General features: G+C 35.8%; 2 protein-coding genes across 5 annotated transcripts; one reads left to right on the top strand and one right to left on the bottom strand.

Annotated features, from left to right (window-relative positions):
- Positions 1-15,711: 15,711 nt before the first annotated feature.
- Positions 15,712-61,390, bottom strand: LOC149937231 (alpha-(1,6)-fucosyltransferase-like). 4 transcript variants are annotated; one of them, XM_090181596.1, is made up of 10 exons: positions 61,156-61,390; positions 38,654-38,819; positions 35,109-35,143; positions 33,246-33,405; positions 31,693-31,807; positions 26,681-26,945; positions 20,591-20,780; positions 18,770-18,988; positions 17,490-17,646; positions 15,712-16,424 (listed from the first exon to the last, which is right to left on the bottom strand). In XM_090181596.1, exons 2-10 carry the CDS (start codon positions 38,806-38,808, stop codon positions 16,068-16,070), a joined length of 1,653 nt encoding a protein of 550 aa, XP_090037722.1. In that variant the 5' UTR covers positions 38,809-38,819; positions 61,156-61,390; the 3' UTR covers positions 15,712-16,067. The 4 variants fall into 4 exon arrangements, with proteins under 4 accessions (XP_090037722.1, XP_090037721.1, XP_090037723.1 ...); XM_090181595.1 differs by lacking the exon at positions 61,156-61,390 and adding an exon at positions 39,201-39,257; XM_090181597.1 differs by lacking the exon at positions 38,654-38,819.
- LOC149937232 (uncharacterized) lies at positions 50,949-52,441 on the top strand. The gene is made up of 2 exons (XM_090153761.1): positions 50,949-51,644; positions 51,722-52,441. The coding sequence occupies exons 1-2, from the start codon at positions 50,949-50,951 to the stop codon at positions 52,439-52,441; spliced, it is 1,416 nt and encodes a 471-aa protein (XP_090009887.1).
- Positions 61,391-72,089: the final 10,699 nt, after the last annotated feature.

The following is a 72,089-nucleotide window of genomic DNA, read 5'->3' as shown; positions in this document are numbered from 1 at the left end:
CACATACCGCATGAAAAAGACCAATACCGTCCAATTTCAATATCATATAATGACTCGCACACCCAGGAAATCAATAACTGCATTAGGAATCGTAGATGTACAAATATCCACACCAATAAAACATTTATTTACAAGAAGTGAAAAACTTACCATCACAAAGCACAGAGAGCCACTTGACTAAACCACAGCTCGTATATCAATAAATGACCGTAGACGGAATAGTTAGTGCGACACCTTACCATTAACAAACAGGAATTTTTGACGTTATTATAATGAAACCGGATAAGCTAAACATTTCGACGTACACACTATAAGTCTTCTCCAAAACTGGACGTTTTCGTAAACAAAAAAGCTCAAAAAGCAAAATATGAAAATATAAGATTATCTCGATCAGTAAAAATAACATACGACCCTTCCTTTGCCTAAAACCCAGATACATATTATATTGAAAAAAAAAGAGTATCCAAAAAAACTAAACCTACTGACAATTAAAGAGTTTAACAACGTCATTGAATAATATATTACAGATTTATAACACAACGTAAAAGGAAACAATAACATAGCGGCAACGAATCAAAGTCCTAAAACCGCGCTCGCGATTCAATTCCCGACGAAATAAAAACAAGTTCACAAAAATTAAAAAACAAAATTCAATAAAAAATATCCACAGATATTGTATTCATCCGTTTAGTAACAAAACCCGCCTTATCATAATGGTGAACTATCCGCATGGTAACAATGCGACCCGAGTTCAATTACTGATCACGATCTAATTTTATATTAAAATACTTAAATATTAAATTAATTATAAGATTAATATAATTTATAAATATTTAATTAAATATAAGATTAATATAATATAAAAATATTCAATTAAATAAAAGATTATTATAATTTATAAATATTTAATTAAATAAAAGATTATTATAATTTATGAATATTTAATTAAATATAAGATTAAATACAAGATTAATATAATTTATAAATATTTAATTAAATATAAGATTAATATAATATAAAAATATTCAATTAAATAAAAGATTATTATAATTTATAAATATTTAATTAAATAAAAGATTATTATAATTTATGAATATTTAATTAAATATAAGATTAAATACAAGATTAATATAATTTATAAATATTTAATTAAATATAAGATTAAATGTAAGATTAATATAATTTATAAATATTTAATTAAATATAAGATTAAATGTAAGATTAATATAATTTATAAATATTTAAAATGATGTAGATTAAATTATAGTACCTAACGATATAACTTCCTAAAGGATATTCTCCAAAGCTGTTTTTTAGAAAAACACCGTAGCTTAACAAACGTCGGTGGCTCAGTGGTTAGAGTAAACCTTGCACGCAGCAGACCCGGGTTCAATTCCCGGCCGGCGCCAAGAAATCGCAAATTGATACTAACACGAATACCGTGAACAATTGGTGGAAAACCTGCCATTGGACGTTGAGAGGTTGCATAACACTCAGCACTCACTCCGTCCTAAAAGTCAATAAGAAGAAATTGAAGAGGTAACGCCCGAACAAACACAACAAACACAATCACAACAGACTCAACACCCACTACCATCATAACACAAACACAATAAACTCAACACCCACAACCATCATAACACAAACTCAACATTCCCACCCTACACATAAACATTACAACAGTCATACTGAGTTAAAACCGTCGCGACGGTGAAAGTTAACGAAAAAACACCATCCAAACCAAAACCAACCGCGAATTAATCCGTTAACGGTCACCGTCAGGCGGCGTTTTTGCCAACCCTTCGAGAAACAGCGAAAACAGAGATTTCGAGAAACTGCGTACGCAATGATTAAGCTTTGCACGGAAAATGCGAACGCGTTCGCAGGACAGATACACAGACAGACGGACAGACATACACACAGACACAGGGATTGTAGAACCCCTCCTAGAGGACATATTCCCCTCGGAGAGATAAAAAAACTATTCAAATCGGTACTAAAAATCAATTGTTATAAAAGAGTAGTAAAATCCCCGAAAGAGCAGCGTAAGAAAGCGATTTTTTGTTCGATACTCCCAGATGATCTATCAGAAATACCACTCAAAGAATATCTAGAACAGGACTCTGAACTTAAGACTGTCACGTTTATCCGTCTAAAAACCCGTAAATTAGGTTACTATTCTTCATTTTATGTAACTTGCGAAGAAACCGAATATGAATCTTTACGCGATCCTAACCATTTTCCTGAAAATACAATAGTTCCTGAATTTAGAGGGACGTTATACGATTATCAAATTTTTACAAGAACAAAGCTCACATAGGGGAAGAAAATGTCGGAGGAGAAAATATAGATATTGACAAGAAAATTAAAATGTACTATCAAAACACCAGGGGTCTGCGTAGCAAAGGGGACGTATTTTTATCAAATATTTTTACCTCACCTTGATTTTTATTGTATAACCGAGACATGGCTTAATAATACGCATAGTGGCTCTGATTACTTTTCTCCTAATTATAACGTCTATCGCACTGACCGAAAAATTGCGCACAAGTCGTACCCGAGCTGGCGGATCCCTAATTGCAGAAAAGGACAATTACAGAGTCATTCGACGTACAGACTTGGAATCCTAATTCGAAGCTGTTTGGATTGAAGTCCGTCTAAATGACAAAGAAATTTTTTTATAAGGATGTTTTTACATTTCACCCGATAGATCAATCTTAATATATAAGAAGCTGAATGATGTACTAAAAAACCACCTGCCAAAGTTTACGGAAGATATAATTATTATCGGTGATCTTAATCGGCCAGGTGCAAACTGGGACAATTGGAGTCTAGATTGTTGCGGCTATAATTAGCGTCCGGGATATTACCTTTTCACGATTTGATACCCACGTCACCTTTAAATGGCAGGCATTCTTAACAGCTGGGCGCTCGAGGGTGCAAGCAAATGGTTCCCGATTTCTGATTTTTGGCTACGCCCCTGAAATTGCAATTCAGTTATTTCCTTTCAGCTGGTAAGAATATTGAAATAAGGTAAGTGAAGCAGGTAACCTGTAAAAAGGTAATCTTCATTTGAATTTCGCCAGAGATCCTTCTAAGTTGGATTGTTTTCCGTGAAAGTAGGTCATCCTTTACTTCAAGCAGTTCATTGTTGATTTGCAAGGAACTTAAATGTTGAAAGGAAATTAAGCGTAACAGACGAGCAATCCCATAACTATCGATTGAAAGGCACACGTGAAATACTACTTTCATAGTCGAGGCTCGCGTCAGGTTTACAATGGTTTAAGGTCCATCCTGACATTCTCAACGCAAAACGTATACAAAGAGAAGGCGATTAAGAATTTTCCATCCACGATATTTTTATTTGGTCAATGAGGAAGATTTATAATCTGACTATGCTGAAAATGGCACAACGCTAGGGGCATATTTAGCGCTACGCACATGCCGTGGCACGGTCCGGTTGACACGTATCATCATAAGTATCATAATACCTCTAAGTATGACATAAGAAATTCTTTTTAACTACATCCTTTTTTCGACTAACCTAACGCATCTTCCGTTAACGTGATATTCCAGGTATTTCACGCGCAACAGATGAAATTATTTGGAGAATTATATTATTGAGTGAATTTGAACTCAGACTCCTTTTGGATGACCAACTGAAAAATTCCAATCTGAAAGATGGTTTTAGAAGATTTTAGAGAGACTTCAAATATGTATAATCCCGTGAGCATTAAATTCCTTTACTTTTTACGGTTGGCCTTTTTATAAGGCTCAGACGTGCATAGATCATTTTCAGATTCTAACTGTTGACAAGTGGGAATAGCGACCTGGCGGCCCAATTTTTGGAAACTTGAGTCGGGGGATGTTGGCGAGGCTGGAAGGGTCGTTGAAATTTCGGTTACGTCGACTCAACCCATGGATTCTTCTGTGTTCAAACCACCCTCCTCCCCTTTGGGATTTGTCCCAACAGCCCACGTAACCAGAACGTTTTTGTATAAGAAAGTTCAATCTGGAAACTGATTTGAAATTTCAGGAATTTGTTGGTCTGAAGTACCGTTTGAATTTAAATCACGTCTACAAATTTCCGAAGCAATTGATTCCAACTGGTCAGAGCGTATTTCCGAAAACTGTTTAATTTACAGAACATACGTACTTTATGAATTACCCGCTAAATTTTTCCATCCTTTTGAGAACGCTTTCTATCTCGGGCCGATTTTGAGATAACCTTCGAAGGTGCCGTGTCTCATTTCGCAGGTACTTCGAAAGGTCGCTAAGCGTTGCTCGATTTTTTTCCAACAACGGGAGGATAGAACCTATAACAAGATTAAATATTTTCAGTAGCGTCACTTACTGTTCGAAATTATATCGTGTTATGTAATTTAATACATTAAACTTAATACAGATTTTAATTAAGAATATAATCTGGCGAATTAAAAAGTAAGAATGTGTAAAGGCTACTTTTCAAAAAATCTAAGATTTGTCGCAACCAGGACTGTATATATTTATTTATTTATTCCACAGAAGAATGCCGATGCTGAGACGACTTTTGGCATTGCTCCAAATCCGCTCATGCTCGAATTTCATTGGACGAGCGTCACGAGCCTTTACGCTGAACGTTTTACGGGCGGGGGGGAAGACAATTTCCGAATTTTTCCCTTCCGACGGCAGCAGGTGCTAAAGCGTCTAGCCAATGAAAAATGTACACGAGAAAATCCACGACTTTTGACGGGTTGCGTTCTCCTTGTGTGGGGTGCTGTGTTTGTTGCTCTTAGCTGGCAGTGCCGGATTAAGGAATAGGCCTACTATAGGCACTATCCTATCGGGCCCCACCACTGATGAAATCAATGGATTTTTCTTCGGGACACGCTAGTTTTGCCTTTTTATGCTTTGGATACCCGCCAATTTTCGCAATATAATCATAAAAATAAATCCATTTCCCTCGTAGCGTAGATGGTGAATCATGAATTTTTAAGGCGTCGCCCGAGGGCAATGAAGTCGAAAATCAAATCAAGGTTGCTTTTTATTTCCACAATAAATTTAATTCTTCACCAGTCTCCAAATGAAGTCAATATAGTCATGTACTTACCGGTTGATGGAAACGACCTGGCTTTTTCTTTTTCCCTAAATAAAAACGTGCATTAGCGGTGTAATGTTTTCCAAATGAAAAACACTGTCTGACCAATATCCACAAATTAATACCAAGTAAATTCTATCACAAAGGTTTGAGACTAATACGCATTTTTTTCTAGTCCGAGTTCAATAAAATAAGCAAGAAAACCATGTTAGATAAAAACGCTTTATGAACCAAGTAGTCTTGTGACGTAACTTCCCACTCTTTTCCCTGATTCCCAATCCAACAAACAGACTAGCTTTAGGTTCCCACCCAAACATACGGGGATATCTACGAAGAACCAAGGCTTCGGAAGAATCAGTACACCAATGGGTTAACGCATTACCAAACTTTACTCCGGGTTCCCATCCGCCTAACCGCCACTGGTATTGGAGTTAGCGGGTTAAACAAAACATCGGTCAGTTAGTTTTCTAGGGGTATGATGTGTGAGCTTACAGTAAATACACTGAAACGAGGATCTGACATTAATCTTAATTTTAATATTGAAAGTTAAACGAAAGGGGATCATTAGAATAAACAGTTAATATTGAAAATTAATAACTAGGGAACGTTAAAATTAAATACATATAGAAACACTAAACATATTAAAACATGGTAACATAACCTGGAAGTACTTCCCATTATGCACGACCGAACGACAAAAGGAATAACTAGAGCTTTAGCAAATATATACAAATACAGGAAATACATTAAAATAGTTTACGCGACACACGCGTCATGAGGATTAAACGTTGAGTCTCTATTGAGTACTCAACTATAAACAACTATAAATATAAAATCAAACTTATTAGTTCATGGTGAAGAGCGGGCACGCTGTGCTTCTGATCGGCGGGGACCTGCAGGTTCCTGAGCCGCTTTTAGAGATTGGTGGTTAATGTTGACGTGGGCAACATGGCGTAGATGCTGTTGGTTCCCTTTTTTATTTATCTAGCTGCATACGCGTGAGACTTATACTTTGTCATATCGACAAGTTTTAGGTAAGTCACCGGTGCCGTCACTTTAACTTTTTACTGAACCGAGTCGCTATTAACGACCTCAGATGTGGTTCCATTCGCTGCTCTTCCGGCACACACAGTTTCGCGCCCAAAACAGCTCTATTTATACAATCTGGGTCATGTGACCCAAACGCGCAATTAAGAGTGCCCAATCACCATTCGGGTGAAGACACTTCTCCGAAGATCACGGCTTTCAACCCACGGTCCTTGGTCCGACACCATAAACTATAGTTAGTATTTATCTTTCGCCCTTACGAAGCGAAAGATATGGGCGCACACACACATACATGTCACGGGGTAAATACAAAAAGACCGACAAGGGTACACAACAATAAATCACACACTAAAAATATTTAAAACGAAGGGTATGACATTCTAAGTAATAAAACGTAATAGAACAGGCCTCGAAAATGGGGGAGTCTAACAATACTAGAAATGAAGCAATGGAGTACAAAAAAGGTGAGGGACTTTATTCTGGGAATTTCTTCGCAGTGGCGGCTAGTTGGCAACTTTATTTACGTTGGAACCAGCAAGCATCTCGGGCGAAGAAGCATCGCTTGCTCAAGGTCAAATACTTACACCCGCGGGCGACCAGCGCCTTTGAACTGTAAGCATTTGGGACCCTCTACCCTCGGTCCTTACAATTGGGGTGGCGGAGTGGTTAGCACTTTCTCCTCGCAGCAAGAGGAGCCGGGTTCGATCCCAGCTTGTGGCACTGGGTGAACACTCGGAACAACTCCTTCTGCGTAGAGTTTGCAAGTTCTCTCCCCACTGGTTTAAGGGGTTTTCCCCCAAGATCTTCGGTTTCCCCTTCCACAAAAAACTTATTGAGGTTAACGGTAATAGTTAGTGTAGGGAGCTGTTGGCTCGAACGCGTGGCATGCAGGGCCTGCCACCACCCTCCTACGCATTGTAACCCGGCCACCTGAATTAAAGGCTTTAAAAGTCGCTCGATGACTTAGGCCTAAGGTGGTGCCTTGGGTATTAGCCTAGCTGATTATTATTATTATTATTATTATATTTTAGCCCACGATGTTTGACTGCGTTAACAACTGGAAAGATCCCTTTTCTCCCTTTTAATTTTATTAAAGTTAATATAAAATTGTTTAAATTTTAATTAGTAAGGGGGTCACTTGTACAACGGATCCCTGGAATTCTATTTAATTTCAGGTAACTAATTTGAATTGAGAGTGTTTGAAATACTTGGTGTATAACGTAAGAATGTTTTATAGGATTTCAAACTGCACTATTCCAAAGTGTTCGATTATAAACGCAAACGTTCAGTTTTGAACGTTTTGTAAACCATTTGAATTTTTTTTTAATCTTAAGAGGGCGTGACCATAGACTTTGACCATGTTACCGACGCATAAACAAAGAAAATCCCGTTTGAGCGACCTTTAGCTAAAGAGACAAAAAGAGCCATTCGAAATTCTATATTTATCTCGCGCGCCGGCAAGTAATGAAAAGAAGTCGGCCCAGGCTGAATTATTAGTTCCACATCAGTGTATTAGAGTGGACAAACCTATACACCCTTAGAAGACACGGCTATGTGGTCAGAATTTATAGACCGGTGCTCCAAGCGATCAAACAGCCTACTACACCGGTGGTCTCGTCAGAATGCCCTACGCCAGCGTCCACAAGCCCGGACAGGTGGCAAAACCAACATGGGTAGCAGAACCCTACTACTGATGGCCGCACCCTCGACGCAAGCCGCTCATCCCAGCAGAAGGCGCAGCAATGGGTCGACCCGCTCGCCACTTCGCGCACAGCAGTGGGATAGAGAACGGATGCTCTAGCAACGCCGGCTGACACCCCACCTAGAAAGGCAGGGAGTCAAGCCCTTTGGAAATAGCTCCTAAAGGGGAACGGCGAGCACACAGCAGCCCAAGTAACCCGGCACAGCTCGCACCGGATATCCCGGTGGACCCCAAAAGGCCGGGAAACAGGGCCGCCGTGCCCTCATACGGAGGCCCGGTATCTGGTTGGTTAACTGACAATGACGCCTTTGGACGACGGTGACGATATTCCTCCCCTACAAATAAATACACGTGTTTAGTGCGATCAATAATGATGAACTATATACCTCTGTATCTCACCGATTTTTATTCGGTTTTCAGTTTATCGTCAGAACTAAAATAACCGTTATCGAAAATACGCGCCGATTAATTCAAGGAAATACTTTATAAAACACGTACACTGTTAAAAATTACTGTAGCTTCCTGTTAAATTCCTGTTAAATTTTAACAGGTAAATTCCAGTACCAACTTTTACCGTTAGAGTCACTAGATAGTTGCTGTACGCAACAGCTATAGTCCTGTTCGTCGATTAACCGTTATATTAACAGTAAATTTTCGGTAATACCGTGTAACCGACGGCTTGAGCCCGCCATCTTGTGGAGGTTGCAGTTTTCACTAGTTTCAAAGTGTAACGGCTTTGCTGTGGTGCAATTGAGGATGATCGTATCACGGAACACAAATTATCATCAAATACAAAATAGTGAGTAGAATTTTAAATTTCATTATTTTAAAGTAATAATTAAGTTAATAATGGGGCCATTTTAGTTAAGTAGATATTTGTATTGTGTATTTGGTCAAGAATGTATTTCTTTATGCTTGATTGGTATAAACAAATCGCCTAGGCTTAACTCAATAACGCGTCAATTTTTAAATTATCCCGTTAAACGCTATAATTTAAAACTTTAATTATGATTCTGAGTGATAAATTTGTATATATTATAGTTATCACTTTGAAGCAAAATAGCAGTTAAAAAACACTTAGCCAACTTAATACTGTAATATATACAAATATTTCACCCAGAATCTCAATTATTGAAACTAAAAATATTTAGCATAGCTATTATATTATATTATATTATTACCCTAGTCAGACTTAGGGAAGGTTGTTTTAAGTTATCATTCAAATGAATTTGGAAAAAATTTGCTACAGCTTTTAAGTATATTTTACACGATGATGGATACCAACATTTCAAACTTAAATTTAGTAAAAGCTGGCTAAATTAAATTTTTTCACTCGTTAACATATTCAGTGGGTGAACAGAAGACTTCGCTCTGAAAACACTGAAGCTTCCATCAGTCCAGTAACTTTAACATATGAAAATTTTTCATCAGGTCAATTGAACCAAAAACATTTTCTACGTTATTAGTACTTTGCACAGATATTCTGACTTGAACCTGGTTTTTTAATGCTTGTTGGATTGAATGGATAAATTACTTCAGCTTTTATATAAATTATATAGGTAGGATAGAAAAAAATCTTATTCAAAAGCTGAAGTATATTTTTTTATTTAACACCATCACTTAAAAACAACCTTGCCCAAGTCTGATAAGCTGCGTTGGGTAATTTTTCAATTTTTCGATTCAATAATTGTAATTCTGGGAAAAAAATTGCATGCAATTAAGTTATCACATTGAAAGAAGCTTCAGTGTTTTCATAGTGAAATGTAAGGGAAGTTGGCTTTAAATATAGTGGAAAATTACCTTTGTTATTCTATGTTCACCCATTGAGTATGGTAGCAGATGAAACAAAATTAATTAGCCAAACTAATACTGTAATATATGCAAAGTTTTCACTCAGAATCAAAATTATTGAATCCAAAAAATATTTAGCTATTTTATTATTACCCTACAGAGCTAGTCAGACTTAGGTAAGCTTGTTTTAAGATAAGTTAAAAATGAATTTGGAAAAAAAAAATGCTTGAGCTTTTAAATTTACGATACAGATTCGATCACATTTAATGTGATGATTCTGAGTGAAAAATTTGCATAAGTCAAAGTTATTGGATTGCAGGAAACTAGTGTTTTCAGGGTGAAATTTAAGGGAAGTTGCCGTTAAATATAGTTGAAAATTATCTTTTTAAGTCTGTGTTCACCCAATTAATATGTTAGGAAGTGAAAAAATTTCATATAGCAAGCTTTTATTAAATTTTATTTTGAAATTTTGGTATCCACCCTTTATCATATATTTAAAAGCTCAAGCATTTTTTTCCAAATTCATTTTAACCAAATCTGAAAACAAGCTTCCCTACACATAACTGAACCACGAAATATTTATCTACGTTATTAGTACTCTACACAACTACTCTGTCTTGCACAAGGTTTTTAAAGTGATGGTTAAATTAAAATCAAAAAAATAAATTATTTCAGGTTTTATATAAATGATATAGGGTGGATCAAAAAAAAATCTTATTTAAAAGCTGAAGTTATTTTTTTTAAATTGAACACCATCACTTAAAAAAACAACCATGCCCAAGTCTGAATACCTTTGTTGGGTAATTCAAAGGTGGTTACATATTTTTTTCGATTCAATAATTGTAATTCTGGGGAAAAAATTGCATGTAATAAAGTTATCGCATTGAAAGAAGCTTCAGTGTTTTCATAGTGAAATGTAAGGAAAGTTGGCTTTACATATAGTGGAAAATTACCTTTGTTATTCTATGTTCACCCATTGAGAATGGTAGCAGGTGAAAATAAAACTAGCCAGCCTAATTCTGTAATATATGCAAAATCTTCAATAAGAATCACAATTATTAAACCCAAAAAATATTTCGCTATTTTATTTTTACCTTACAAAGCTAGTCAGACTTAGGGAAGCTTGTTTTAAGATATGGTTAAAATTAATTTGAAAAAAAAATGCTCGAGCTTTTAAATGATACAGGGTGGATACCAAAATTTAAGAAAAGCTTGCTAAATGAAATGTTTTCACTTCCTAACATATTCAATGGGTGACCACAGACTGAAAAAGATAATTTTCAACTATATTGAAAGGCAACTTCCCTTAATTATCACCCTGAAAACACTGAAGTTTCCTTCAATCCAATAACTTTAACATATGCAAATTTTTCACTCGAATCATCACATTAACTGAACCAAGAAATTATTATCTCTGTTAATAGTACTCTACACAGCTATTCAGACTTGCAAAGTTTTTAAAGTGATGGTTAAATTAGAATAAAAAAAATGATATGTAAATGATATAGGGTGGATACAAAATAAAATCTTATTTAAAAGCTGAAGTAATTTTTTTTAAATTGAACACCATCACTTAAAAACAACCATTGGCGGCGCCAGGAATTTTCGCGAGGGTAGGCAAACCAAATAAATGGGCCCCCGACCCGGGACCCCCCTTTTCTCAACGAAATGCTTCAATAAAATAAAGTAGTGATGTACATGACGAACAAAAAAGTTCTAACAACAATAAAACGAGTCCAAATATAACCGAACTGGTTTTATTTATTTATAAATGATTTTATCTCTTGGGACAATTTTGAGACCCTTTATAGATCAATTTGGGGCCCCTTATAGGGTGATTTTGGGGCCCCTCAAAATTTTAAGGTGGGCAGTGGCCTACCTGGCCTACCCCCTAGCGCCGCCACTGAAAACAACCTTGCCAATGTCTGAATACCTGTGTTGGGAAATTTTAAGGTGGTTACGTATTTTTTTCTCTTCAATAATTGTGATTCTGGAAAATAAAACTGCATATAATAAAGTTATGGCAGTGAAGGAAGTTTCAATGTTTTTACAGTGAAATGTAAGGGAAGTTGCCTTTAGATATAGTTAAAAATTATCTTTGTTAGTCTATGTGTGACCATTGGGTATGGTAGCAGATGAAAAATTTTATTTAACCAACTTAATACTAATTATTTGTGGACGGACTTCCTGTAAATGTACTAATTTAAAATAAATAAAATTTAACCACTATTGCACAGTAAAAACATATTTATTGCTACTACAGCTGTTTCGGATCCCTTACCAGAGCCGTCGTCAGGTAGGGAGCCGAAACAGCTGTAGTAGCAATAAATGTTTTTACTGTGCAATAGTGGTTAAATTTTATTTATTTTAAATCAACTTAATACTGTTATCTAAGATTTTTTTTAACCCAGAACCACAATTATTGGACCAAAAGATATTTAACCACTTTTTTATTTTAAAAAGTTGGCGAAGTGAAAATTTTACACCTGCTACCGTATTCAATGTGTGAACACAAACTAATGATGTTTCTTTTCAGCTGCATTTAAAGGAAACTATTTTATTTCACTACGATAACTTTAATATATTCAATTTGTTTTGCCCTAAATCACAATTATTGAATCCAAAAATATTTAACCACCCTTTTATTACTTTACATAGTTATTAAGACTTTGGCAAAGTTGATTTTAAGTGATGGTATCAAATTGAAAAAAAAGCTCTAGCATGTATACCACCAAAATTTCACTTATTTTAAAATTTAAGTTATTGTTTTAACACCTCTAAAAAACCACCTTGCCCAAGTCTTGAAGTAGGGGATTACATTTTCTTTATTCAATAAATGTGATTCTGGGTGAAATGTAAGAGAAGTTGCCTTTAAATATCTTCAAAAATTATCTATCTTAGTCTGTGGTCACCGATTGAGTAAGCTAGGTGAAAAAAAAATCCATTTAGCTCCCTTTTTAAAATTGAGTTTGAAATTTGGTTATCTATTTAAACTTTTTTACTAAAAATAATTGTAATTGTATTTTAATCACTACCGCTGAAAGAACCTGCCTAAAATCTTAATGACTATGCTTAATGTGCATATGTTTTTGGTTCAATAATTGTGATTTCGTATGAAGAATTTCCAGTTAATAAAATTATTATATTGTTTAGCTGCAGTACACTCATAGAAGACATTGAACACTGATGAAGAGTTTAATTCAAATTGAAAAATATTTTGGCTGAATTTATTAAAATCAAGATTGAGAAATGGAAACAGCTGGATTCCAGGATTTGACTAAAGTTTCATTTCGAGTATCTCCATCAATGGCAATCAAACAAGAAAGCTGAAGCTGATAATTTCAAAAAACATCAATTGTTAAATTAAATTAAAGGTCTTTTTTTTCTGCCTGTTACCCTTTAAATTTACTTACCTGCCGCACAAATACCCTGGTGGTAGGCCAACGTTTTCTGCAGTTGGCCTACCACCAGTATATTTGTGTGGCAGGAAAGTAAATTTAAAGGGTGATAGGAAGAAGAAAACCTAACCCTTAGAGTATTAAATAGCAGAAAATTCACGTTTATAATTTAATTTCACCGAAATACAAGTGTTAACGAACGTTGACAGATTTTATTTTATTAATTGATTTGAAAATTTGAACTTTAAATTTTATAAATTGTAGAAGTATTTTTAGTAAAAACAATCTTGGTGAGGTTTATGCACTTTTTGATGTTTTAAAAATTTTGTTCACATAACCTGATTTGATTCAATTGCTGTATCATGTTTTTCAAATAAAAAAGTTCATCAATAATTTAGTTTTATCTATTTAAATTTAAAATTGCCATTCATGTACAATTATCATGTAGTAATTAATATTTGGAATTAATTTTGGGTAGGCCTATAGCCCCAGCATAATTTTTGCGACAACAATATAATAAAGTTCTATTGTTAAATTACCGTAAACGTAATGGGAAATTTCATGTTGGAACAACAGCAATTTAAAATTTACTGTTATAATGGTACTTCATATTTCTCGTGTCTAGAACAGGTTTTTACTTGCTACGGTTACAGGAAAAAATACCTGTAATTTTACAGGAATTTTCCTGGTAATTTTCTGCCAGGTAAATTCCTGTAAATTTTAACAGCAATTTTTAACAGTGTACTGGAAAAATAACGCCTTTGTACGAAACACGGTGTAACTTCAAACGGTCAAGTCCGTGTTTGGAAATTATGAAAACAAACGCGCGACCCTTCTTTTATTCAAGGTTAGTTAGTTTTTTGTAATTTAATTCGTTTTTTCAGTCGTATATTTTTATCAATTGTGTATTTAGCGTATTTAGTTTTCAAGCGTAATAGTTAATTTTTGAAGAAAAATTCGAGTTGTATACATCGTGCTCTTAAATTTAAGTTGGTCTAGGTTTTTAACTGGGTAGTCAATCCTTCGTAATTTATTTTAAACGTTTTCTCGACGGATTAAGATGTTTAATGCAGTTCATCAATTGGGTTTGTTTTTTATTTATAAAGAACCCTAACTATTCCGTCTGCGGTCATTTTTTGTACGCTGTAAGCCGTGTATTGCTAACGGTAAGGTGTTTTTCGTTTTTCCTTTCACATAATTTTTTCAACTTTCGGTATTTGGGTTTATTTATTCTTGATTTCAAAGTATTTGGATTAACTTGTTTGTTGGTTGAATATTCTTTTATATTGGTTATTTTGTGGTTTAGTTCGTCTAACTCACTGTTGTAACTACTTAATTTATATTATTCTTAATAAATTAAACTCGGTTGTTTCGTCTCAATTATTTTCATTTTAATTATAATTTTAAACGGGTGGGATTGAACCGGGAGGACGTTTTTAGTAAATAACTCTGAATTGTGGACATATCTTGAAGGGTCCTCTCGAGAAATTAATACCACTAGGGACCATTCTTCCGAGGAGAGGTATATTTTGGCTTGAAAACTTGTTTTCTTCACATAATATCCGCAACAATCTAGACTCTAATAGTCCCAGTTTACACCTGGCAGATTAAGATCACCGAGCATAATTGTATCTCCCGTAAAAACATTTGCAGGTGGTTTTTTAGTACATCATTCAGCTTCTCATGTGTTAAGATTGATCTATTGGGTGGAATGTAAATTATAACGACCATTCGTCTTTTGGTAAAATTTTAAGACTAAATCGTGTCGAATTTGGAAGAACTGGCTTTATTAATTAAAATTTTACCAACCCCGCGCGATAAATTGACGATACCTTCAGCTCGTCGCCGTTATATTGAAATTTATTTCATTCGAGATTGTCCAACTGCTAGGTTGTGAGAGTGAGTTGGAAAAAGGAGCGGAGAACCATTTCAATTGTAATTGTACTTTTTATTTATCACAAAGTTCATTTGGTTAGCTTGGACAGTGTTGAAACAAAAAAAAACCCACCGTCAGCGTGACGGTACTTAACTAACTCGTTAGTACTATATAACTTTAAATTGACATTGGAACCATCCAGCGTAAATAACAAAAATAATTTTCATTCTTACAGTTTTCGTAGAGTTAAGTTTCTAGACGTTTTGTCTTACAATTAGTCCATCTACAGTTCGCACACAAGCACTATGACACAACCACACACGGTTAAGTAGTTCCGGAATGTTCAGGCACTCGCGCTTCTACGCACATATAACAAATTTAAACCTTGAAACTTCGTCCGACCAACGGCCGAAATATTTAAATGAAAACAAAATTAAAACTTGAGATTGATACGAAGTTATCCCATAACTTCCGCGATACCAAGATATAAACTTATATTAACTATGACTAGAGTAAATGAAAATTCTATTAAAAAAGGGTTCGGTATTTTTTAACTTTATTGGACTATGTTGGAAAAATGTATTCTCAACTATATTATTTGCCTCAAAAAAAGAAATTACCGGCACTTTTATACAAAGTGTTAAAGAACACATGTTATTTACCGAAACAAATCACATTTAGAATTGGAATTTGATTAACTATGATTTAATCATCAGAATCGTAATTTAGTAATTGAAATGATTTAATCATTATAACCATTATTTAATCACTTAAACCAAAATTTAATCATTATTATCATTATTTTAAAACTATAACCCTGATCTAATCATTTTAATCATGATTTAATCTTTATAACAATGATTTTATTACTGGAAAAATTATTTAATAATAACAACTATGATTTAATAAAAACAATCATGACTTAATCTTATTTAATCTTTTGAGGGTGTCAAAATAATCCACTTTTAAATTTATCACTATGGCATACAAGAGGACCTTGACGTTTTTAGGGTTACCGAATTTTGAAACGAAATGAATAGTTTTTAAAACTACAGCCCAAGCTGTTTTAAGGTTTATTGTTCGATTAGAAATTACAATGAATACTTCAAACTGTAATTGAGATAACTGTTGATGTTAAAGCGCACCCCTAATTTTGGAAAATAAATTAGAATCGATCTATTCTTCAGTTATATAAATTTCCTTCGTTTTGAAATTCGGAATATTTCCCATTTTTCCAGTTCGCGCGTTCCTCCACACGCTGAACCCGTCTTCGAATTTGCCTCTCTTGGCTTCATCCTGGAAGGACATCGGGTCAGTTTTCTCCAATACATCTCCCGCAACGGCCGACAACTGATCGGGTCCTTCGTCGAGATGGCTGACGATGACCACTCTTTTCGGAGGCAGAATGTACGTGTAATGAAGTGGCACATCCAGAGAATAGACGCGAGGCACCGCTTCGGAATAGAGAGATTTCGGAGATTCTTCACTGGTTGAACGCAAGTAGCTTGAAAGTTCTAATGCAAGACGACATAGCTGAAAATCAACCATATATTAGAAAAGTTTTAATCAAAACTCAATTTCTTCTAATCATGATTGCTCCGTGTTCGCGGAATTCAGTTGGCTTGAAATGAAAGTTTTAAGTTTGACACTTTAAAGCTTTCTTTGCCTTTTGTTAGTCTTGTGACATATTGAAAAGCCACCAGTGAAGCTCTGAGGAATACAACTCCGGGGTTTAAGTTTTTGTTAAATTGTACTAAAATCGCCGGTAAGTGTAGAAACAATATTTAATAACTTATAACTTAAAAACTAATTTGTAATTAATTTTATCGTTCGAATATAAAGCTTAAAAATATCTTGACACGAGAGTAGCCAGACATGGATAAAACTGTAAGCGGTGTTATCGGTACTCTAGCTAAACTTGTATAATAATTGCATTTGACCAAAATTGATGTTGGTATTTCTTTACGAATCGAATGTACTGCAGCAGACACTAGCAAAATATTGAACCCTGCACTAATTTACAAAATTCATAAAACGAATGACTCGAACCAAATAGGTCTTCGAGAATTAAATAAATACGAAACACTTGAACCAAATAGATCTTCGAGTAAAAAGATGCAATTCTTGGCATTCAGTCCATAGGTGGTTTTTATTAACCGAATTTCCTGTGCACCGACTGCTTTGTGTTAACTAAAATATTAAACATTTCAGTCGAAATTAAGATTACAAATTATCTTAAGTAGTTTCGATTTATTTGAATGGTGGTCAAATCAGATAATGTTGAAATTAGTTATCGCTTTAATTAGTTGAAATAAAAAAATTGGGTTTTGTTACGACCCGTTTCGCGTTCGCATATATCTATGTAATAATAACCAGTAGTGATTGAGAAAGCCGCGTTGGAACCGGCAGCTTCGATTCCTTACCTCCAATTGTTTCCCCCGAAATTCGTTAGACTTACTAAACTTATTTTCTTCGAAAAAATGATTTAACTTAATAACTTTTACTGCAATGCTTTGCTATAAATATTTCTATTTCTAACGCTCGTCGTTACTTGAAACTTAAGACTGTCATTAGAATTGATTTTTGACGTAAACTTACACCGGAAGAAAGTGTGCAGACCAAATAATCGGTGTCGGCGAGTAAGTACAAATCGACCAGAAGACCATACAGTGACGCGTTGCTGTAGCGAGTAGCCGCGTTTTCAGTCCATTTTGTAATGCGCTCATCTTGGAACATAAAATTGTATCCAGGGTATCTATAAAACAATGTTATCATTGCTAAATATTCGTAATTAAAATTCAGTTAATATTAGACCCCGTTTTACGCTATAGCCCAGTTTACTCAAAGGTGACGCGTTTTTGGAAAATAGGGTAGAATTATCCTAACAGCTTTGTAAGCGACGGCGTCTATATCACAATATAAACGTTCTATAATGTAAGAACTAAAGAATTTTATTATCTTATTGTATTGAATCATAGACGAAGAACGGGTAAACCCTGGACACACGACGTACGCCTCTCTCCGCGAAAAAATGTAAGTGCCGTTAGAGGCGCTGCTTGTTTGTTTGCTGGTGCGCTCGCGCTCCCCCCTCCTACTCCTCCTCTCTTATCAATTTCCGTTTTCGAATCACGTGGGTCGTGGAGATCCCACACGTTCAAGCTAAGGCTTAGGAATTGGACTTGAATAAACGATGTATTCAAACGATAACGATGAATTTATTGATGAAATGTTTAATGGTGAGTACTATTAAAAATTCTGTATTTCACTCTTCCTAACTGCCTCAATATTATTTTTTTTGTAATTTAGACTGTGATGGCCTTAGGCATTGTAAAGATGTTAGGTGACAAAAACCTATTAATAGAAAATCATGCGATTATAAAAATAAGCACTTTCTACAATCAACACAGGATAAATATAAAATCATACTTAAAATTATAAATCCACGATGTTTTATTTATTTAGGGACAAAACACAGTAAATGGTCGATTATGTCTAATAATCTATTTACAAATAACACACTAAATGCAAGACTGATTTAAACTCGCAGGATAAGGCTTAAAAAACGGTGCGACTCACCTCACCTCGATTATGACCCCGAGACCGGAAATTAGAGAGAAACAAAAGTTCGCGCTTGCGCAGTAGCCGTTATTTTGATGACGGCCACTAGAGGCGCCAGCGTCGCGCACCAGCAAATTCCGAACAATTTTCAAAATCTCTCTACTGTGGAAGGCGTACATCGCGTGTCCAGGGTTGATTGAATAGACTTTTGATAAAATGACACAACAGATTCAGAGATAGTCTCGGGGTTGAAATATATTAAATGGCTTTCGAAATGATCTGTTAGTGAAATAAATAAAATGAGAAAGAGGCTATTGTACTTCTGTTTCAGTGCTTTGGTGGCGCCGGGGTCGTCGGTGGCCACGAAGACGTTCCTGGTGGTTCGAGAGATATTTTTCAAAGGCGAGTTACTGTGATTGGAAGACAGTTCAAGGGCCATGTCCATTTTGTTGAAATAGTGCTCAACCTCTAACATGTACTCGTCGTTGCTGTGAGATATTGCTTCTAAGCCCACTTTATCACTTCGTCTTATATGAATGCTACATCAAAACAGGAATAATTATTTGGTCATTATTTAGCCAAAACATTTATAAATTAACTTTATTGATCTTTATTATTTGACGTATTCTTTAGCAGAAGTATAAAAAAAGTAAATTCGTTTCTTAGAAAATGGCAAACACTTGCATTTTGATGGGTTGTCAAAATTAGATCAATAAAGAATTTTTTTTCGAAACGTTATTTTCCTGTAATTATGAAATTTTCGGGGCATATCTGTACAACACCTTATTTTGTATATTTCATAAAATTTTATAAATTATTACGACTTTGAATTTTATTAACCGTTAGGTATACAACACGTTTCAATGAGCATTAACCAAGGCCCTTTGAAATTGATCTTGATTTCACTGAGTTATGAGGTCATCAAAATTCAAAGTAAATTCCACCAAAATAGTTTCTTTTAAAATATAATATATCCAAACGGACGTTTCAGGATACAGCGAGACATTTTTGTATCAATTCAAAAGTTCAAAGGTGAACCATCAAGTAAGCGAGGACGGTTTCTTCCATGTCGAGGCTTTGATTGCCCTGAAAACCAAACTTCGGTTCGGCATTTCCAGTATTGTTGAAAAACAGGACTGTGGGTCGGTTTTCTGTTAGGTTTAAACAACTCACTAACTCGGAAGAAATACTATTTCATTTATCAAAAAATAATTCTATCATAACAGCGGATTTTTCACAAGAATGAAGTATTATTGTTTTTAATGAATAACTTTATAATTAGAAAGAATATTTAGAAACATTATAAAATGGGAAACCGTCCAAAAGAATGTTTTGAAATGAGATTTCTTTATCCTTTGTATATTTTAACGGAAAACCTTTCCCATATATTTCTTTATCGAAGCAGATAGAAAAATCTGGGCACTTTTGATGGTTTTGGGAATATTGAGCAGTTTCTTTGAATGTTCTTCGATTTTGGCGGTTTCTACGAATATTAGCCGTTTCTGGAAGCTTTTTTGGAATGTTCTAACCACGGTACGGGCCCTAGACATAACCTAGCCTGGTTCCTATCCGTAGACATCATCTCGAGGGGTCGGACATTTACCAAAATCCCGTACACTTAATCTAAAATCGCAAAATCTTTTAACTCTCTCTATGGTAAATTAAAATTGAAATACAAAATCACTTCAAAAAGTAATGATAAAATCGCCAAAATGTCTACGAAATCCCGAAATCCCGTACAAACTAATGACAAGTGTCCGCCCCCTCGCATCATCTAGCCTCTTTATTGGTTATTGATATAAATTTGCTTCTTGGCGGGAACAAAACATCATCTGGCCCCTTAACGGGCCCTTCAAATCATTGAACTTCGCATAATTTTTCCTTCTGAGGGGTAACCAAAATATTGGAATGTTAAAAAATCTGAAACACCAAAACGACCAATCGTAAGATAGTAAAAACCAAAAATACAAGAAACCAACTAAATAACTATTTTATGAAGTTAGTTTTGTAATTTGCAAATATAAATACAGGGAATACCCTCCGATTTAAGAGGGATGCGATACGGGGAAAAATGATACCTTCACAGAATCACAACAAAAATTGTACACCAACATCGACATCAAATAACCTCAGAGACTAACCCAATAATTGGACTTGAAAAATTGAGTCGTGTCTTGACGTCGTGGATGTGTTTCCACAAGTTCGCATTCGGCCTCAAAAGGAAGCCGACGAATTGGCCCCACCACCATGGCAGAGGGTCCACTGCGAGCCCCAAGAGTTCGTCTTTGATATCTCGAGGAAGCTGCGCAAGTTTCATTCTGTAATTTTTCTCTGTAATGCAGAAATTTTTAAATTAAACAAACGAACAAGCTTTTATCATCTTAATTACTTATATAATTTTCAACCAATCAAATTTAATTTAAGAAAAGTACGTTAACTCGAAGCCGAAAATCTCAAAACTGTCCCTTTTGAAGGTCCCCGATCAGCAAAATTCACAATGCTCTACCAAGAGCATGATTTTTTATCTATTGGCAAGCCTAATTGCTACACATTTTTTTAGAATTCTGCACGGCCATCGGCGGCTACACTGTACGTGAAACAATAGGTACAAAAAAAGCCTTAGTGGTTGTGTGCAGAAAGGGATTTCATTTTTTTTCGAAAAAGAATTTCGTATATTATAGTGCAGTCAATCTAGTAATTAACCTAAACAAAATGGCAACAGAAAGAATAAGAGTTTCTCGAAAAATCATAGTTATCACAGGTATCTCTGACGGGTTGGCCGGAAAATCTACTCTAAGGGCTGAAAACTGCACTTTTATTAGACTAAATTGTAACTTAATATATCTCAACGGATTTTGGCTAAAAAAAGGTACCTCTGTACCACTGTCGGTTTGGCCAAAATATCCACTTCAGTGCAAAACAGCCATTTTTTGGTTAGAAGATAAAAATTGTTATAAAGTATATCACAACGGATTTTGAGTAAAAATACGAAATCAGAAAAACCATAGTTAACTTTGGTTCCTCTTTTGGGTTTGACAAAAAAATACTTAAAAGGGCCAATCCAGCCCTTTTAAATGCATTTTTCTGTTAACTTAACCAAATTGTGAAAAACTGACAAAAGTACCGAAGTGCGCCATTCTGTTTTCGAGTTACTTATATACATAGTTTGCACCGAAGGGAGGGGCCTATAGTCTCCAAGGAAACTGGGAGGGCAATAAAAATTCAAACCATTTCGCGCGTAGCTACTAAATAGGTAGCCATTTTGTTGGTAATCTCGTCAAAGCTACAAAACGTATTAGATTTATGCTTTAAAATATAAATGGGCCCTAAACAAAGCTTGATAAGATTCTAAGGCCGGGTTATTTAAATAAAATATCAAATTACGACAGAAATATCTACGAAAAGAAGTTGACAAAGCTTATCAAAGTTAGGCCTTTGCGGTCATCCTTTTTACAATTACCTTCGCTATCAAATAAAATAAACAATTTTCGCTCTCCCTTGGTAATTGAACTACTCGAACAATTTTTAACCAGGCAGATAACCATTTTTAACGTGAAACTAATTTCTTAATCATTTGAAAATAATTAAAATCCGCAAACAGACGATTGAAACTGTTAACCCTCCCGTTTTACTAAGAAATCTACACCGGCAAAATGGCGGCATAGAACCGTTCATTCTTGCTCAAATTAAATATTTATTCTTGGTTCTTATATCTATACTTGGAACTGCGTCATTGATGACGTAGGGATGCAAACTATGTATAGGCCGTTGTTCATAAATTCCTTAAAGCGAAAGTAGGCTTTGGCGACAGCCATTCCTCTCGCAAGAAAGAGTTACAATTTGAAAGACCAACAGCCCTAAATTACGTAACCAATACTCAAACCCATCCCCCTCAATAACTAACCTAAGAAATATGTTATTAAATTTCTTTATTGTTCCACCTCTTAACTATTTATAAAATAAATGAGATGATTAAGTAACTAAAAATGTTTGGTTATTTTAGGTTTTTCTCGAAAAATCTTAACTCTACTTATTAGCCGACGCGACGATAGCAAGTCAGATAAATAAAACTCAAAATGAAACTACTGAAATATTACACAAAGATCTAGTTAAACTTCAGAATTGGTGAACCTCGAATAATATTCCAAGAAATGAGGACAAAACTTACGTAGTGACCAATACACGTAAGAAGAAAAACACAATTAATTTTCTCTACATAATAAATGGTTAAAGTTTTAAACGAAAGAAAAGCATCCGAGCTTTAAGAGCACTGACGAAATGCTGAGATTTCCAGATGAAATTCAAAATGCCACAAATAATCAAGCTTGAAATTTGGTTAAGGTCAAAATTACGAGGAATATAAGTTCACCTCAATGTTTTACAAAATTATATCTAACGTATGTGAAACCAAAGCTTGTATTTGGAGCTAGAGGCACGTGCCCCCTCCGAAATGTATGCTTGAACGAACAATTTCTTCTTATTAAATAAATTGTTTGCCCCTACGAAAGAAAATCTCGGCTACGCTATTGCCTTACTCCCTTTCTAATACGGTCGAAATGTAGACATTTGTAGTACATATAAAATTTGTTATAGAAATTGTAAATACTTCCTTTAAAATGAAACCCAAAATAACGACGTACAGTTGTACTGAAGACTATCCTTTTACCAGTAAGCCAAAATTATACTTTTTCAGCTTATTTGCTTGAGATAAATAAATTTTATCCTTATTATTATTACTAAGGAGGTGAATCTCCGATAGAACTTTGGGGCCGATCGTGTTTGATCGAACCGCGGCGAAAGCTTTTTCTTTCGTTTCTCAAGAAGTACGTTTCCGATTTACACCAAACACTCTACAACAAGGTATGGTAAATCAGTTGACATATTTCAAAAACTTCAACGCTTCTGGACAAACCGCTGTCAGATGTCCTGCACACCAATTTCGCGCACTTTGCACTGTTAAAGGTACATATTTTAAAGAGTGCGCGTACTCTTATAGTACCGTAAAAGATATGGCCGTATACGCTTATAACCTGGAATTATCAGCAGTAGCGGCGCTAAGGTTTTTTCACAGGTGGGTCAATTATTTTGTGGCCCCTAAGAATTGTGTGGCCTTTAGCGGGAACCTTGGATTGACCATATTTCTCAAAAAAGGTGAAATCGAAAAAGCAAGGTCGTTTTATTGTTGCGGCTCTCGTCACGTTTTCTGGACCCCTACTGACCTTGTATCCGACCTGGAGGGGACACGTGCATGCCTGGGATATTTCCTTAAATTCCCTTAAGCCCTTTTCTTTTCAACTTTCTCTCAATTACCGCTCCCTACTATCTTTTTGAGTAAACGAATTGATTTTGAAAGACGTTTCTTGGCAATAAAACTAGAGATAAAGAAAATTCTTAAATTAAAATATGTGGCCTCTTAATTATAAATATGTGGCCCTTTTAATATAAATATGTGGCCCCTCTCAGAAATGCAGGGGGGCTAAAGCCCACTTATGCCCACCCTTAGCGACGCTACTGATTATCAGATCTTCGATAACGGCCGTCTTATTATTTGAACTCCGAAAAATTGCCCCTAGAGCAGTCCAGGCTTGCGTTCTGTACTTAGAAAGTTTTCTCTGGCACCCTTCTCTGGCCTTGAGTTTATAAAAAGTTAATTTCCTACTCTCTCTCAAAAAAGGTCCAAACTACCCCTCCCAAAAAAATTATTTACCCAACCCGCAATAGTTATTTAACCGGTTTAACCATAAACCTGCGCGAGTAACCAGAAAATCAACGGCTAATTACTAAGGAATAATCGTAAATTTCCCAAATGTTTCACGGGCCACCTTCTGCCCATCACCGCGTTAGGGTATATTTAGATTATGTTAACCGGAAATATATTTGAAGTGTAGTCTTTGATTGTTAAAGGGGATGTTCCAGGTAATACAACAGTGATACGGAGGTGAAGTTTTTTTACTTTTCTTCTTCCAGAAACCGTTGAGATGTATGTTGTTATAATTTTATCAATGCTTACCGAAAATATATTGAAAAATGCCTGCTTTGCCCCTCGAAGTGGATTTTCCGGCAAACCCAACAGAGGTACAGGGGTAAACTACTTTTTTCGAGATTTTTTCCTAGGAACCGTTGAGATACTTTCTGTTTTACCTAGGTACACCCAGGAATGAGCTTAGAATGACTGTACTATTAGGATTCAAATTTGTCTTCAACGGCCCACGTTACAAATTCAATGATTCATTACCTATTCCTGCCAATGCCGCGGCGCTGATAAATATCAAAGCAAATTTCGCGCTCCAAATAAAATGAAATTTGTAAATCGTTCGATCGGCATTAATTGATCCTTTCTAACCATGTCATAGCCTGAGTTCGATAGTCATATCAATTTGCGAAATCAAAGGCCCATAAAAATGCGGCTATTTTTAACAATAGGTACTTTTGTTTTTATTTGGTTTGTTTATCGTTTTTGGTTTATTATTTGTCAAGGATTACAATAATGCAAAAAGTTTTAAGCACGATTTTTTAGAAAGATATGATAAATATAAAATTGTTACTTGCCAGCAATTTTGGGTAAAGTGTAGAATAGCTGCCCCCCACCCGATTTTATATATATATATATATATATATATTTGGATAGAGGACGAGATGGGGATTATTTTGATGTTAAATTTTTTTGGCGGAAATGAATATTTACAAAGATATGTATTTTTAAACATTGGCCTTTACAGTTCTTTACATTCCTAGATTTTAATGCGTTTTGGATAACGTGGGGCTGATGACGACAAAGAAAAATGAGGAAATGCAAAACATTACTAACTTACTTTTTTAATTAGGGTATTTTCGCCGTATTTCAACGCATTTTAGGGGTTTTGGCGGGGAAAATAGGTTAGGTTAGGTTATTTATATTATTAGGTTAGTTGGATTAATATCGGGTTGACGATACTTGATGCGTCAGGCTTGGCGCTGTCCTCTAGGTTGCGTTATAGATGGTCCATAGCTTTTTTTAGTATGAGGTTGGGGAGGTGCCGCGCGCCCCCAGCGCTCGAGAGAAGTGAGTGCGCGGCGCCGCCAGGCGCCAATACTTAGAATACATTTGACGTTGTATAAGTCAAAATCACACAGAAGACATAATATGACATAGTGTGGTTAAAAAAAGGTTAAAATGCGTTGAAATACGGGAAAAATTCTCAATCCTTAAAGGTTTGTACTGTTTTGCATTTCAGCCTTTTTCTTTTTCGTCATCAGTCCTACGTTATCCAAAACGTATTAAAATCAAGGAATTTAAAGAATCGTACTTGTCATCAGTCCTACCTCATCCAACACCTACACAAATCACGAAATATGTCGTCTTTTCCGTTGTAAAGATTGCTGGCAAGTAACAATTTTACATTGATCATATCTTTTTAAATAATAAATTGCGGTTAAAACTTTTTGCATTACTGTAATCCTTGACAAATAACAAACCAAAAAAAAAAACAAAAAACACACGAAAAAAAACAGAAGTACCTACTGTTAAAAAATCCCAAAAATGTCCTTGGTATTTTCGTCAAAACTAATTTGGGTTATCGTGCGCTTATAAAATTAGACAACTTTTTTTATTCAGTTTCTATCAGAGTTCATAAGTTATTGCCCTGTGAAGGACATATAAATTGAAGTGATGTAGTACAAGTTAGGTTGATTAATCCGTAGGAGAGGATTGGAATGAAAGGAATTGTTATAAACTGTGTTTTCTTGATGATATTAAATTTTAGTTGTGTTATAGGCAAAACCATAGATAAAATAACTTGGTATATAGATAGGAAACTTCAATGGAGCAAACTGACTCTCACGAGATTGCCCTGACATCTAGTGACTGCGCCAGGCTGTGTTCTCAAGAGCGTGGAACGTATTAAGGAATTTGAGGTCGGAGGTTTGGGAATAAACGTATTTTGCAAGGTAAATGTCTTCAAATATTCAAGAAATAGCGTTTAAAAAAAACTTGAAATCATTAATGAATGCTATTTCTTTAGTGCTATTTTTTAAATATGCTCTCAGTTCAAGAAAAAAGTACTTTTAATACATATAGCTCGCTTAAGCCTTTGCAATTGGGATAGCGTTACACCAAGGTTCTAGTACGAACTTCACCAAATATTTTATTCGGGTGCCGCCACCAGATGTCGGCCAAAATTCTGGCGTCACTTCTACAACATGAAGTTTCCTATCTATATACGAAGTTATTTTATCTATTGGTAAAACAATACCATTTTTAGGAGGTCCCAAAGTTTCGCTAGTTCGTTTAAAGTTGCCATCCTGGCAAGTGTCACTCAGGGGTCGAAAGCCAATGCTGCTCCAGGATCTGTTTGGTGCATAGTGCCATTTAGAGTTCTCAAGCACGACTCTTTTTCCGGCGAAGAAGGCTTCTACGAAACAAGAGAGGACGTCGTGAATCCCGGAAGCGAAACCATCAATATTCGAAAGATCGCACAGAAGCACTTTGTTCGGATTATTGCAATTTGAAGGATTATTCTATACGGAAAATAAAATATTTAAAATTTATTGTATAGAGAAAATGACCAAGCACTTAATAGCTTAACTTAAATTGAAACACATTGCACAAATAAAGATAAAACTTAGCTGCTACAAATATAGTTTTGCAAAGTATAAAAAAAATCATACTTCCCAAAATGCATTTTGTAAAAAATTTATTTCATAGGGACTTTGTTTTCTCCCTGAGGGTCTCATTAATATTCTAAATTTGTAAGTTGGCGGAGTAGTTATTACTTTCACCTTGCAGCAAGAGGAGCCGGGTTCAATCCCAACTTGTGATATTGGGTGAAAATTCGGAACCACTCCTTCTGGTTGAGTTTTCATGTTCTCTCCCCACTGGTGGAAGGGGTTTCCTCGAGTTCTTTGGTTTCCCCTTTCCATAAACATTTGATGAGGTTAACGGTAATAGTTAGTGTAGGGAGTTGTTGGCCACCTGTTTAAAGGCATTAAATGATGCGGTGCGTTGGTTATAAGCTTAGCTGATTTTTATTATAATTAATTTCTCATGGAACTATGGAACTCATCGATAAAATAATCTTATTCAAGATAAAAGCTCGGAAAAAGCCAAATAAAGTGAAAGTGTTCTTTAATTAAAAATAAAATAGAAATAGCTACTTTATTTACACAGTAAATTTTTTAAAAGGTACAACATTTAGTACACGTCGACTAGTTTCGCGCTCTATTCAGAGGCTTCATCAGGTCTGGTTTCAACAATTTTAAAATTATACAAAATTACGGTTCTGTAGAACCACGTGACTGTAAATTAAGAGTTAACTGGTCTACCACAATTCCGCTTAAAAACTACCCGGACCATTATCTTAGTAAAAACTTTAATTTCATTTCCGTTTTTTACTTATTTGTAGTGATTCTCTAATATTTAATTTAAAATAATTGTCTACGTAGGCGATATGTTTAGGTTCATTGAAAAGTATTTTATGGGTCGGGTTATCAGCGATGTGTTCAACAAGAGCAGAGTTGTAGATTTTCTTCTTTTTTATATCATTTTTGTGTTAAAAAAATATAAAATTGTGTTCGTTAAAACGTTTCTAAAAAATTCTAGTTTTTTCCACAGGAACGCTTTAGTTCATAGACGCCATATTTGTCTAATAGCAAAGTTTTTCCTTAAGGGAATGATATTGTATTTTGTGGATTGGTTTAGAGACAGATTTTAATTTGTTATTACTGAACACATTGCCGATTGATTGAAATGTAACTGTAAATGGAAACAAATGATTTACAATAAAGTTTTATCAGGCAAGGATAAAAATATTTAATCAACAATTTACCGAAATTGATACATTCGTTATATTAACAACTATAGGGAAAACATGTTACATTTCAAAGGTACTTGTGGAAAACGGTATCTTCCCATTGCGCCGAATCCCATTCAACAGAATTCCCATTAGACCGAATTCTGCCAATGTTTTTGATGAAATTAGCCCAAAGGCGGGTTTTTTATTTTTCTAATCGACCGACGCAACATTAACAATTGAGCGACCGCAAAAAAAAATGTTTTTCTTTCTACTCCTTTTGATTTTTTATGGAAGCGTTTTAATATATTTCTAAATCTGTTAGTTTAGGTTAGGTTAGGTTAGGTTAGGTAACACTGTATACTGTTCTGACAGATGCTGAAACGGATAAAACCGAATCCTTAAGCCGGAGAAACGCGGGTTTTTCGGTCTAATGGGACAATCCCATTGGACCTCTATCCTAAATCCGCCAAAGGGCGGCTTTTTCGGTCGAATGGGATTCGGCGCAATGGAACAGATTCTGGAAAACGGATGGCTGCCTTAATTAATTCTTAATTATCATTTACCGTGAAAAAACCTAGTAGTAAAATATGCCAAAATGTAATTATTGCAACCTAGCACCCTAAAAACTAATTACAATAAGGAACGTGTATATTTCTGACATGAGGGATGTTAGTTAGATATACGAATTTACGTATAAATGTATACATAAAATACGAAAGCTTTAATCTTATTAGAGTATCTTGGAAATAATACTATAATTTGTTACGTTTATTCTACACGAATTAACTGAAATTACAGCAATTTTTAACGCCGTTTTTTTGTAAGAGTAATAAAGAATCTTTGAAAATTAATGTTTACTATCAATACGTTTGTAGCATTTAAGATAATTAACATTTCCAGACTGATTGGTTAAGGTAATAACAACTATGTCAACAAGCAAGCGAAAAGATGTACGCTTGCAAAGTCTGGTACCATATTCTTTACCCTGCGCCATGAATTTCTTTAAAGTATGGAACGGGGAAAAGTATTGGAGGGCAGGAATAATAATCCTATGAGTAAATAATAATAATCAGCTAGGCTAATACCCAAGGCACCACCTTATGGGCTCCGTGACTTTTTGCATTATCATTTCTATGACCTCCACGTAATTAGTCGTGGTCTCGCTGGAATTTTGGAATCGATAATCTCTCTGTTCCCAGACAAACTCATCGTTATAATGTTGATACTCAACTTTAATAGCGCTGGAGAATCTGCAGAAGTAGCAAACTGCCGAAGCAGCCCATGAAAACAATCTAACGCGGAACCGGACAACATTGTAGGGATCCAACGTTTAAGAACTTAATCTTCGGGACAATCCCTACTAACTACATTTTGATGCGTTTTAATCAAAGTGAAAAAAAACACTATTTAGATTAAGCGGTGGGAATTATGATGATGCAGTATTTAAAGGCGCTTGTGAAAGCAGGTAAAGGGGTAACTAACTGGATGAAGTGGTATAATTGCCACCAATAATCGGAAAAACCTGCAGCGAACTGGTAGCTGGAGCGGAGAATGAACAACCTTAACTGGTCGCTGTCGGTGCGCCGGTAACGGATGATAATATCCTGCAGTTGACGGACTGCGGGTCAACGTTTATCAGCTGGCCTGCGTGGCGGTTGTGAGGTGGACGGTCAAAGTCGCTATTTTCTGCATCATTAATTGCATTTGTAACTGGATCGCACAATGGAGTCACTAGTGGTATTGTGCGTATTTCCCACCACCGGGGAAATAGAGACGACCGTTGGGTCGGACGTCACTGCTACAGGTATATTGCTAGACTTAATATTTCAGGGCGATTAATTAGCTACCGACACAATACTAGGACTCCCGTGAGCCGAATTGGAAGTAGTAACGGATCTACACGCGTAAAAAGTGGCTGCAGAGGCAGCGTTGGGTTTGTCGAAGAGCTTTTTTTTTGGAACGGGGAAACCGTTTTGATTTCCCTTAAATTGATGGGCTGGGGAGATTGATCTCGCGGTATTTCTTCTTCCTGACGTTTCGTCTCTTTCAAAGGACTGACAAGCTTCCACACAGCTAACGCAATATGAGCAACAATTTTAAAACTTTCGTGAATGAAGAATTAAAACAATTTAAATGGTGAAAAATATTGCGATTAAAATGAAATTACACAAACGTAAACCTTGTCTAAGGATACCAAATTAAAATACAAAACCTAAGCAGTTGCTAGATAACACCAAAAGAGAAGGTCCATAGACAAAGCGATAAGCAAAATAACTAGACTTAAAGTTAAAATAGGGGAACACGTTTTAGGAAATAGGTATTTAAAACAAGGATAATTTATTTACAAGGAATTACCCTAGGGGAAACACTTACTCGTACTCAAAACTAACGTGAAATCAAATGTATAAATTATACAACCAATAAACTAACGTTGCACCTTAAGTTTTATTAATCACTCGACTGAGATTACCGGTAACACGATTAACGAAGTGACTCTCAAGGAGCGCACTGTGGGCGTGCACCGCCGGAACAATACGTGGCGATTCTTTGGACGCGACGGTCGGGTCTACTCTGATAGACACATTGACGGCACTTCGGCTTTTTGGAGTTTCGGAATATTTAGGTTCTTCCCGGAACGTAATGAGATCTTTCGTCCGGTTTTAACTAAACACCTCTTATTGAAAACTGCATATCCGAGGTAATTATATCGTTTCCGGGTTCACTGTTTGGTTTACAGAACCATCCAGGCTGGAAAGGGCGTTTCAACGCTCTCTAAATATATAATTCCTTCTTCGATCTCGTACACCCCTAATCAATTACGACCGAATATTGGCCTGCCGTCATAAGAGTCCGACTTTCCATCTTGCTCTTTCCGGGGATATCCATGACGTAGCTTGTAGATGCGAGAGTGATAAATATTTGCCCGTGAAAGACGCGCAAAACATTCGGATCAGTAAAATATCGTTACATGTTTCATTAAAAATCCTACTTACACTTAACCACGAATGCGCACAACTTTAAAAAGATATTTAATGACCAAAGAGGTGAGATTAGTTAAATCGATATGGGTTTGTCAATTGAATCGAATCCAGTGGAGATTGTTTGTATGAATTTAGAGAAATTGGTAACAAGTGTTTCACCCAAAAACGTAATTAGAACGTTTCTCTAACGCTAAATATGCACAGGGCCGTTATCGTGGGACGTAGAGGAAAGTGGCCCTTACCGTTGTTATCTAGAATTGGCAAACATTGCTAGAGCTGGAGAAATCTAAGTTATGACAACTTTGAGCGTTGAATTTTGAAAGCTTCCGTCAGTCCCCTGCATTTGGGTTCCCAACTGAGTAACGTGGCGCCTGCCCTCGCTAATCATCCCGTAGATGAAGACATGTTTATTTAATCATTATTGGCTACGCCCGTACGGTTATTTCCTTTGAGCTAGTAAAGTATTGTAATAAGGTAAGTGAAGTGGGTCACCTGTAAATGGTTAATCTTCATTTGAATATCGCCAGTGATCCTTCTAAGTTGGATTTTTTTCCGTGAAAGTCGGTCACCCTTCATTTGAAGCAGATCATTGTTGATTTGCAAAGAACTGAAATGTTGAACGGAAATTAAGCGTATCAATCGAGCAATCCTTTGACTAGCGATTGAAAGGCACACGTGAAATAACACTTTCATAGTCGAGGCTCTCGTCAGGTTTACGAGGGTTGAAGGTCCATCCTGACATTTTCAACGCAAAACGTACAAAGAGAAGGCGATAAAGAATTTTCCATCCACCATATTTTTACTTGGTCAACGAGGAAGATTTATACTCCGACTATGCTGAAAATGGCGCTGCACAACACTAGGGGCATATTTACCGCTACGCACGTTCCGAGGCACGGTCCAGTTACCACGTGTCAACATAGGTAACATAATACCTCTTAGTATTTCTTAGCTTTCCTCCGACTAACCTAACTTCCGTTAACGTGATGTTCCGGGAATTTGGCGAGTGATTTTGAATACCGCCATTTTAAGGCTTAATGTGTATTTAGCCTCACTATGGTTACGCCACAGATGCAATTTTTTTGGAGAATAATATTCTTAGCTGAATTTGAACTCTGACTGAAAAATTCCAATTACAGAGTTGCTAGTCATTAACTTATTTATCTTTGGTGAGGAAAGGCTGTAGTAAGAAACAACGCATGAGCAAGGCTCATACTTATAGGTATAATGTTATTTATGGCGTCACCGAACGTGGTCCCACCCCGTTATTAAATAAAAGCAGAAAAGCCTCTTCTGTTGCATCGCGCCTTCATTAATATTATCGGAAAAAAATTCCTCATTAGGACATCACGCATTTTCTTTAAATTTAACTAATTGGTCAAAGGTGGCTATCATGAGGAGAACAAAGCGGAGTGGATGCGTAAAAAGTTATCGATATTAAGTGCCAGATGATAGGTGCAACTGTAAAGAAACACTTGTACTGGTGATGTGGTTTAATTCCAAGTTAGACGGTCATGGTCAATGTTAAACCTGCTTTTCCAAAAGCCCGCGATTTTAAAGAGACTTGAAATATGTCTAATCCCGTGAGCATTAAATTCGTTTGCTTTTTCTGGTTGGCCTTATGATAAGTCTCAGACGTGCATAGATCATTTTCAGATTCTAACTGGTGACAAGTGGGCATAGCCACCTGGCGGCCCAATTTTTGGCAACTTGAGTCGGGGATGTTGGCGAGGTTGAGAGGGTCGTTGAAATTTCGGTTGAGTCAACTCAACCCATGGATTCGTCTATGTTCCAAACCGCCCTCCTCCCCTCTGGGGTTTGTCCCAACAGCCCACGTGAACAGAACGTTTTTGTATAAGAAAGCTCAATCTGGAAACCGATTTGAAAATTCAGTTATTTGTTGGTCTGAAGTACCATTTTAATTTAAATAACGTCAACAAATTTCCGAAGCAATTGATACGAACTGGTCACGTATTATAACCTTTAACGCCAGAGCGTATTTCCGAAAACTGTTTAAATTGCGACTAAATTGGATACAAACGTACTTTATGAATTCCCCGCTAAATTTTTCCATCCTTTTAAGAACGCTTTCTATTTCGGGCCGATTTGGAGATAACCGCCGAAGGTGCCGTGTCTCATTTCGCAGGTACTTCGAAAGGTCGCTTAGCGTTGCTCGATTTTTTTCCAACAACGGGAGGATAGTACCTATAACAATATTAAATATATTCAATAGCGGCACTTAAGGTACACTCTTAGAAAAAGGGTTCCGAATATCCGGAAAAAGGGTATCTTAACACTTGTCCCGTATTAAAACCCGTAATTTTTCTATGTAGACCCTTTTTTTGCAAAGTTTAATATAGAACCCGCCATGGTTTAATTAAGAACCATCAGAAATTCACTAACAAACGTTTAACGGTGCTATATTGCACCATCAGTTGTTCGAAACAAAACGCTAAAAGGTTCAGCAAGTCACCATTAACGTTCCATTGCAGAAATCTAGTCGGTTTTAAATAACACTGTCAAGAGTCCGTAAAGGAACGCTTTATGGTTTTATATTGATAGCTAGATTTGAAGCGAGACGTAACTACTGTATGGGATACATGCGAATTGTTTGTAACTGTCGTCTCTTTTTATATTTCAATAATTGCTTATGAAAAGCTATTTAAATAACAAATATTTTTAATAAAAAGATATAAAAGAAATTAATACGTGAGCAGTCCATTGCAATTTATAGTAAAATTATTGCATGGCGGTCGCTATACAGTAGACATCTTTTACGTTCGGGCTTCTATTGAAATCCGACGGTAAGGTAATTTTATCGGAAGTCAAAATTTCATCCAGAGACTCCAACAGTAGACCGGTTAACGCTTTTGGGTCTCAACAGTCATGCAAGGGAACTCTGGCTTTTTTATGAAATCTTTCTATATCAGTAAACTAATATAGAACCTGGATGTATACAGGGTGCCCGGAATTGCTCTGGCGGGCTTTTTTTCACACATTACAAATAATAAAAATTTTCTAACTAATACAAAATTAAACATAATACACGAAACTTAAAACTGATTATAATATAATATATAAAAAACCATGGTTCAATAGCAAACCCAGGGATTGAAAAATAAACCTTTTACGTTCTGAAATATACCCTTGGTCTTATAAACCCGGAGATTAAAAAACCGCAATGTTCTAATAAAAAACTAAAGGTTTTGTGTATCACTCAAAGGTTCTATGACAAACGCTAAGGTTCTATTTCTTTCGCCGAGGTTCAACGTAGATTCATTAAAATTGCTCAAGAACCGTATCAGTTCCACAAAGAATGGTGAAGTTCTAGAAGAAAGCCATTAAGAAATCGTTTTTCTAAGAGTGTACGAAATTATATCGTGTAATATATTTAAATAAAAAAACTAAATTAAGATTTTTAATACGAATATAATCAGGCTATAAAAATGCAATAATGTATAGAGGCCATTTTTCAAAGAATCTAGGATTTGTCGCAAGCAGGACAGTATTTATTTGATTATTCTACAGAAGAATGCCGATTCTTCTATTTTTGGCGTTGCTCCAAATCCACTCATGATCGAAAAGTAAAAGCTTTCCCCCTTAAACCAAATCCAACGGATTAAGGACTGGACCGACTATAGGCACTATCCTATCGGCTTCCACCAATGGATTTTTCTTCGGGACACGCGAGCTTTGCGTTTTTATACTTTCGATACCCGCCCATTTTCTCAATATAATCATATAAATAAATCCATTTCCCTCGTAGCGTAGATGGTGAATCATGAATTTTTTAAGGAATTGCCCGAGGGCATTGAAGTCGAAAATCAAATCAAGGTTACTTTTTATTTCCACAATAAATTTAATTCTTCACCAGTCTCCAGATGAAGTCAATACAGTTATGTACTTACCGCTAGAAGGAAACGACACGGCTATTTCTTTTTCCCTAAATGAAAACGTGCATTAGCGGCGTAATGTTTTCCAAATGAAAAATACTGTCATACCAAGATCCACAAATTAATAACGAGTAAATTAATACTATCACAAAGGTTTGAGACTAATACGCATTTTTTTCTAGTCCGCGTTCAATAAAAGAAACATGAAAACAATGTTAGATAAAAGCGCTTTTAAACCAAGTAGTCTGCATGTTAAAGTCACCTCCATCTGTTTATATTACCAAAATTCTAAGTCAATGAGTATATTTACTTTATTTCGTACTATTCCCATATATTAACAGGCAAAAATTAAGTGCTAACAGTCCGGGCTAATGTCAATTTTATGCCATTACATGCAGGAATCTACCAAGTTTAATTTGTCAATTTATATATATATATAACACTCGATATAAACAATATTAGCCTGTTCTTCATATTTTCAAACACTAATTGTAATTATATTTCAAATTAACATTTAAGTGAGAAAAATCTGAATTTCGTGACTACATATAAATAACATTTACTATCAACACCCGAGTGTTTTTATGGAGTAAGCCATTTAATACCAAATAAACTTATAAGTAGAACAATTACTAATATGAACCTTAAGTATTTAATTAACACAGTAATTAAACGCTTACTTCAAATAGTTTGATACTATTATTTATGAAGTTATAGCTTATGTACAATTTTCTTTAAAATTGTGTACTTCAATATGTTTTCGTTTCTTGAGGTGCAAACTAATAAAACTTCATAAATTAGGTAAGTTTTAAAACTTTTACACCCATTCCTCCCCGTTTAAGGGTGCCGCACCGAAGAATGGTTCAAATAATAGTTATCTGAAATTTACAATTTAGATTTTTAGTAAGACAGTGATAGGCAAGTTGGTTAAATGGCAGGTGAACATTTAAATCTGAAGAATTCGAGCGTGCCACAAAAGTTTGTTTTTAATTGGACATATAATCACTTTCTTTGCAAACTCTTTCCTATTGACAAATAAATTTAAAGTAGACGAAAAATAAATAGATTTTTAATTCAACGCTGGACCCAAATGGCCCAGTGTCCGTATTCGTCCAACACTGTCATACATTATTTAGTAAAAACTCACACACGTTAGTCATTAAGAAGAAGTAGATTCCACTGCCTGTCATGCAAGGGGTTGGTCACTCCGCGAACTCGGTGTACACTGTCGTACCTCTGACTGTGCTAATAACAGTTCGTGAAATCTTAAAAATCCGTGCGTGAACTCGGTGTACAGGTCTTCCGAGAGTGACTTACCCCTCGCTGTCATGGAGGCCAGAGTGCGAAATTTGCCAAAAAGGCACCTAGTCTAAATTCTTTGCTGCTCTATTAATTATTAAGACTAGAACGAATCTAGAAATTGTCGTTAAGTGAAGAGTCTAGACAGGTAAATAAATATTTAGAAATATATGGAATAAATTGACGTTAAAAAGTTTAAAATGATGTAAAGGAACACGGACTTTCTCCAAGGCTGTTGGGCTAAATATCGTTTTAGCGTATTTTCAAGGTTTCGCCGTATAGGTCGATGGCTTAATGGTAAAATATCCGCCTGCTAAACATAGGGCTTAGGTTCGATTCCTGACCCCGAACGTATTTTGAATTAAATTAATTAATTTCAATTTTATCCAAATGTAATACAAATCTTACAGAATTAATTTACTTATTAACTTTAATTTATTATAGAATAAATTGACGTTAATAAGTTCATAAACACGTAAAGGAAGACGAACTTTCCCGAAAGTTGTTTCTCTAAATATTAATGCTTCATAATATGTGTCGGTGGTTAGGAGCCCTAGTTAAAGTTTCGGTTGCCATTTTTGTTTTTGTTCAATAGACAAGTGGCAACATTTGAAATTATCTACAAAATAACTTTAATTGAACCTGAAATCCCGTTATATTAAAATAAAAACCAAAAGGGAAAACTATTTTAACTATTAATATACGCGTCCACTTAACTGCATTGCTCAATCAATATGTGTCGGTGGCTCTGTGGTAGAAAACAGCAGTTGAACCCGGGTTCAAAACCCACCCGAAGCATACGCCAATTGATAATAAGATGTATACCGTGAAGATTAGGTGGAAACTCTGCCATTTGGATACTTAGTTGTTTATCGTAACCCATAGCGATCGTTCCCTGACAAAAGTAAATAACTAGTAGCTTTCGCAAATTGGTAATAAGACTTGTACCGTTTACCCAAACACGTTTAACGTAACCCTAAGTGCTCGGTCCGTCCGAAAAAGCTACAGAAGTTGGACTGTAAAAAATCTCGTACAAACACAACACCCACACGCGCGAATTTGAACTCAGGTGTTTTAAAAACAATACACACTTTCCCAAAATTCGAGAAACTGCGAACGCGGTTTTTATTGCACTTTGCCCTGGTAACAAAAACCGACACGGTGATTGAAAAACCCTCATAGCGAATAATTCCCTCGGAGAGGTAATAATTTCACAATTTTCAGAAGATTAATCAAAAAATGAATCTTCGGTCTACAGGGGTGTGTGAATATCATTGTTTGGACACGAATATTAAATTTATCTTAGTTAGCTTATCGAATATCTCAAACGAAGAATGATTTGAAAAAAAAAATTGAAGGGCTTAAATCTGGGTCGGTTATTTGCTCAAATACAAAATAGTTTTTCCTAATTTAAATTTTTCAATCAATCATCAAAGTATTTGGTTTCGAAATATTACTAATATACTTCAAAACGGTAAAAACCATAGCACTTATGATAATAATAATACTAATCAGCTAGGCTAATACCCAAGGCCCCACCTTAGGCCTATGTCACCAAGTGACTTTAAAAGCCATTAATTCGGGTGGTCGGGATAAATTGCGTAGTAGGGTGGTGGCAAGCCCTTCATGCCACGCGAGCCAACAGCTCCCTAAACTTACTATTAACGTTAACCTCAACCTGTTTTTATGGAAAAGGAAACAGAAGAGCTTAAACCAGTGGGGAGCGAACTCGCAAACTCAACGCAGAAGGAGTTGTTCCGAGTTAAATGATGTGGTTCTATTTACTGAATTTGGTATTTATAGGCCTAATCCATAGAAAACTTGGTGCTGGATATATAACCGGTCTCAATAACTCCTGTCTTTAGGTTTGCTCATAGACCTATTGGTACGAATTAGTTTCTTCAAATTGTTTTAGAGTTAAGCTTTTTTGTTCCTATTTAATTATGGACTATTCTACCTGTTCACGTAGTTTATCACTCTTTTAAATAACAATATAATTAGGCAACATTTTGTTTGTTTATTTTTCATCCTGTGTAAATACTAATTAATAAGAAGATAAGACTAAATATTTATGATTTAGTGTGTAACTCTAAGTTGATTAATCAAAATAAGCACATTATCCGAAATAAAATATTGAGAAAATGTCGAAACATAGTTGGTAGTTTATCAAACATTGGTTTTCTTTTGTGCCCCCTGAACCAAAATCCTGACAACGCTACGGGCAAACGTATCTCTCCCATTCAAGTAACTTTTCGGCTCACCTTTCAAATTTCGGTGTGTCGGGTTTCGAAGTGGCGCGCGTAAGAGTTTGATGGCAAATAGTAGAGGTCAAGGTGTATCCATGATAACTCAATATCCACAAGGCGCCGAAAATAGCCACGGTGATGGATAATATAATCTGGTACCCTCTCTTCATGACAATGAGTTCTACATAGAAATCATTCTCGGATTTAGTTGATCAGGATTACGTTTATTGAAACAATCGGAGAAGGACTTTGCTGAGACTATTTATCGCGTTTCTATCAATCCCCCTCTGCCTTCCCCTCTGCCTTCCCCTCTGCCTTCCCCTCTGCCTCTAATAAGTCAATCGAATCGGCCCGGTATCCGTTTGGTTTCCTGACAATGACGTCTTTGGACGAAGGTAACGTTATACAACTTAGTCCTTCTCCCTAATATAAAAACAAATATATACACAGGTTTAGTGCGATCATTTTTTTATTCGGTTTTCAGTTTACCGTCAGAACTAAAATAACCATAATTGAAAATACGCGCCGATTAATTCAAGGAAATATTTTATAAAACACGAACTGGAAAAATAACGCATTTGTACGAAACACGGTGGGAAACGGGTGACAGGAAAGGGGTTTTACACGTGTTACGTGTAATTTTTTTAAATATATGTGGAATTATAATTAAATGTTATTAGAGAAGTTAAATTATTGGTTTCGTTGTCTAGGGGTTAAGGTTAAATTTAAATTATTACATTGAAGAAATAAAATAAATGGTTATAGAAGTATTTAATTAATTATATTAAAAATATAAAGGCTGGTCAGGCCAAAATTAAAAATATACACAAACAAATTATTATGTACAATGAAAAGAATATATTTACAACCGATAAAGGTCCATGGCGTCCCAACGTCCACCGGCCGAATCACTCGGCCCACACTACGGGCACTATCACATGTCCTCTTATCAGTTCGACGATTTTCTCTCGCTTGGGTCGGAGGTTTTAACCCCTACGAAGGGTATTGCAAAATCAGGTGAAACCTCCTTCCGGCGGAGAAAGTTTTGGACAACGGAAAACCCGCGAGGTAACGTTATAGTTAAGGGAGAGTTAAGTACGTTACATACGTTAAACGCCGTGTTTGGAAATTATGGAAACAAAGTTATTTTTAATAATTTTTATAATTTATACAGGGTGTTTGAAAAGGTAATGCAAATTTTTTCAGAGGTTTAAGGGGTGAGTTGAGAGGCATGTTTGTTGTTTTTTTTTTCATTTTCCTACGATGAAAGAAAAGAGCACCAGAGGGCTTCCAAGTGTGGCCTACTAGCCCCTGGAAGTAGGCTGCAACAAGCGCCAAACCAAGCAGCAGGGAAATGCGAAAATTAAGGTTTGAGTTCGTGTGCATAGGCGTGCGCACGATAGGGCCAGAGTGGGCCATGGCCCGACCTGAAAACTGAAAGGGCGCAAAAAATCTGGGAAAAAAGGGCGCAAGCCTTAAAATTGTAGGGGCACAAAATTTCCTAAAATCCACCAAAATATGATTCTAAACTAGAACAAGAGAAAATCGATAAAAAGATAAGAATGTAAAATACAAGTAAAAAAGTATAGTTATCGCTAACATGCTAAAAAAATAAGTGTTATTTGGTGATATTCTAGATTAACTAGAGATTTCTATCTCCCAGGCGTTTTTGGACAAGTATTTTATATTTTAATAAACTGTTTGTCAAAAAGGCGACTGACGGACACTGTCGTGAAATTAGTCATTTGGAGCTAGGATACGTTTTTTTCGGACTCTGTAGCCACGGTCACACGACTGCGAAAGCGATTCGATAGTACATTTTAAACTAGCTGCTAAAACAGTTTTACCGAAATGTAGTTCACGCGATCCCTAAATAAGAACTAATATTCGTTAGTACAACGTCGTAACTATATTTGCTACAGTGAAATACATGACGATGGAATATTAAGCATGGACTGTAGTCAGGGATGTCATGCCCCCGGCATTTTTGTGAGACAAAAAGGTCACGAAAAATTTAATATCACTACATTAGAAATGTCTTGTTTAATTTCATGTATCCATTGTTTTATGAATGCTATTATTTATTACATTCTTAAGTAGTTCGGCGATATCCATTTACACTATGCAGCTTCAGTGACTAAAGACGCGACGGTCTAAACATCGATTTTTTTTACATTTCAAACTGGGAAGTTTTAGACGTATTGTTGCGTTTTTAGAAGGACTGAGCTGTAAGAGGAAACTATAACCAAAACAGCGGTATTTTCGAATCTTAATAAGGGGCCAACATGCTTCTCCATATACTTTGAAAGCACTATTAATGCTATGAAAAACGTAAGCTTTTTTTTTCCACATTTAAATTTTAAGCGATTTTCATGCCCAAGATTCAGTGTTAGGGAGGCTAGCAAAAGCTTAACGGGTTTGTTATTACTGTCAACTTCAAATATGAAACACTTTATAATCTCAAAAAATTACATGGTTTACTCGACAGTAGGTGAAAGCCTACCTATGGCTTTGCTTTATTGAAACATTTTTGACATGACGGCTTTACTTATCGGCTGGGAAGTTCATGAGCAACCCTGTTCCAAAATTTGAAAATAAAAATTTTGGTCGGTGCCGCCTTAAAAGTTTTAAATCTTGTCAGTGATAATAAACGTATTATTTGTAAATAAATTTGGTTGTGATGCATTACCTATGCATAAATAATTATTTAAAAAATAAAATAACAATAATCATGTTTAAAATAATTGTAATCAACATTTAAAAACTTAAGCCTTTGCACGCCTGTACGTATACGGTAATGGCTAAATTATACAACTTTCTTATATAATCATTAATCATTCTGCATCGATTAGTTTTTACATATTTAATGTAAGCTATCACATAGTACTAACTATTATTATTAACATTTTTATTAAAGTTAATGGTTTATTTGTTTCAACTGCTTTTAATAATGTGTACATTGTTTATTAAAATATTAAAATAACCATAATCTTTTTAAATTAATTAATGCAACACGGTAAGAGCTGCAGTATCAAAAATTCCCAGTAAATTAATTATATAGTATCAATTATTATAATTATTTTAGTCATTGTTAACAATTGTCAATTATTAAGAGCTTTACCATTTAATAAAATTTTTAAATTGGCGCCTCAAAGATAAAAATTGGTATGACATCTCTCGTGGGCTATGGGGAAGATAATCACTTGATCAGTAGAGATGTGAGTTTATGAAATATTTCGCTGGCCTGTTTGTATCTTGGATAAATTATTTTTACAAGCTTTTTGCCGCATCATTGTTATCGAAATAAACTATTGTACATAAATGGTAATTATTAGATAAGCGTTCTTACTAGGGTATTCATTCTCTATTTTTAATCAATATTACATTACGAAACTGATCTGTAACAACGTTTTCCCTTGTTCAGTTTTCATATAGCATAATCACATTGAGTTCAAATACCAAAGTACTATAAATACAAAATGTAAACGTCAAAATATTGTCTATTTAATAAAAAACCTATTCAATTAGCTTTGTCTTTCAATTTCAATATTAATGACCTTATGCAAAAATAACCAATTACATTCCGATGATTCAATATGTGAAATTCTACTATTGGTGATTACAGATTATCTAACGCTGGGTCACTTTTTATGGGGTTGTAAAATAAAAAATTTCGCACAGTAAAATCTTCCTCTGCGAAATCAAGAGCAGTTTTCTCTGAGATTTGTGTCTTTCACTGGTATTCACGCTCTCGCAGCTGCTTCAAGATCACCAACGAATCAACAGATTCCAATAACTTTTTTTAACTAGTTGTCTGATAAAATTAGCGTTTTTAACATGCTCACTAGAGCCAGTTAAACACCTATAGCTTGTTATCTAAACCCTAATGGACAATTAAAAGTAAATTTGACATAAAAAAATTATACGTTAAGTTGAGTATAATATATTTAAAACTATTTTAAATACCGTTAATTGCATTCAATAATATAGCACAATATCCTACAGCAAAGTACTAATCTGTTCTATTAAAAATAAAAACTTAATTTTCCAACTTATGGCTCTCTTTTACAAATATAAATTTTAGGCAAAATATGCCCTGTGAGGCAGAGAAAAGGGACAGCTATTAAATAAAAATGTTTTTATCAAAGCAGTTGAAAGGTTGAATTAAGGGGGAGTAGTTGAGATCTATGAAGGCGCAGATATTGAAAATGTTTTAGGTTTAAACAGTTTTGTTTTTGGAATTTTCAAAAGCGAAATATATTTCTAAAATAATTTCCATCGATTTTCCTCATCTTTTATATATTTTAAAACCCTTAACCCTTAAATTTGAGCCTTGAAACTGTAACAGTAAACTGAGAATATTATAAATTGTCAAGGAGGGCCCCTACTAATAAGCATACCGGCATTCCGGGCATACCGGGCGTACCATTAGCCAAGATAGAGGCGAATTTGGCCAGAAATTTTCCAAGCTTATACAAATCGGCAAAGTTCGCTCTTAGCTATTGGTATGCCCATGCTTTACAGCACGGCATACCATTAGCCGAGATAGGAGCGAACTTGACCAGCTTATACGAATCGTTTTAGCTTCATTTTCGCGTAAGGTTTTGAATGTTTATCCATTTTACCGACATTTTTATTCAGTTTAAATTACTTTAATTTAATTTGATTTCTATAATAAAACTTGATATTATTTTTTTTTTCTTCATTTCCGAGTAGTTTTCATTGGGCATATCTGCGCTTAGAGGGGGCATATCTGTGCTTAAAGGGGGCATACTTGCGCCAAAGGGATGGATTTTCATCCAAACGTCATATTTAAATGTTTTTACTTCATTTCCGACTACTTTTCAATGCGCATACCTGCGCTTAAGGGGAACTATTGTGAAATTTTAAAAAACGCGAAGTATTTGCGCCTGTGTATCTAGAAATCAACAGCTCAAATTGTTAAGCACTTTTCGGTTTGGTATTCACGAGGTCTTGTTCTGAAAGTCCTGCGAACTAGTAATTATTCTAGGGGAAGGGGATGGTATATTTATGATTATTTTGATATTTCGCATTACAATAACTTGGGCCTTAGGGGGCATTCTATGTGAAATCAACACACTCAAAACCCGGACCATCTCGAATTTTAACGGAATTTTGCATATAGATAGTGTCTAGGGATTTCAAGAAATAGGCAAAGGGTTATTGAATTATCTCAAATGGTTTTCAAAATACGGCTGTTTAAAATTGAAAAAAATGACCAAAATAACATGACTGGTATATTTACTAATCCCCATAGCAACTGTTCTAATTAAGCTACAGAGTTGCGAATAGTGTCATTTTACCCAGTTATGTATATACCCTTTCCAACGATATACACCATATGTATATTTATTAAAAAAAAGTCTTTTTCAAATTTCAAATAATTTTTTGAATTTGATTTTTTTAAAAAGTGCATCATCAAAATTAAAAAACAAATACAGTGAATAGTTTGTATCTACGTTAAATGATTGACCAAATTTCAAAGTGGGAGGTTCATGGGTTCGTAGTTAAACAATATTTAATATGTATATATATATATATATATTCATATAACAAATACATATATTCAAATTATGCATATATATAAATATTATGTACACATATACGCATGTGTACATATATAATATTGACATATAATGTTTACATATATGCATATATATACTTATAATATAATAAATACATTTATGAATATAATTAATATAGGATGTCCACTAAAAATGACCCAGAGTAAATAATTGAAAAGCTATTTTTCCGGGGAATTTGGCATTTTCCGATCGCATAGCACGCGCAGGGGTAATTAGATGAAACCAAACTGTCTTGAGAACCGTTGGGCTTAGAGACTCAGTTCCAATTAGGAAGGTGTGTCCCATCGCATTTTATGCCCAAGTGACTCTAAACCGATGTTAATTGCCCAATAGGAACCCAAGAAAATAAACACCAAAAACAAGCAGGCCTTAAATAAAAATGTCCAAGATATCACAATAAGGTGTTAATAATTTAGAAAGTACTTGTGCTACGTTATCAATATTTTGAGTACAAATTCACTCTAGTAAAATTATAAGCTATTAAAATTCTGTTTACCTTGAACCATGTCGTCATGGTCATTCAAAATGTATCTCGACAACCGTTTGGTTTGGAAGATTGGTTCAGATTCGAAAAGTGTTCACCATCACTTTTTAGATCCAAATTTATTTTAACCGACCTAATCTGAGTTTAATTTAAATAAATTTTAATGTCGGTAATTAATCTTTTAACCTTTGTATTCATGATCTTCTGGTTTTTGGTGTTAGTTTTCTTAGCTTCCTATTAACCAATTTACATGACCCCCTGCGCGTGCTATGCGACCTGAAAATACCAAATTCCCCGGATAAAATTTTCAGTTATTTACTCTGGGTCATTTTTTAGTGGTGCACTTTTAAAAAAAATCAAACTAAAAACATAATTTGAAATTTTAAAAATATGGTTTTTAAACAAATGTACATATGGTGTATATCGTTGGAAAGTTCATACATAGCTGAGTAAAATGACACTTTTCGCAACTCTGGAGCTTAATTAGATAACTGCTATGGGGAGTTGGAAATATACCAGTCAGGTGAATTTGGCCATTTTGTTTTATTTTAAACAGCCGTATTTTGAAAACCGTTTAAGATAATTCAATAAAACTGTGCATTTGTCTTGCACTCCCTAGACACTATTTATATGCAAAATGTCGTCAAAATCCGAGGTGGTACGGTTTTTGAGTGTGTTGATTTCGCATGGAATGCCCCCTTAGGCCCAAGTCATCTAGCTAATTTTAGTGGCAACAATTCATGTAGCTTGGTTAAATTGCGTATAGGGTCGGTGGCAAGCCCTTCAAGCAACGCGATCCATCAGCTCCCTACACTTAATATTACTTAAACGATTATATTTTCTTTGATCTCTACGGGCCATAGAAATCAGCTATAAAAACCTTTAATACACTGGTACTCTTTACGGAACGAATAAACAATCAATCCTCGCATGATCGAGACCTTGCCAAGGAAATTAATTCCGTTACTAACCCTAGAAATCATCCGGTTTCTAAACAAACATGCATGTGACCACGAACAAATGAATTATAAGGCACCATGTGTGACACAGTTATGCGCCTGGCGTGAAACACATGTCATATACAGGGTGTATCATAAATGGTGGTAGGACAGAGCGTCTACGGGTTCTACAGATAATTTTAAGACGAAAATGTTCTATGGCATTTTTCAGATTGAGGCCACCACTTCGAAGTTACGAAACGATTAATGTATGGACGACCCCTTCATTTAACTTTGCATTTTAATACCTTAAATGGAATAGAACCTCCAACGCGTTCTTTATGGAAGGCCCCATCAATTTCGTTTATTCCCTTCACAATCAACGATTATCAGCGCCGCCGGTGTGAAAAGCCATGGGAGGCAGCGGAAAATATTGGAACCCTCGGAGGGCGACAGAAATACCAGAGGTTATATTCCCTTTAAGGTAAATAAGTGGTTTCATTCATAACATCGGCACGGGGCCGAAATAAAAAATCTTTCTCGGCGAAGGCCACTTTTACGAATGAATAATATATTCACGCCCTCACTACAAAATCATTTTGTTGGGACGCGAACGCGATATTTTTTCTTTACCATGGCGATTATCTGATTTCTTTTTATTATAAGTTTAGTAAAGTTTATTTTAACTTATTTCCTAATAGAAATAAATAATTGCCATGGTAACAAAAAAAAATAGCGCGTTCGCGTCACAACAAAATTATTTTGTAGTGAGCGCGTGAATATTTTATTCATTCATTAAAAGTTGCCTTCGCCGAGAAAGATTTTTTTATTTCACCGCGTGCCAAGACGGCTAATTTACGTTTAAGTATTAAAAGAAAATTAAATTAAGGGGTCGTCTATACATCAATCGTTTCGTAACTGCGAAATGGTGGCCTAAATCGAAAAAATGCCATAGAACATTTTCATCTTAAAATAATCTGTAGAACCCGTCGACGCTCGGTCCTACCACCATTTATGATACACCCTGTATATTCACCACATGTCATCTATTAAAACGCATGTTTTAGGTATTGACGAAGTATGCCACGTGTATGCAGAAAGTATGCCAGGTGTATGCATGAAGTATGTCAGGTGTAGGCAAACTAGGCATGAAGTATGTCCAGTTGCGCCGCCAGGAGTTTTTCCAACGTAGGCACTACAATTTGGGGGCCCCTCTTGCCCCCCAATTTTTAATATATTTATTTAACCATAAGTAACATAATAAACATAAGTATGACACTACCTATTTACCTAATGCATTTTTTAAATAATGGTCTGTTTCGCCATTGTAAATTATTATGTGACTAAAGACTAATAACTCTCGGCGAATTCATACAGCCAAAGCCCATTAAAAATTGAAATGCTTTCATAAGTAAATAATGTAAATAACGCTTACTATGTGTGAAAATATTTATGCATTATTAAATAAGGAGATAAAAATAACTATTATAAACATTAAACATTAGCTAGTTATTTTCGAATTTAAAACATGTGTTTTCGCTGGTATGAATAATCATCTGAAACTATACTACTACAATAACTAACAAAGTTACTTTGTCAAGTTATATACAGGGTGATTCAATGGTCAGTACAGAAATTTCTGGTGGTTGTAGGGGATGAGCTGAGAAGTATGCAGGTTTTTGTCGCGTTTCTCTGCGACGAGTTTAAAGAAAAACATTTAAATATGACGTTTGGATGAAAATCCATACCTTTGGCGCAAGTATGCCCCCTCTAAGCGCAGGTATGCCCAATGAAAACTACTCGGAAATGAAGTAAAAACATTTAAATAGGACGTTTGGATGAAATTCCATCCCTTTGGCGCAAGTATGCCTCCTCTAGGCGCAGGTATGCCCATTGTGAACTATTCGGAAATTAAGTAAATAAAATTAATATCAAGTTTTATTATTAAAATTAAATTAAATTAAAGTAATTTAAACTGAATAAAAATGTCGATAAAATCGATAAACATTCAAAACCTTGCGCGAAAATGAAGTTAAAATCAATTTAAACTGAATAAAAATTTCGGTAAAATGGATAATCATTCAAAACGTTGCGCGAAAATGAAGCTAAAACGATTCGTATAAGCTGGTCAAGTTCGCTCCTATCTCGGCTAATGGTATGCCCTGGCTGTAAAGCATGGGCATACCATTAGCTAAGATAAGAGCGAACTAGGCCGATTTGTTTAAGCTGGGAAAATTTCTGGCCAAGTTCGCTCCTATCTTGGCTAATGGTATGCCTGGAATGCCTGGTTTACCCTTCCATAAACTGCAACCTTGTACCTCTTCGTGGTGGAAGGGAGTAACAGGTGGAGGGGTAACCCTTCATGATGGCCAAATAAGGCTCTGCTTCTTCCTTAAGTTAAGGTGTAAGGTATCGTGCTGAGGGCTGAATGGTACCGGGGAAGCGAAATTACGGTATCGCTAACGATCCCCTCTGGGAACCCGGGGAAACCCCGTTGTAATAAGCCTTCTACCCGGGAGGAGGACAACCGGGTGGTGACCTTTTACTTTCCTCCATACTCGTGGGATCATTTATGAACCCAAAACAAAAACAAAACCAAAAAAATGAGCAAGGGTCTACTTCCAGTAGTACCCGGCTTGAAGAAAAGAACGAGCAAGGGTCTGCTTCCAGCAGCACCCAGCCTGATGGAGGGTCTGGGTTATCTTTAGATGTTACCCGACTTTCAAAAACGTCGATACGCAATGCACGCCGCAAGGCTGCAAGGATCGCTAAGAAGGAGGTTCAGTCATCCTCGGGTGACAAAGTAACCCCTTCACTTAAGAGGCTCAGGTCGGAGGATTCCTATCCCTCGCCTGGGTCTTCTCAATCTGCGGCCAAAAAGGCTAAGGAGCGTCCAACTCCGATGTCCTATAGTGACGCAGTAGGGTTGCCTAAGTTGCCATTGTAAAAGATGGCTTTCGGAACAACCTTATCACAGAGGAGAAGAACTGATGGGCGCCGTCCAGTGTGGGATTCTGGAGAAAGTTGATGGGACACCTTTGGGTGAACCTCTTCGTCTCATCAGGAATTTCCAGCTGGTCGGAGGTGCCATCACATATCTCTGTGGGGATGCCCCAACCGGGGAGTGGTTAAGGAAGACCTTTGACCAGAATGACTGTGTTTTGGAGGGAACGAAACTTTAAGTAATAAAGGCTAGTGAACTACCGAAACCGGTCAAGGTCACCTTCAGTACTAAGGATGTCTGGACGAAGAATCCAGAAGTCCTTCTAAAGAGGCTGCACCTCTATAACAACAAGCTCATTACGAGCCGTTGGAAAGTGTTCACCTCTGTCAGTGACAATAACTTCATTCGGTGGATTTTCCAGATGGATGAAGATTCTGTCGCAGTTTTAAAGGAGGCAGGATTTACTGCCTACACAGGGGGGGGGGTAGGGGGACTTTTAAAGTCCTTAAAAATCCTAACACCCCAGCGCAGCCTGAAGCGGTGGCAGAGGACTCTGCTACTGAGGTGTCGGACTTTGATCTGGCAGGAGAACTGGGTGATATCACCCTGGGCTCCATGTCGGACATTTCCGACATCACGGTGGTAGAGAACACCTCCACCGGCGCAGAAGGGTCTGTCCAGCCCACAGGGGCAATAGGTGAAGATGCGAGTGGTTCAGCTGGTGATGGAGGTAGGGTCAATCCTGTACCCACCCCCTTAGCCGGAGAGTAGCCCAGCACCAACACCGGCAACTGTGGTTGGACATGAAGGTGATACAGATTAATCTGCATCACTGTAAGGCAGCCTCGACAGTTCTCTGTCGCAGGTTTTTTGTGGAGGGCCTAGACGTGGCCCTCATACAGGAGCCTTGGATCCATAATGGAAGGATCCTAGGGCTCAAAAATGCAGGTACTGTTTATTATGACTACAAATCTGCTAATCCTAGAGCATGTATTTTGATACGAAAGGGTATTCACGCTCTTCCTCTTTCATTATACCAATCTAGGGACACTGCCACCATAAAAATCTTCTCTTCATCAGCTGATGGAGAAGACGAATTAATGATGGCTTCTGGCTATTTTCCCTATGATGCCTTGTCCCCTCCATCACAGGATGTTGCCAATCTGGTGAACCACTGTGAGAGACTGGACAAGAAGCTTGTCATTGGGTGCGATGCCAATACTCACCACGTTGCATGGGGTAACAGTGACTGCCACCAACGCGGTGATGACTTAATGGAATATCTGGTTAGTACTAAACTTCATATTCTTAATAAACACAGGCTTCCTGGAGGGATTTTTGTGAGAGTATTTCTGAAATTCCCACTACAGCCAAATTAATGAAAATAATGGCAAATGACAATACAAAACATCTAGATACTATTAAGTTGAAGGATGGTAGTTACTTTAGTTCTGGAAAGGAAACACTGACGCATATGTTGGAGGTTCACTTTCCGGACTCTAAAGTCACTGACAAAGATGACTCTTATGATCTTCCTCATCGGTTCAAAAGAACTAAAAAAGTTAGATTGGGATGTGGCAAAACAATTTGTCACTCACTCCAAGCTCATGTGGGCTATTAAGACATTTAAGCCATTAAGTCATTTAAGCCCTACAAGGCCTCTGGTCCGGATGGGATATCACCCATCTTGTTGCAGGAGGGAATAGATATTATCTCTCCTGTGTTGTGCAGAATCTACATTTCCTGTATTGCTCTTGGGCACGTACCGAGCTCCTGGAAGCATTCAAAGGTTATCTTTATTCCTAAGCCCGGGAAAGCTAGTTATCTCGAGGCTAAGGCATTTAGACCAATCAGTCTAACTTCATTTCTACTAAAGGTTTTGGAGAAATTAGTTGATAGATATATTAGAGAGGAGGTTCTTAGTGTTACACCCCTCTCGAATGCTCAGTATGCCTATCAAAAGGGCAAATCTACAGAGACTACCCTTCATGGCATAATTAATTGCCTTGAACGTGCAATTGAGTTCAAAGAAATAGCGCTAGCTGTTTTTCTGGACATCGAGGGGGCTTTTGATAAAGTCTCTAAGGCTGTCATTCTTAAGGCTGCTAAACGTTTTGGTATCAATGACACATTGTGTCTTTGGATCGACTCTATGTTAACTGATCGGGTCGCGACGGCTTCCCTGCTTGGAGAATCGCTAAGGGTCACCACCAGCTGGGGCTGCCTTCAGGGGGGGGGGGTTCTTTCACCCCTGCTGTGGTGCCTGGTTGTGGACGAACTCTTGGTGAAATTAAAACATTTCGACTATGATGAGAAAAGCTCTCATCTCTGTGAAGGGATGTTGGCCTCACCGTCAATCTTGATTCCTTTCACTCGCAGGAAGGTGCAGGACTTGTTCAATGATATTTCTTTCTTTGGGACCATCCTGGTCAAATCGACTGAGGTAAAATACCTCGGTGTTATTCTCGACAGTAGACTAACATGGAAGCCACATCTTGACCTCAGTATCAGGAAGGCAAAAATGTTATTCTGGAGAGTAAGGGGTACCATAAGCAAGTCATGGGGTCTTAGCCCAAAGGTTGTGTATTGGATCTATAACATGATAATCAGGCCTATGCTGACGTATGCAGCAGTGGTTTGGTGGCCGAGGGTAGTGCTTAAGTCAGTTCAGTCTGAACTACGCACTGTGCAAAGGCTGGCCTGTGTCAGCATTACAGGAGCTATGAGAACGGCCCCAAGCCTTTCTCTGGAAGTGCTCCTGAATATTCTACCGCTTCATCTTTATATAGAGGAAGTTGCAATTATGAGTGCCCATCGGTTACTGCATAATGGTTGGTGGAGGCCTGCTTATTGGGAATTCAGCCACACCAAATTGTTTCGGCAATATTCTAGTCACTTACCGATCTTATTGATGGGTTCTGAAAAGCAATTTAGTGTTTACTTTCCAAGTCGTTTAGACTGGTCTGGCGACACAGTGTTTGGAACCAAGGGCGAAATTGTTTGGTTCACGGATGGCTCCAAGACTCACTCAGGGGTGGGTGCTGGAGTTTACTGTCAGACTTAGAAGTTTTGCTTCTCTGAGAGCCTTGGCGTTTTGCTACGGTTTTTCAGGCTGATATTTCAGCCATCTGCTTCTGTGTAGACTTCTGTCTTAAAAAGAAGTATCGGGGCAAGACTATTCAGATTTTCTCGGACAGTCAGGCTGCCCTTAAGGCTCTTAATCAGTTTAGTATTACTTCTAAGCTCGTTCTTAGCTGTTTGGATCTCCTTTCGGAACTGGGCACCCATAATAGGGTTCAACTATATTGGGTGCCTGGTCATAAGGGGCATCATGGCCTTGAGATGGCCGACACTCTGGCCAAGGAGGGTGCGGAGGCCAGGTTCTTAGGTGCTAAACCTGCTATTCCAATACCCAATGGCCCGGTTCGCAGCCATGTGCATGGCGCTATGACTGAGAGGCAGGTCAGGCTTTGGCTTGAGACGGAGGGTCAGAGGCCGGCCAAGGAATTTATTCCTGGGCCTTCTATGAATAGAGCAGCTGAGTTGCTTTCGCTCTCTAAGAGTAGTATAAGGGTGGTTACGGGCCTACTTTTAGGTCACTGCCAGCTTAATAGACATCTGCATCTGATTGGTATCAGTGAGAGTCCTTTGTGCAGGGCATGCCTTGCAGAGGAGGAAACTTCCTCTCATGTCCTTTGTGTCTGTGATTCTTACGCGGATCAAAGGTTTGAGTACCTTGGTATGCATAGGTTGGAAACGAGCGATATTTCCAACATCCCGGCGAAGCATATCTTGCGCTTCGTTTCTAAGACTGGGCTTTTCCATGTTTAATTGGCTGGGGCTGCACAAAGGACCTCTGGTCGAAGTGCTAGGTTGGGTCTAACCCAACCACCCAACTTAACTAATAATAATAATAATAATAATGCCCGGTTTGCCGGTATGCTTTTTAGTAGGGGCCTTAAGGGGTACGTGTAAAATGACAGCATTTAACCTCGATATATACATATATAACAGAAACTAACCTAGAAAAGAGTCATAAATAAAAGAGATTTGCAATAAATGTAATCAAGATTGGATGTAATTATAGCTTCCATTTTCACGATCAACAGATGACATTCCTGCAAGTGCAAAGAGAGCCGTGTGTCCCTGTGGCTTAGAAAAGATAAGTCATGGTTTTTCTTCCAATAACAATAAATTATAATAGGCCTTTCTAGTAAGAAACATGGCTGTTTTAATGTAACTCTTAAGTCACTTTTTTACTACCAGCGCTTACTCGACTTGTGTGGAACTTCAGATTTTCATTAGGCATGCCAAAACTGTATAAAGCTCCGTGTTGTTATGTGTAATTCTACCATGGATTAATGAGATTAATTAATTCATGATTCTACTTTAAACGAAAGGTTTTAAAAAAATTCAGACTATGATAGATGGAATTTAGTATATGACTTATATAACATCAAGAATGTATTTATTTATACTCAGGGAGAATGAATATGTCGAGATTATTTTTAGCATTTCTCCAATTCCACCCGTTGGGGCCCCCGGTATGCTCCTCCGCTTTAATAAAATCATATAATACTGCAATCTCATTGGTTCTTAAAAATTACGTTTTTCGACGCGATTAAAGCTGCTGCGAGGACGCAAAAAATAAAACCGCCTCCTCCCCCCCCCCTTAGCGTGACGGGGTTAGGGCCTCAACGTGTCCGTCGATAGTCTCTACATATTCATTCTCCCTGAGTATAAATAAATACATTATTGATAACATCAATTAAATTCATCAAGTTAATTAGCTTACATAGAACGTTGCCAACTCCTTTAACAATTTAATTTCTTTTATATTCATACAACATTTTTAATGTAACATAAAAAAAATTAATTAGGTTATAACTCATTACGAGTACTAATATCCAAAATAAATCTGCACGTTTGCACGACCTAGTTACAACAACGTAGCAGACGTCTATCAGATTGAAAAGCAACGACAGCAGCCCATAAATAAGCTTTTCATTTGAAAAATATGGTGCCATATCAAGCAAAGTAGCCTACCTCGTATTTTGGTCTTTTTCTTTATAGTTTTCGATCATACAGCCCTAATTTTTATCCATGGCTAAATTGGTTTAAATATTTCGATTAGAATAGAAAAAAATTAGAACTAAACACGCGTACTCCTTAACAATTTAAAATTTTCTCAGTTTACTGTTTCAGTTTCAAGGCTCAAATTTAAGGGTTAAGGGTTTTAAAATATATAAAAGGTGATAATCAAAACTCTTTAAACCTAAAACATTTTCAATATCTGCACCTTCATAAATCTCAACTACTCCCCCTTAATTCAACCTTTCAACTGCTTTGATAAAAGCATTTTTTATTTAATATTATCCTTGGCCGAACCCTCTTCGCATTGCTTCGCGAAAAAGCACGTAGAAATAAATATGTTAAATCGAAAACGTAAATCGGGCAACGATTTTAAAAAGGAACGTCTAAAAAGGCTACAGGTAGAAAGCTAGTAATAAATCAAACACGAAAACTAGATACCTGGATTAAAAAGGATAAAATAAAAGGTTTGACGGATTTCTTTTTAATTTAGTAAAAATGTGATATTGTGGGATTATGAAAATCAATTTTAAAAATTAGAACACGTTTTTGTTAACGCAACACGCGGCAATGTAATTTTGTAAACTATATTGGTTTTTAGTCAAGTTTAAATTAAAAAGTACTATTTCTTCGTCACATACTCTACTATACTCTAAAAAATACCAATTTCTAGCTACATCTATTGAGAAAGAAAAGAACTACACAGGAGCGCCGTGGTATTTAATAAGTTTCACAAAAAAGAATAGAGGGGGCAAGAGCTTAAAAGGCTGGCCCGACCTGCTTTAAATGTCGGCGCACGCCTATGTTCGTGTGATAGGTACCAGCCTAAAAAAAGTAAACATTAACCGTATTTAAACTATAAGTAAATGAGGGTTTAATTAAATCCGAGAAGAGGTATATTTTGGCAAGTTTGCCAACTTGTTCGGTTTTACATTTTTGAAATTACAATAAATGAAAAGAATGACTCAACTTTAAATTTTAAAATATTGACACAAATTAGCTGGATATAAAATAAAATACTGTGAAAACAAGTTTAACAAAACAGCTTTTGAAGAAGCTAAATTCTGAAGATGGTATAATCGTTTTTTTCTTCAAAAAGACGAATAGATAGGAATTGCGGGTATAGCGATATTTGATATTTCTTATTGCATTCTTTTTCAAATTCAACGAATTTAATCATTCTTAACTTTCCAACATTTCTAGAGTGTCATCATTACAATCGTTCAACTTTTTGTTATAGCCAAAATAAATTGATAACATTGCAACGGCCATTATTATCTGGGTTACATTTGAGAGAGCCCCCTGGGAATTGTAAAGCCAGTATTCCGTTTTTGACAATTTAAAGTTTTCATCGTATTTACAAATAAAATTAAATATAGTACTTAAAAATTTTAAAATTAGCGGATATTTAAAAGACATATGTTTGACATAAGCGACGCGATTCCCACAAAGCCCAAGGGGACATTCGGGTTTTAACCCGTAGATTTTACTAGCCAAATTTGGGGTGATTACGTCACTATATAGTTATCGCCATAAAATGTTACTCTCGTGATTCATATTATTTTTGAATCTACATCTACATCCTCAATGTTTCATGTGAAATTTAATGTTACCATAAGGTCGACATACCCACCTAGTTTCAACAAAATCGGTGATAATCGCCTCGGGTAGTCTCCTCGTAAGTAATCACTTACAATTCGCTACCTCGGAACTTCGAAAAAATGAGACTCTGCAGCGTCACCTAGAATCTTTTCGGTCGCTAATTTTATTTTTGTTCGAGATCAAGCCTTGGATTAATAATAATAGTTCGTAACTGGATGTATCACTTGAAAAAAACCTGACCAGCAAAGGCTTTTGCGACAGCAGCGCCGCTTCGGCGTGGTTAACGGAGAATTTCGGAAACTCCCGTAACACGTAGCCTTCTACAATGCAGAACCCGTAACAAACACGTAGCAAATACACGAGGAACTATAGACTGATATAACCAGGAAGGAACTACTATTATTTATCCAAGGTCAAGCCATGGAACAAACTAGCGTACAAGTATTGAAAGCGGTTGGAGTAATGATGAAAAATTTATATATTCTTGCTAAATATTTTTTGGGGGATGAATTGTTTCTATGGATTAATTTTTAATTTTATGGACGAAATCAATTAAATTTTAATTATTGTTATTGATTATAATTTAAGATGGGAGATTTTCGATTCCCATTGCCAATAAGTTTCGCTGAAGGTAACCTTATATTTACTTATAAAGAGTTATCTATGGCCTTAACCATATGTAACATAATTACTCATTAGTATGCCATAAAGTTATTTCAGCTATTTTGAACAATAGCCCCGTCACTTTTTTCCACTTTTTAGTTCCACTTTACCAACGTACTTATTAAGAGGAACCTAATAGTGCAAAAATTGTTAGCCGCAATATAATTTCTTTAAATTAGTTACCACTGAAAATGATGTGATCAAAGCCATTAATAAATTGAAGCCAACCACGGTATCAGGCACTGATAAAATTCCCAGCTTCATTTTAAAAGGTTGTAAATATATTATCGTCGAAGAATTCCCTAAGCACAAGAATGTAAAGGAATTGCAGAGTTTTCTCGGAACGATTGGGTATTATCAGCAGTTAATCCCAAATATGGCGGAAACTGCCAGGCCGTTGTATTTCTTGCTGAAAAACGATGCAAAATGGCATTGGGAGGACACCCCTACTAATGCTAAGTTGGAACTAAGTAGGCAGGTTAAAAAGACGGATTTTCTCATTAATGGCGATGCGAGTTTAAGGGGCTTACGTGCTGTGTTAGTTTCTTAGAGCAGAAAGGGGGTCAGAGGATGACCCCTAGAGCCTTTGTAGGCCGGAACTCGCACTGGTGGAGCACAACTAATAGGCGGAATTGGAGTGTCTTGCTGTGGTATACGCCCACAAGAAATTCCGAATGTTTGTCGAGGGTATTGACATTGTGATCGAAACCGATCGCCAAGCGTTGAAGATGCTTAAGGAGTCAGTGGGTAGACTTCCCCTCAGGGCCTTGGAGCTACAGCCGTATTATTTTGAGGTGCGATAACGACGCAGGAACTTAAACGTTGAAGCGGATGCTTTATCCAGGGCCCCTCTTGATTTCAAAAATGGTCAGGGAGAAGCGGTTGTGACGTTGCCGGTCTCAGAGAAAAACCTTTCAGACTGCGAGGTCGGATAAAACTCTTCCAAGGAGTGGGGGCTGCCTTTAGACAGGAAAGCCATCATAATTTCGCGTGTAACTCATCTAGGGTAAGCGACGATTTTCATTGAGTTGGAAGCTCTGGAAGATCGATACGGGGTTGGGAGCTAGATCAGTATATTGTCACGGGTGAAAGTAGCAAGACAAGTTACGGATTTATCTGACGATATTTATTTATACTTTTACAATAAAATACACTTGCGTTGTCAAAGTAGATCGGTTCGCGACGAGAGCAAGAGTAAATATTGAAGGCGATCGGGGGCTTTTCGAAGGCGAAGTGACCAACGGAGATCGGTTTTCTCGATATCCTCATTTCCTGTGGAAAGTCCCGAAGCACGTCGGAAATTGTTTATCTGCGGGGGGTTTGACCGGGAGGGTCCGATAAGGAGAGTTTCTCGGACTCCACAAAATCAGTAGGAGGGATGTTGTCGCTGAGGGCCGCGGGGGATTCAGACCCGGAGTATTCTCTCTCATCTGATATGGCGGAAAAGTGCCCTTTCTGTTTGGTAGGATCCGGAAAATCGTCTTAGTCAGCTGGTCGAGGAGAAAATGGTTTACGTCGTTCTACTGAGTGTAAGTCGTGTTTGGTCCCGTCTGATGTAGAAATCTCAAATGTAATAGGAGACGTCTATCGAAGAATTTGAACGGATGTAATAACTTCTCGCACAGCCCTGGGTAACGACTCAGAGTTCTGAAACAAGTCGGTTCAGGCCATAATATTAGTTCTAGATCGGCGTATTCGGGTGGGCAAACCCATACACCCTTAGTAGACACTGGTAGGCAAACCAATACAAAAGCTGTTGAGCCCATGTGATTTCCTATTGTTTGATATATAATTTACCATCCTATGTTAAATGAGACCAACTGGTTTTTTTCGGTAACTCTCCCTTTAAGGGGGTTGGCTGGAAGGGGCGGAAATTAACGGCACGCGTGAGAGGGCGGAAAATCTCCAACTATACAAACTATAAAAGTGTTCAAGGCTAAAAGTTCAAGCATGAAATTCGAAGAGGACGGCGGGGCTTCCTTGGTAAAGGTGTAGGTTTCGAAGATTACGCGGCCAGAAATCTGGGTTCGAATCCTGATGTCGCCAATAATACATATTATATAAATTATTTTTCGCAGATCCATCTACCGTGTAGTCGCTTTCCACGACAAACAAACAAACAACAACATCAACAAACACTTATCAACATTCCGTCCATAGCAATAGTCCCACTTCGATATATATATATATATATATATATATATATATATATATATATATATATATATATATATATATATATATATATATATATATATATATATATATATATATATATATATATATATATACATATATATATATATATATGGATCTTAAAAGCGAGATCACCTTCTTTGTAGTTGGCGTCGCGTCGTTTCTTATCAAAGCCGATTGTGTCTTTATTTTGATCGGTAGCATATCAATCGGCGGCGATGATGCGGGCTTGTAGCGCGTAGCGTTTGCTTTCGAAACCTATCTGTCTTTGAATGGCCGATGAAGGTAGGTCCAAGGCAACGTCGAGTGGCACGTCGGCTTCAAATTCGTGTACCAGTTAGAAAATAGGAGGATTTAACTTGGCCACAAATTATCATTATTGTATGAAAGGTAATGTATACTTCAATGTTTCGGATGTATTTATTGTAAATTTTAAATTTTACGATTAAATATGCCACAATAATAATAATAATAATATTAACCTTGTAAAAAACGCAATTACATTTAATGTAGCTAGTTTTACTTGAAATGTTATGATAAAATAAAATTGGAAATATTAAATAGAGGTGTGCAAATACCATTTTTTGGGGATCGAATCGAATATCAAATATTTTTTTCAAGGATCGTCAAATACCAAATCGAATTTTTATAACGTCAAATAATTTGGTCGAATATTTTTAGAGCCAAATTTTAAGCCAGTTCACTGATCAAATACCAAAAAGTATTTCGAATACCAAATAATTCGACGTATTTGGTTTTGAAATAACCAAATAGTTTGCATATTTGTCAAAAAATAAAAAAGTAATTGAAATCACTGTTCATTTTACTTGAAATAGTAAAATACTAAACCAAATGTATAATTTATATTTTATTTTATTTAATAAATTTAAAGTATAATACTAAAATTTTTCAAGGAAAACTTTTACTAACAAAATTTAAAATACACATATTTTAAGTTTAACTATCCCAGGTCCCAGTCAGCTAGCGACTTTTATTCTTTAGTAACTACTAACTACAATTAAAATCAAAGTATCTGCTATATTTTTCATGCTTTGCAAACACTTCATTAAAATCTCGAGTTTTTAGTTATATGTAAAACAGGGAGGAGCAGATCTTTTAATACAAATAAAAAATAATATTTAATTTAATTTATAATAATTTTAAACCAATAATTTAGTGAGCTCAAAAGTTGAAATCCGAAAAATCCAAAAACCAGGTTTCGTACAAAATTTCCGGATCTAAATTCCCTGAAAATTCCAGGTTTTCCCGGACCAAATTTTGAAATTTCCCTGACCATTTTTGTAGAATAAATTTATGTCTGGAGGTAAATACTTGAAAAATATGTATTATTAAAAATCCCTGACTATTCCCTGACCACGTAGAATCATTTTCAAATTCCCTGACTTGTCCCTGACCTTATGGAAATATTTTCAAATTCCCTGACTTTTCCAGGTTTTCCTGGTATTCCAGGTCTTGTCGTACCTGAAAAGTTACTTACTTCAACTTTTCTCCCAGTTATTAGTTTGGTTTTGAAATTGGTTTCCGTTTTAGTTTTACTTTGCTATTCTTGAAAATTCCATAACAATGAACACGCGAATGATCTAGCCAATAGGCGCTAGAATAAACAGCTTCTGTCTTTCGCTAAGAAGTTTTAATACACTCGCTATGATTAATGGACGTGCAAGTTACTCTTTATATGATCCTTGTCGCTGTGGCCTAAAGAGAGGTGCCAGAAATAAGCACTAGATCGGAAATTTCACAGCGGTCTCCTCTGATAACCTTGAAACTCAACAAATTAGAAAAAGACCCGCAGTTATTCGACCAGTTTGCAAACTATTTGAAAATACCAAATACGTTTTTCCTTAAATTTTCTAATATTCGACTATTTGATCAAGAAAAACGAATATTCGCGAACTTTCTTAAGTGCTATTCCATTTGACGAATCGAATATTCGATTTGGTATTTTGCACACCGCTAAATTGCGCTTTAAATTTTGTATTTAAAAAGTTGAAATGTAAACGATCAACTGCACATTGTAATATTAATGTTTGTTACTTTACGCAAATAAAATATTTTTTTACTTATTGTATATACAAATATAAACCTTTTTCTCTAGTGGGATAAATATTAAATTTTGCTAGTATTAGAAGTACAATAGTTTACACGAAGAGAAGGCATAATTTACAATTTATATCTTTATATGAATATTAACAGGTACATTTCTAAACTCGTTCGAAAATGGCGCCTTCACATCATACACGCTTCTCCTTATAACTAACTCTTCCCTTTCCGAATTCTCCTTTAATGAGTTTATTAACTTTATTTCATTTTATCTAAATTTATTTCTAAATATGTCATATTTACTAAGTTCAATCTATTAAAAGTTTGAACAAAAATATGGCGAAGACACGCGAAAAAAGCTTTTTTTATCGAAATGAATTCGATTTCCGCGCCTTCACCCTGTATTCAAATGTAATTTTATAAGAATACTTTGCGCCGCAAGCGGGAGTATTTAACATCGCTAATTAAAACGGGATTTGAATATATTTTACATCCGCTATAGAGCGTGAACGCGTATTCAAAGTTGGCCGTGCACGTACAAAGCTGGGCTCCCTTTTATCATAAACAAAAGTTTGTTCGCGCTGTAATAAGAAACTGGGTCTGATGGTACCGGAATTGTTCTAAAATAGGACAGCGTGGCCCACAGATTTCAGAAGTAACAAAATAAATTTGCTTATAACTAATTCTTTAAAACCGGTAAATTTTAATTAAACTTGGATGGCATTTCTATAATGTGTTCCGCCTTCGATAACTTAAAACTAGACTTTTCCTCGCTCGTTTTTCTTTTAAGGTACACGGTATTTAAAGAATTAAATAAAAGACCAAATTAGGCAAAATGTACCTTCACGGCGGCTACACGATTGACGGGGTCATTGTTGAACTTAAAGGGCAATAACGAAATAACAAAAATAATAAAAAAATAAAATACTGACCCAAACAAGAAGAGATTAAACGTATTAGAAAAATAAACGTTTGGACCTTGGCCGGTGAAGTGGTGATCGACGGGGAAGCACTTGAGCTTCAAGATGGAGCGATTCCCACTCTCACTTTTTTTCTCTTTTCAATAATTAAAATGTAGCATTAATTGTTATCAGTAACAACTCTGATCAAGTTTAAATCACAATATTGTAATGGAATCACTCCCAAAAAGCCATCTAACGCCCGTTTTTCGTCATGACGTAGCAACAACTGGTTTGTAGGTAGCACCTTGCCTATAACGTACGAAGCCTTTTCATCGTTATCTTCGCAAAAACGATAAGGAAAATATAGCTTCAAAGGAAAAAAGATAATTAAAAGTGCACAAAACTATTTATTAATAAAATAAATTATCTTTTGCACTGTTTAATATAGTGGTCTTTTTCTTTTAAACTATTATTTTGGTTCATGTAGATAGATTTCAAATTAGTAATTAAAAATATATTATTTAAAACAATTTTTAAATAAGATACAAAAATAAAAAATTGAAAGTATGTTTTTAAATACAAAAGAACAACAGAATATGAGCAGTGTGAAAATTTTAATTCACTTTTTAAAACATAATATCACAAAATTACCGTAATCGAAAAAACAAACAACAGTTATTTGGCGTAAAATGTTCCTTTAACTTAATTCGGAAAACGTTACTTCTAAAATGTCTTTATATTGATGTATAATCCCGCTAATCTTCTTGTATGCGAAGTAGCCTATGGGGTGCAGACGATGTTGCAAGTGAAACTGGAAAAAATTAAGAAGGCATATTTATAGTATTGACTCTATAAGTTTGTGACGAATTATTAAGTCAACTTATTTTAATATTATAAGTTGGTATATGTTATGGGGCTAGGCCAACTTGTTTCCCTCCGAATGTTAGTGGCACCAGCCTGCTGGGAGAATAGACCATTTCGCTAACCCCCATTGTATATATATTTCACGAGGGCACTCGAGGGTCAAACGCTTTGTATATTTTTAGTTATTTTGTATTTAAGAGCTCTGGAATGCCCAAAAACTTTCCAACACGTGTTTTATTTTCGAGTGTGGTTTTCCCACGAAATACCAGTGACGCGGTTGCGCCAGGTGGACTGGTGGGTGGCTCGAGGAGCGACCCGAAGAAGGTTATAAATAAGAGTGAAGGACGTATAAAGGAGTAGTTTTTAGCTCTCAGTGCCAAGCTGGCCCGAGCTCCTCGATAAAACCTTGCTTGTGACCAAACAAAGTGCGGGAATTGTGAAACTCCCGAATACAACGCGTCGGAATGTTCGCTCACGTTTGCCCCTCGACAGTGACGGTGCCTCGTTCCACCATGCCGTAAGGACGCTCGGAATCCCGGCCACCGCCATCAGCTCCTTAAGGAGACCAAGACAAAAGCAACCTCATCGATGAGATAAGTACTTTTAAATAATCATCCCACTCGCATCAGCCAAGGCTTCGTGCCGCTAAGTGGCGTTAGATAGGTGCGGTGGGTGGTATTTCGTTTTAGAAGAAATAAGAACTTTTAATTAGACCGTGACCATAGAGTCGGTATGTTCGGTGGCATAACCCCGATTATTTAGATCCAGTGCACTGGGTGAAGTAGTTGGTTACGTAACCGTAGGTTAAACGTTGTATAGTTTTAGGCCATACCTTACTCGTTCCTTAGTTCATTGTGTTAGGCATACTATTTTATAGTTTGTACGTTAACTTCATTGTTAATTCATTAAAACGTTATTAATTATCTAACCCTTCGAGATCCTTATTGCTTAATTTAATCAGTATTTGTCCAGCGTTCTTCCTTGGGCTGGTAGCCTCTGGGTTCGGTTTAGGGGTAGCCGGGGAAATCGCTACAAGTTCCAGAGAACACCGTCCGAGTGGCCCTAGCTCACTAGTGACGTCACGCGGAAAGGATAATTTTGTTATTGTTTATAATCCGGAGCGAGGGCAGGTACCGTTCATTATTATTAGGACACCATCAAAGATCTTCATCTGATTCAATCAAGATTAAAATGGTAAAATCAAGATTAAAATGGTAAAATCAAGATTAAAATGGTAAAATCAAGATTAAAATGGTAAATCAAGATTAAAATGGTAAAATCAAGATTAAAATGGTAAAATCAAGATTAAAATGGTAAAATCAAGATTAAAATGGTAAAATCAAGATTAAAATGGTAAAATCAAGATTAAAATGGTAAAATCAAGATTAAAATGGTAAAATCAAGATTAAAATGGTAAAATCAAGATTAAAATGGTAAAATCAAGATTAAAATGATTTAATCAAGAGTATAATGATTTAATCAAGATTGAAATTATTTAATCAAGATTAAAATGATTCAATCAAGATTAAAATTATTCAGAGATGAGTAAACTGATAAAATTTTGTCTGCGACCAGCTTGTTTCCTTTATGTCCAGTTGTTTTGTGGGTCAAGTTTAAAGGTCTTTGTTAAGATGATTTGAACGTATCAGCTGTAATTTTTCACTAACCCAATTTATACCATAACAAGATAGTGGAATTTATAAAATAGTAGTTTTACGGTAAAATTAAGAGATTTTAGAGAACGATTTAAGCGTTGCGCACAATCCAGTTCTAGCTCAAACAGTAAAGAAATTTCTTCCTCTTCAAGACAAATCATTTAGAAATATCCTTGGTTTCCTAAAACGTAGGTCTTCGGAAGCGACAAAATTACGTGTTTGACCTTGGGGTCCAAATTTGAACATGATGCAGGTGGTTTGTCTCAAGTTAGTTATTATCTTGACAGTAGAAGTAAATACATTATTGTATTTATTATCCGAAAGAATTGTTAAAATTATATCAGAAAAGTTAAAGTGTTTCTTATCTTACGAACAATGTCCAACGAACTATTATATGTTAAGCCGTTGATAATAACGCGATGGGAGTACGTTTACCATAGTAGACTTATTGTGCCCAATCTAAACGTTCCACGTATAAGTTTGGTGTACGTACTCAATCTCTTTATTAACCACTTGACATTTCAAAATGAAAAAGCCTCGAGGAGATATCGCAACCGTAAACGCGCGCTTTCAACAGACGTTGTTTAGTTATCTCAGATTTATGTAGGGCACGACTCGAGACCAAAAGATCACCTCAAATTAACTATTTAATTTACCACATAAGTTATTTCAAAATATATGGAGATTTTATTTGATAACATTTAAAAAATAATAGTATTGATTCGATAGGTTAATAAATAACATTGCATTGGTATGATTGATTTGATAGGCTAGTTTATAACATATTTCATTGATGAGTTTGATTTGATAGGTTTACAAAAAACCTATTTTTATTGGGGGTATGATTTATAGCTTTATGCCTGCAAAAAAATATATAATTGATAGTTACCAATAAGTCATTTAGGGAAACTAACTTCACGCGAGATAATTTATATATAGACACAAAATCTCGGAAATTTTATTTGTTCATTGAGAGTTTACCCATGGACACTGTATCTCTAACCGGACGGGAAAAGCTGTAGCTTCCACCATACAAAATCTCCTGCCGCCGCCACCGTCTCTCTGTAAAGGGGGGGGGGGAGGTTCAAGAATTTTTAAAGTTTCGGGGCTGTCAAGGCCATATAATTCGTCACGTGGTCGAAAAAACGTTCTTTATCGTTTGAATACGACACCTGGTGAAATAAATTCAAATTATTCTGAGAATTATGGGAAATCGAATTTTCCCAAGAGTTCTTTGAAATTTTTTCAGAAAGATCGTCTGCTTAGGAATAGTTTTTTTTAAATCGTTCCTGCATTATCTTCGTAATTTAAAGGGTTATTTAATGATAATGAAAAAGTTGAATACTTTAAACAGGTAAGCAATTTATTCCTAAACTATTCTTTATAGTTTTCGTACCTAAAATTATACAAAATATTAAATTTTTATAGTTAAAGTTGAAATTTAAGCCAAGGTGGTAATGTGAGGAATAGAAATCTCTTATACATATTTCAAATATGGAAAACCAAAACAAGTAAGTTGCATTTACAGTGTAAACAGAGTCTATAGTGGATAGACTGTGGTGTAAATATAGTTACCGTTGCTATTGCTATGTAGTTTTTAATATGACAATGTTTTTATTTGTAGATTAGTGGTTACGCTGAATGACTTATTAGTGGCGTTGGAAACCTTAAATTGCATCTCAAGATTTATTAATTGTTTACATTTATTCGTTAATTCATTTAAGGTGTCTTCGTTATTTTTTTCTAGGGTTGAAGACTCTCTTTAAGCTCCTTATTTTCAAATATCAACTGGTTAATCAGAGCATCCTTTTCATTAATAATTGATGAGTAATGGTATTTTATTATACACAAATGTTCACAGTGGCTGATGGTAAACTCATTCTTCATGCTCATTTGTGGTAACGGTAACGTACTTTCCTCGTTGTTAATAACAACATCTGCTCTTAGCAACAACGTTTCATCCGGAGGAAGAACCAGATAGTTATAACCTAACCGTACTGTGAATAAAAACAAGGTAAAAATGTTATAATTTATTATAAATAAATAATTATAAGTTAATTTCCAACCTTTGAAAGGCTTTAAAACAATATGTTCAAAAGATTTCCAAGGAAAGTAACAAGGGAGAAAATCATTGTAATGTTTGACTCCAGCTGGGTTGAAATGGTATCTGCAGATTTTGCTAGTTTATCACGACCCGTTAACTTTCGGGAGTGATCATCTTGTTATTTTTCTACTTTTTATCGTTTTTCCCCTCAGTATACATCTAGGGACCATTCATATATTGTTTTTGTTTCATTTCGTTTCTCTGGCCTAATCTGGCAGCCCCGTAACTTTTTTAGTTATTTACACACCCCGATAAGATAAGGGGTCATCTATTTATCTAGTATATAAAGCCAAGTCAGCTTTGGACAATAATTGAGTTTTCCTTTAGTTTTGTTTTAATCGTTTCTTCAAGGGTTTATTGATCAGGATGTGGTATACAGCATCCGGTGACGCGGTTCGACGTGAAGGTTAAAGTGCACGGTATTTGTGCGGGTATTTCGCGTCGGATTCGTGGTTTTTCGTGATAATTCTTGGTGAAGAGAATTATGTGCGGTTCGTTCCTTGGTTTAAGGACGGTTACTTGAAGAACGATAAGTACTTTTTAAACTATTGTTATTTTTCCATTCTTTTGTTATTTATTCTAAAGTGTATTTTGTATAACTTTAACTAAAAAGATTCGGCCAACCATAGCCAATCTATTTAATTACTTACCCAACCGAAGCTACCCCTGCTATATTCATTGTACACCCCAAAGAGCCCACCATAGCCATTAAGCATTAATCATCTCCAAATAATTACCAATGTTTATATAATTACCATAATTGAATCTATTTTTACCAAGTCCAATAATAAACGAAGACTTATATTTTTGCATAACTACCATTGATTTCATTTACCTACTCTGTGACAATACCGACTCTAAGGATCCCAAACAAATAAATTCGATACTAACGGCACGGGGAAATAGTATTTAAATTTCCCTCGAGTTTAGTGCGTGGGTCAGATTCTCAAGGTTACATTTGGAACTTTTTGAATCTTCCCTCCCTTCCAATCTCCACGACTCCCCTAAACCCCCCCCTGGAAGTTATAGTGTCGTAATAAGTTGCTGAAGGAATCCAGTTTCAAAATTTGCTTTTGAACTTGTGCATGGTTAGAAATCATGAGGAGCTGATTGAATCCTACTAATCCATTCCTCTTTCAAAGTCTTGTCCCTTGGAAACAAATGAAAGCTAGCTTTACTCTTGTAGCTGTTTTTCCCACAACCGATAACACAACATCTTGTTCCTCCCCTTTTGGGAGTTTCTGAAGAACTGTAAATAATATACTATCATTAAAAATTGAACATTCAATAAAATAAGCGAAATTATTTATTATAAATTACCTGTTTTGTCTCTCGATCTCGTTTGAAAATCGTATTTTACACCTAAACTTATTAAGCCTTACCGATAACTTAAGTAGCAGACGATTTATACAGTCCTAGCTAAGCAGACAGAAATCGCGAAAATGTTGATACCCATAATACCTAGCGAATCCCCAGTAGATGGCGCATTTCAAACGATAAAGAAATAAGGTTTATATTCTTTCGAATGACCTTGACGGCCCTGCAAATCGAGTACGGCCGACTATTTCAGCTAATACGAAGTAGGCCGCAAACGGACAGTGAGGGGGCAAGGGGGGCGCATCTCTGGAACTCGTTTTTTGAGAGAAAGTCGAAACGAATAGAGAGAGGTATATTTCTCTCTGACCAGTGACGTCACTGGTCAGATTTCAAAAGAGCTATTTTCGGGGTGGCTACGTCTGTTCTTATAAGAGTCTGTCCTTCAAAATAAGCGGTTTTTTGCTTTTATACTAATCTTAGCCCTGCCCGAAGTTCTTATAGGTAAAGCACTAAATGGCAAATGGCACAATTATTTTTGCCGTTTTCATCAAGATAAGTTTAATAATAATAGTATAAAAATTTATTAATAATCAAATAACATAACTTTATTATTTATGAAGTATTTTTATTTCCATAAATGCGATTTTGAATTAAGAAATTTTATTTATATTTTTAAATATTAAAATAGTAAACAAATACCAAAATGTGGCAAAACTTTCGATTTTAATGTCAGATTTTAACAAAAAACAAAAGCTAAAGCTAAATTTTAAAAACATTTAGTATATATAATGTAAAATATTAAATTTGAGGAACTTTTTGATTTTTGTTTTGGATGTATTTTGTTATTTTTTTCGCTTGCCTTCTGTTTTGAGCGTCGGTAGTAAATTTGGAATTTAAATAATTCATTCTTATAATAGTTCTCATTTTGACGTAAGTATAAATAATGTCTCGCGGGTAATTTAAAAGTTGGTCAGAAATTACATTTGTTAAAATATTTGTAACTCCCCTGTCTTTGCTTAGAGCAATATCTTTAGAAGTTTTTCCTTTATGGTATTTTGAAAACTCTAATTCTATAAATTTCGTATCCTTTAAAAATGACTCGGAAGGAACTATTATACCATGATAACTGAGGTGTTCAACCCATGTAGGTACAATATAATCATGGTCGTTGCGATTTGATTTCAAATGTAAATCGTGGTATTTTTCGTGGAATTTTTTAGCTACCCATCCCGCTAGATATTCCATTCCACCTTCTTCAAAATTATTTAAAATAAGCTCGTTTTCTTTATCAGGTGTGGGGACAGTAGAGCTCGTACTCGTAGGGGGCAAACTTAAAGGTACTTGGTTTAAAATAGAAAGTTGAGGAGCAGTTGTTTTCCGAATAATTACGAGGGGTGTTCTACGAATTACTCTAGGAACTTTTTTCATTGGAGATTGTGTTGGGCTTCTATAATTAAAGCTAGAATCAACTTGATTTGGATTTTCAATATCAGCTACGTCAATAGAAATATCAGATTGCTTTAAAACATTCGTTATAAAGTATTCGTCATCTGATTGCGACACAGTATTCGTATTTGATGTTATAACCCCAGGGTTCTTTCCAAGAATAATCATTCGGATTCTGTAAATTGCATTTAAGGGGGTTGGGTGATCATCTAGGCCCCCCCGCGTTCTTAATTGGGAAAAAAAGTTTTCCAAGCAATCTTGGTTTACCCTGTGGGTTAGTATATAATTGACTTTAAAGTTATCCCTAAGATGAAAATATAGTCCTATCATAGATTCCGATGTTAAAATAATTCCTTTTTGGAATTGTTGCATGTTTTTTTTACCTATGACAGTCATGGCCTTCATAAAAGTAATCATTTGTTTCAAAATTGCAACTTGAATTTTTTTATGAACGCCAAACCCACACTTTGGAACGGTTTTATCAATACGGGTATAACTATTCATCACGTCAAACCATTGGTTGGCTAAATCCAAAAATTCTGCAGTTTTACTAGCCAACCCTGTTCTCCTAATAGCTGTGGCAACACTGTGCGACAATAACTCCGCTGCTAAACGAACGTTTTGTCTTTGGGTTTTTTTGGCATTCTAAATGAAGTGGCGTTAGCTTGTGCAGAGACTTTAATTCAGCCCGATCGTTTTTAAATACTTCTACAATTGGTTCCTTGTTTATTACATCTCCATCGAGCAAAAATCCATGATCAAGTAACCAATTGCGAAGTAGTTTTAAAAGATGGGGGGTATCCGCGAAAAAAACAACTTCAAATTAGGATCCGATGGATTTTCAATGTAAGTTCTGTTAATGGATATTCCTAGAGATCTCCATAAGCCCTGATTACTCGCCCCCATGTCACTTACACAAGCTACAACCTTAAACCTGGCCTCGTGCAATTCGTTTATGGCTGAAAAGAGGATTTCTTTGGTCATATTCTTGTCGAACCCTAAATATATTGGTTGTTTCCATTTGGAAAAAAGCCCACGAGCCATAATGACCTGTAACTGCTGGTGCTCACCTACTATCTGATCAAATTTTGGGTCGTACTCGAGCAGCGGTCTTACTTTGACTTCATCAAACGTTCTCGAAACGAACTTTTCCAGTTCAGACATATTTTGGGCATTTGCTTTCATTATTTTTATAATGTCAACCAAAAGCCCCTGGCTAAAGTCCAGTTTAGCAGCGTGACGCTTCAGGGTAGAAATATGAGGCAGTGGATAATGACGTTTTTCCCTGAGATAGGTGTAAGCTCTCTTGCTTAAGTATCTTAATGCAAATGCATTTGCAAGGTCTTCATCCCCCCATTCTAATTTATTTTTCCCCTTCAACCTTTTAATTTGTATGGGAGTGTAACATTTAAAAAGAATACTCTCATATTCTCGATTAAGCTTTGAGAGTTTAGTGTTCTCCTTTTTTAGCCGTTTAACATCCTTTAGTAATTTTCTCTGAGTAATATCTGAAGCCGCTAATTTATATACAAAGCTCTGAATTCTTTTGCTCTTCTTTATCAATTTCAAGCAGATTTTACTAACCGCTACCTTATTCTTTTTTAGTTTATTTTCCAGATTGTTATTTATTTTTAATACCTCTCGCAAAGGACATCTGCGTGGCCTATTGCCTGTAATGTTTGAAGTACAACATTCAGACTTAGGGGTGCTACTATAAGGATAGCCTTTGAAAATATTAGATAAATTTATCACAGATTCAGGAGTTTTTTTCACGTTTATCACAGCAGGTTCTGGGGTCTTTGGCATGTCTATCTCAGTAGATCCTGGGGTATTTGGCACATTTATCGCCGAGTTAGGCATTTTTGCCGTAATTTTTGAACTACAACAATCAGATTTAGGCGTGCTAGTATAAGGAAAGCCTTTGGAAATATTTGAAAAATGTATCACAGCTTCAGGCGTTTTTTTCACGTTTATCACAGCAGGTTCTGGGGTTTTTGATGTGTGTATAACAGCCGAATCTGGGGTATTTATCGCGGGCTTAGGCTTTTTTGCTACATTTATGGAAGTTTCCCGGAGATACAAACCATTTAAAGTAGTGTCAAAATTTACGGGATGTTGGTCAAAATTGGTGTCATTATATGTGGCTGGGTTGTTAGTTAAGGGTTCAGAGGAATCTTGGAAAATTTGATTCGGCCTTGACTGTCTAACTGAATAAAAACTTGGTGGAAGTTTCAAACTTGGAATAGCGTTATCTTTAAGGTGCTTCTTAGTTTTTTGACTCATCAATTCTTCCATGAGATTCTTCTCAAAATCTTCAGGTATAAAGTGGTTGGAGCATACTCTAGCATATTTTGGGTTTAACTTTTTCTTTTGATCACCATTTTGACATCTCTCTATCCATAAAGCTCTTATATTGGTATCAGCAGGAAATCTATGTGATGATATGTCTGATTTGGAATCGAAATAGTTTGTGCAACCAAATACAGCACATTTATTTGGAGCCATATCTAGGGTTTAAAGAATTAAACATTGAAAAAATTAAACATTCAGAGTTCCAATTTCATTTCATTCAGGAATATGACCGCCATAAAAATTATTATCGATGTAATGCACAGAATATTATAATACAAAGCTACTGAAGATCAGACTCACATGCATTACCCATTTACCCAACTCCTATATAAATTACACATAATAATTCTACGTGTTATTTACCGTATTTTAAATTTTTAGTCGTTTATATTAAGATTTAATTTTTCCATTTATACTGCAGCTTTGCTGTTCCGATATAGAAAATAATATTTTTAAATCAAAGCCTAAAATACAAATTAGTAATTCTTTAAATTTATTTAATCAAATAATGGCAAAATAAAAACTTACCCAAAATCAAAACTTTTTATTGAAAATATAAATCATTGTTGGCTCGGCCATGTGGTTAGTAACATATCATAAAGAAAACTAATTTAAAAGATTTAAAGGCCTCAATCGCCCGCATTACTAATAAATACCGCCCAATAAATTAAATAAAAATTGTAGCTTCATTGTTTCATTATATTTTAATATTACTTTTCAAGATTAGCATGTTTAATAAAATCTTAATACCATAAAATTAATTCTTCAAATAGCGACATTAATATAAACCATAATGTATGTTAATTAAAATTCACTGTTTTACTAGAATATAGCCAACTTGGGCTGATATAACTATAATCTGGAAGCTCAGCAAAAGGAATTTCTTTTTATACCTTTACGCCTGCGCAGTTGCTATAGTTGCTATAATTTCACGCGGCGTCTTGTTTAGATTTTCCCTCCAGTTAAAAGGGGAATACAGCGCTATCTTTCCCCTTTCCGCACAGCTGCAGATATCTCCCTTCCCGCCACTTTTACAAGAGCCAACCTTATAGTGCCTTTTCTTTTACGAACCTTGGTGAGGGGGTACCTCTTTTATGCTATTTTCCCGTCCGGTTAGAGATACAGTGTCCATGGTTTACCACCATCTATTAAATTTAAATCGCAAAAAATCGCCATATATTATATGTTGATAAGAAAAAAAATTTATCTGCAAATTTTAAAAATAC

The sequence above is a fragment of the Leiobunum rupestre genome, chromosome 7 (assembly GCF_980474605.1).
Source record: "Leiobunum rupestre chromosome 7, qqLeiRupe1.1.hap1, whole genome shotgun sequence".
Taxonomy (NCBI): Eukaryota; Metazoa; Arthropoda; class Arachnida; order Opiliones; family Sclerosomatidae; genus Leiobunum; species Leiobunum rupestre.
This window is presented reverse-complemented; position numbering and strand designations above follow the sequence as displayed.

Bases quoted from the DNA above. Each gene is read 5' to 3' on its own strand.
- LOC149937231 (XM_090181595.1), bottom strand. The intron at 31,808-33,245 runs GTACGTTTGTAT...TCAACATTTCAG, and splicing joins TTTAGCGGGGAATTCATAAA to TTCTTTGCAAATCAACAATG. The intron at 16,425-17,489 runs GTAAGTTTACGT...GTTGATTTTCAG, and splicing joins TCTGCACACTTTCTTCCGGT to CTATGTCGTCTTGCATTAGA.
- LOC149937232 (XM_090153761.1), top strand. From the start codon at position 50,949: ATGTTGGCCTCACCGTCAATCTTGATTCCTTTCACTCGCAGGAAGGTG. The intron at 51,645-51,721 runs GTGGGTGCTGGA...ACGGTTTTTCAG, and splicing joins GCTCCAAGACTCACTCAGGG to GCTGATATTTCAGCCATCTG.